The sequence below is a fragment of the Vombatus ursinus genome, unplaced genomic scaffold, assembly GCF_900497805.2.
Source record: "Vombatus ursinus unplaced genomic scaffold, bare-nosed wombat genome assembly UNPS02014973.1, whole genome shotgun sequence".
Classification (NCBI taxonomy): domain Eukaryota; kingdom Metazoa; phylum Chordata; class Mammalia; order Diprotodontia; family Vombatidae; genus Vombatus; species Vombatus ursinus.
The window spans coordinates 14066954-14133332 of record NW_020954751.1 but is presented as its reverse complement, the minus strand read 5'-3'; the positions used below and the strand labels follow the sequence as shown (position 1 = coordinate 14133332).

Below are 66379 nucleotides of genomic sequence, written 5' to 3'. Positions count from 1 at the left end.
GTGTGTGTGTGTGTGTGTGTGTGTGTGTGTGTGTGTGTGTGTGTGTGTGTATCCTGAGAAAACCACTCTTCTGAATGTTAGTTTCCTTAGAATAGAAGACTTCTTTTTTCTTTTTCTTTTCTTTTCTTTTCTTTTTTTTTTTTTTTTGAGGCAATCCAGGTTAAGTGACTTGCCCAGGGTCACACAGCTAGTAAGTGTCTGAGGCCACATTTGAACTCAGGTCCTCCTGACAGCAGAGCCAGTGCTCAAATAGATGACTTCTAAGGTCCTGTATAGTTCTGACGGAATATGTTGTAAAAATTTCTTTGACCTCTGACATTCTGGCTTCTAAGGTCCCTTCTAACTTTTAACATTCTATGTACCCATGATCCCACTCCTGCCTCTCTTCTTTGACAGTTTGCTTATGAAGTCTTCTAATCACTCTCTCTCTAATCTTCAACCACTCCCTATGGACTTCCTTGTCACCTACAGACAAGCCCAATTCTCCCTCATTTTTAAAAAATAAAAACCCTAACTTAACCATACCAACCCTTCAAATTGTTGTCCTATATCATTCCGCCCTTTCATAACAAAACTTCTAAAAATAACTATCTGTGGTCCTATCTACCTCCTTTTCCAGCACTTATTAACTCCCTGTAATTTGTCTTTCAATTTTATCAAATAAAATTGTTCTTTCCAAAGTTGCCTATGATCTCTTTCCTGGTTCAGGTCCTCATTGACTATCACTGTGATGATTGTAGCAGCCTCCTAGCCCGGATCCCTCTGTCAAACTCCAATCACTCCCATGCCATCCCCACAGCTGCTGAACTGTTTTTCCCAAAGTCTAGGCCTTACCATGCTGCCTCCCTACTCTAAATTCCAGTGATTTCCTATTACCCCCAGGATCAAATTAAACTCCTCTGCCTGCCAGTGGGAGTTAAAGGGCATTGATCAATTGTATCCTCTAACACGCTACAAATTCCGGTCTTTAGGGGGTATGAAACTTTGAGTATCTCACACCCTTAGTGGCCTATTTGAACTTTGTTAAAGGAAGTATTAAAAAAAAAAGTCATTTCATTACTATTTTATAAGGAAATTCTTTAATCAACTTGATGAAGTTATAGGGCTCCTAAGCTAATGGCTGACTAAAGAATCAGTTATTCTTAAAAAGCAAGACAACTCTTAGGAGAGGAGGTCAAAAGTATTATTTATAGAAGTAGAGGAGAGAGCTAGACTTGAAGGAAGGACTTAGCTCTTTAGAGGGAATCTTTCACTTTTCCTTCTTCCTTCTATGCTTCTCCCAAACCCAAAGTCTTACAAGTGTGTGTGGAGACACTGTATCTTATCAGAGAACAGACATAGAGATTCCAACTGCAGATTGCCTTGGTCAATATGTTCCTCTCTAGTTATGAACTACACGTGCCAGTTCTTCTCACCAATGAGTGTATTTGTAGTAGAAATACATCCCAGGTTTATGGAGTGGTAAGGAATGTGTTGTCACTATTGTTCTTACTCTACCGTTTCAGTAAATGCCTTTGATCTGAGCTGATAGCGTCAACTGGCTGACTATTCAAGATAATGGCATCAATTGGGGCTCGTGAGCCATAGTTCTAGCTATAATATTAGTTCTAGCAGAGACTCACAAAGTATCTTGAACCTGGGATAGTCATCATCCAACCAGAATCCAACATGCTAATAAAAGTTGATGGAGCATTCCAGAAGGGATACTATACTTTGTGTTTATTTTTCTATTTACTCATATAAGTCCATGTTGCTTCCCTCAAGAAAAATGTAAGCTCCTTGAAGGAAGGAATTATTTCTTTTTTTCTTTATTTCCCCAGTACCTAGTACAGTTTCTGGCACATGAGAGAAGTTTAATAAAAGCTTACTAATCAATTAATTGCTTGGCAGAGTTCTGACCCTGGAGTTAGGAAGACCTGAGTTCAAATACAGCCTCAGATATTTACTAGCTATGAGCAAGTCACTTAACCCTATTTGCCTCAATTTCCCCATCTATAAAATGAGCTGGAGAAGGAAATAGCAAACCACTTTCAGCATCTTTGCCAAGAAAACCCCAAATGGGGTCACAGAGAGTCAGACATGATGGAATAACAACAACAACAACAAATCCCTATTTTATGGATAAGGAAACTGAGACTGAAATTTGGCCATAGTTACCCAACCAAATTCCAGAGGCAGAAGCCAAAGCCAGGTCTTCCTAACACAAAATTTAGCACTTTATCCACTATGTGGGAAGACCCATCTCCAACAGGGGCCAACTCTCCTTTGGCCTTCCCTTTGCCTCCTTCTCAAACCCCCACCACCCAGAACCCATCCTGAATTCCAAGGATGGGTTCCAAGGATGCTTGTTTGTTCATACCATTTGGATTCCATTGCAATCACTAACTCTCTTTCTTCTAGTAAGATAAAGCCTTAGTAAGGTGAAAAACTGAGCTGCCTCTACACCTTCCAGACCCAAAGGCACTGTCATCGACCTACTGATGAAATCTAAGGATCCCAAAGCCTTTTTGTTTACCCAGCATCTGAACTTCCTTTAATTTGTTATCCCCCACCTAACTGTAACCCTAACATTTTTTTAGTAACAGTGAATGCTTTACACCAAGCATCCACAATCTCTTTCCTGCCCCTGTTCTTGAACCTAAGATACAGTGGGCAGAGTTCGGGTTGTAGTCTCTGGGTATCAGGGCAAAGTTTTACTCTCTGACAAGTTAACAGAAATGATGGATTTGGATGGAGGCAAAGGACCTGAGTTCAAATCCTGGTACTGGACCACCCAAGGGCTTTTCTTGTTTCCAATGAGCATCTGCATTGCCAATTAACCCCATTTCCCCAAGTAGCAGAGAGAAATAAGGATTGTCTTAAACGTTCATGCCTTCTCCCTGCCTTAGGATGGGAAGGAACTATCAAATAAAGTTTAAATAAGGGAGGGGGAAAACCCAGACTCAAGGATCAGAGGAGCCCTGGGTCTATGACCAAGCCCAGAAATGAAATACACCCTGGATGAGTGAGAGAACCAATACCGGTGTACCAGAGGCATTTCTGGAGCTCTAGAAGCAACTGTGTATAACTCCAGGCTAAGGCTCCCTCACCATCACCATCAGCCCGATTGACTTCAAGTGCCTAGAGGCAGCTATCATTGAGTAGGAAGAGTGCTAGATTTAGGATTTGGAAATCTGAGTTCAAATCCCAGTTCTAATACCTTTCACACGCGTAGACAAGATCAATTCCCTTAACCTCTCTCTGAGTCTGTTTCCTCATTTAGAAAATAGGGATAGTCATATCTGAACTTGAAGTCATAAGATATGAGGTGGAATTCTGGCTCTGCCACTTGAGTGAATGAATATATACATAAATTAATAAATATGTAAATAAATAAGCATCTAAGTGCTTACAAGGTGCCAGGCACTAGGACAGGAAAGAAAAGGAAAGTAGAGGATGGGAGGGGAGGGGAAAAGAAGGGAGGAAGGGAAAGGGGAGGAGGAGAGGGAAGAAGAAAAAAGGAGAGAAAAGACTAAACCATTTCTTCCCTCAAGAAGCTTGTGTTCTAATATGGACAACAAATAGGAAGGAGTGGAGGCCAGGGAGAAATGATGTAAAAGGATGGTAAACGGAAGCACTGCACAACTTTTCGAGAAATGGTAGAGTTGATTTGGTTACTGTTAGTTACTGATCACTTACTAGCTGTATGACCTTGGGCAAGTAACTTCGCCCTCCAGGGCCTGAAATGCCTCATCTGTAAAATAAGGAAGTTAGACCTGATTGGACTAGAAGAGCTCTGAGGTCCCTTCCACATCTTGATCTACCATCCCAAGATCTTATCAGAGCTCTGCATCAGAGTTAAATCCAATAAAATCCGATGAGATCTCATAGAGCGGATGCTTATCTGAGTATGGGTTAGACAAAGTGGCCTCAGATGTTTCTTTGGATTCCACAATTTATTGCGATAATCACAATAACGTAGGATAAGGAGTGAGAGGACCTGAGTTCAAATCCTGATTCTGCTACTTGTGACTTTTGTGACCTCAGGCAAGTCCGTTAGCCCCTCTGAACCTCAGTGAGACTGAATCTTGGGTTCTTAACCCCTCGGTGTGTCCTGGACCCCTGTGATAGTCCAGAGAAGCCCATGGACTCCTCCTCAGAATAATGTTTTTAAATGCAGAAAATAAAATACCTGGGATTACCAAAGAAACAAATTATATGTAGATACAGTCATCAAGTTAAACACAGGCCAAGTTCCTGGCTCTGGAATAAAAACTCCTTCAATTGATGATTTTTAAGATCATTCTCAGCTTTAAATCTCACGATCCAAAAAAACAATAGTTCGATTCTCAAGTAAAATACACGGCCCTTTTGCAAATGAGGAAATGAATCAAGCATCTTTCCTTCTCTGGGAAAAGATCACAAGATTCAGGATTTGAATAGACCTTAGAGCCAGGTATTCAACAGGCTGGAGAGCCGATGATTAAATGTTCAGGGCAAGTATTCACAACCCAGAAATCCCCAGTCGCAGCAAATCAGGGTTTAGTTTATTGTTTTATTGATAGTCTAGACCTATGAAAGTGATGGAGAAAATGTTAAAAATGACAATTAATCTTTAAAGTATATCACAGTACATTTGTATCAGAGAGTCTATTGTTAAACATTTACCAGCATATCTCTGCCTTAGAGGCCATCTAGTCTAAGACTGTATTTTTATAGATAAGGAAACTGAGGCCCAGGATGATAAAGTGACTTGCCCAGCAAGCAGCAAAGCTGAAATTTGAATCCAAATCTCTAAACTCTAAATCAAGTGTTCTCTCTACTGCATCATCTCTGGTCAGACTCAAGACACAACCCCACCCTTTCAGAGCTTCTGTTCCAAGGATAAGGAACTTCCCCTAAGGCGGGTGGCTGGGAAAAGGCCAGGAATAATAGCTCCTACTTATATAATGCTTTAAAGTTTACTGCACCCTTTCCTCTGTGAGGTAAGTTACGCAAGTCTTATTATCCTTCTTTTACGGTTGAGAAAGCTGAATCCCCCAGAAGTCAAGTGACTTCCCCACAGTCAGCCTCACAGCTAACACAGGGTCAGAGTGCCAGCCTTGGAATCAGAGGAATTGGGTTGGAATCTCAGTTCTGCCTTTTACCAGCTGTGCAGGCGTAGACATCATTTGGGCAAATCACTTGTACCTTCTCTGAGCTTTCTATCCCTCTGCTGTAAAATAAAGGCCAGCAAGGATGACCCGTAAGGTCCCTTCCCGCTCTGGCGTAGTATGGCATAATGTCTGTTCCAAACTTAATTTTCTGTGTTCTGAGGTCCCTTGTGCATCTTGTACTCTGTGATTAGGTAGCTGCTTCTTGAGTGTTCCTGAGCACTCGAGAGATTCCCAGGGTTGGTTTGGGGTTGCTCTGATTTTTTGGCTTGTTGGGTTGTGGTTTTCCTTCAGGTGGGGCCTATGGCAAAATCAGCTGGGCCTGGAGCACTGACCGTTTGAACAGCAAGGGCCCACTGGGGACTTCATGAAACCATTATTGCAGGCTCCAAGCTCAGTTTTCCACCTCATTACACCCAAGTTTCTGCAGCCCCTGAAAACCGCTTAGGTAATTGTCACACCTTTAAAGTAACAAAAGAATGTCAAATGATTCTTTTTTCCTAGAACAAGCTGCGAGGACAGCAGAAACCCAATTCCTACCCCTCCCCTGGAGAACCAGTCTGCATCCAGAGCTATATTTGACTCGTTAAGCAATGGCAGGTTTTGCACGCTGCATTCCTTGGCTAATGGCCAACCTCGTGTGTAATATACTTCAGCCACCCTGTTGTTACCTAATCCTTTCCTGATCTGCAGTTTGCGCAAGAAGGGTAAAAAATCTGTGTAAAGCCACTGAGAAATTCTCCACCAATCACTCACTGAGCTCCACCCCCCCTTTTTCTTTTTCCTTTTTTTTTTCCCCTCAGGTCGATGATCTAATCACTGAAGTACAAACTTTCATTCCAAACCGAAGAAGCTGTGTGGGCACCTTCCACCAGATATTTGTCTTCCCTTTTCCCAGAAAAAAAAAAAAAATCCCCCAAGCCCAGGCCCCTTTCTGCCTCGTGGCTAAGGTGCAGTGGAAGGGGCACTGGGGGAAATACAGATTCTAGTCCCAGCTTCAGAACCTTCTCCAAGTTGATTCTTCCCCTAGGGCCTCAGTTTCCTCGTCTTTTCAAGAGAGGGAGGAGAGAATGGGATGGTCTCCGAGGTCCTTTCCAGCCTCAGCATTCTTTGATTCATTAGATCCTGTGATTCAATCTCTGGGCCCTACCTATCTGGGCATGAGGACAGAACGAAATAATGGATGTGAAAGGGCTCTCAAAGCAGAATGAGTACTTTATAACAGAAGTGGAAGGGACCTCAGAGGTCTGAGCTTCCAATACCCCTCCTCCCATTTTGTAGATGAAGACACTGAGGCCCAGAGCAGTAAATGAGTTGCCCAAGGTCAAACAGCCCGCAGAGCCAAGGTTGGAGCCTGGGTCCTTTTTCCACTGCAGCTATTTCCACGGCACCATATTATCTCTCTTGTCTCCCACACACATGCTCACAAAAGCAATCTAGCCCAGTGTAAGGGGATCTCCCACCAGCAAGCGTGGGAACGGTGCCCTATTATAGCCTCAGAGTTACTCTAGGTGTGTGAACTCAAATCAATCTTTTAACTTTCAGTGCTAAGGCTGTGGAGTGTCTGGGGGTGGGGGTGTAGTGGAGAGGTGCAGAAGGGGGAATCCAGATTTGGATCCTGATGAAACTGGATCTTGCATGACTTTGAAGTGACTTGGGTGTCATAGATTACCTGTTTAGACACTGAAATGCTGATCTCTGGGGTGAGGGAGAATGTTACCTCCAGGGCCCCATCGTGTCGATTACTTATTTTGGGCACCAGCTTGCTGCCTTCTGTTGTTGGGAAGATGATTGCTTCCAACAGTTATGCTGATGTTTCTACTTGTGGGGATGAAATGGATACTTCTGCTCCCGGAGCTTCAAAGCCAAATTAGGAAGTGAAGACAGTGGGTACGCGTCCCTGCGTCCATCAGGTTCGATGGCATAAACACAGACCTGCCAAGGAGAGAGGACACTGCTAGAGCTGAAAGGGGCCCTGAGAGATCATCACATCCAACCTCCTTCTTTAACAACAGAGGAAACTAAAGCCTAGAGGAGAAAGGGAATTGTGCATGATTAATTGTCTTGTCTCAAAGAAGCAAAGCAATGTAGTGGGAAGAGAGGGCTAAACTTGTCATCCAAAGACCTGGGTTCAAATCCTAACTCCACTATTTACTCATTTTACGATCTTGCCAAGGTCACTTAAACTTGACTCTCAGTTTCTTAAAGTATAAAACAGGGATGCTGGTGTACCACAGAGTTGTGAAAACCAAATGGGGCAATCTACCTGGAAGTAATGTGTAAACCATAAAAGATTATGGAAGCTGAATGTTACTATAAATTAGTTTACATAATATAAATATGTCATCTTTATCTGTCATATCTTTGTATTTGGACTAATTCTGTTCTCCATTTTATTGTTATTACTGGGTCACTTTTCAGTTGTATACAGCTCTTCGTGACCCCATTTGGGGTTTTCTTGGCAAAGATACCAAAGTAGTTTGCCATTTCCTTTTCTAGTTCATTTGACAGATGAGGAAACTGAGGCAGAGTGAAGTGACTTGCCTAGGGTCACAGAGCTAGTAAGTGTCTGAGGCTGGATTTGGACTCAGAAAGATGAGTCTTCCTCACTTCAGACCTGTCACTCTATCCACAGCTGTGCCACCTAGCTGACCTAGGAGTTCTGTTCTATATGGCCAATAAGAAAGCTAATCCTTCTTACACATAACAAGTCTGCAAGTAACTGAAGACACCTATCATGTCTGCCTCTCCCTTCTTTCTATTCTTTTTGTTAAACATCCCTAATTCCTTCAGTCAAACCTTTTATTTTGAATCTTTATGCCATCCTGATCACTTTACTCTAGACTCACTCCAGTTTGTCTATATCCTTTCTAAAATATGGTGGCTGTATCTGGACATAATATTCTAGACGTAATCCAACCAGGGGAAAAAAGTACTTAACCAGGGCTGGAATGGAGCATTCAGTCAGAAGTAAGAAGGGCAACTCTAGACAGGCCCTAATCAACCCCCAGTCAGAAGTGTAATGACACTGTCACCTCCCTCATTATAGGCATGAAACTTCTGTTAATGCAGTAGAAGATTCCATGAGCCACAAGATTCCTGAGCCCATCTCACTGCTCATTCATTCATCACAAATGCTACCTAGTGCCAAGAACCTCGCGATCTCTTTCTCACATGAACTTTCTTTCTCTCCATTTTCTCACCTCCATTCTACACTTGTGAAATTGGTTTTTGTTTTTTGGGTTTGGGTTCTTTTTTGTTGTTGTTGTTTTTTGTTTATTTATTTTAGTACCAGTGGAGGATTATGGTGCTGCTATTTACTATCTGTGTGACCTTGGGCAGATCACACTCAGTTGTCTCAACTGTAAAATGAGGAAAGATTAGATAATCTCCAAGATTACTTCTAGCTTTCAATCTATAATACTATAATTCTACATTTCCCCTTATAAATTTCATCTTGCTACCTTTAGCCCACTGTTTCAGACTTTCAAGTTCTTTGGGGATTCCCATTCCATCACCAGGTTGGTGTCACCTGTAAATCTGATGAGTTTGTCATCTGTTTCCACCCAAGTCAATGATAAAAATATTTAGCAGAAGCAGCCCAATGACCAAATTGTATGGCACTCCAGCATAGACTTCACCAATATTAATCCATGCCTTCATGGAGGCCTGATCATTCAACCACTTCTGAACTCATCCAACCACACATTCAGTCTATATATCTCCATCACTTCCACAAGGATATAATGAAAGTTGATGTCCGATGCCTTCCCAAAGTGCAAATATGCCATGTCTATGACATTCCTCTAATCTAGTAGGAAATGAGCTTAGTTTGGCATGATCTATTTCGTTTTTAATTCTAAACTTAACAAATAAAATTAATATCTCCATATGCATTGTGGAACAGAAAGGCATTTGTTGCACATAAAACTATGAATCTCTTTTAGGTAGAATTTACTTTTCTTTTTCAGGGTATGATAAATTTATCATGCAACTTTCAAAGTTGTCCTGCTTGTTTATGATTTCTTAAGGTCTTCCTTCTAGTTTCTTCTTATGGGGGCAGGGAGGGTTGGTGCAGAGAGTAAGGGGAAACTCTATCCCTAACTCTGCTTTTTCTTTCCCTCTTCCATCTGTTCCAGTTGAAAAGAAAAACCCTTGGTGGCATAACCTATTCTTAATGAACCAATGGGGCTCTTAATGATCACATCTTCATTTCTTCAAACTATAGCTTTAAGAATCCATTGTATGTTATATACATAAATGTATGCATATATATATATATATATATATATATATATATACCTAGATATAGTTCAGAGATGGGGAACTTGCAGCCTCAAGGCCACATGTCCACCCTTTGACTGTCAAAGGGACTTTGAGGACCTAGAGGGCCACATGTGGTCTCAAGGCCCACAGGTTCCCCACCCTTGATATAGATATATCAAATTCACTGTTGAAGATGTTTTTTGCTTCATTGTTTTTCTCTATCACAAGGGAGGAATCACTAGGGAGAAGGGTAAAGTTATTTATGATAAATAAAACATATGAAAATAATTATAATCAAAGGAAAATTAAATTTAAATATATTGTAGAGTTTAAAAATTAGAAAAATAAAATAAAATACAATACATTGTACAATTTTACCAGAGAAGGAGTCACAACCATGACCAGGTCGCTAACCCCTGGGTCAATGAAGTTGTTCATTGAGACAAATCCCACCCAGGCTCCTCTTTGTAAAGGAAAGCGATTACAGTGTGAACCCAGCACTTCTACTAAGCTTTAAGTATTAAATTCTTGGGCCTAAGCATTAAATACTTAAGCTTACTCACCTCAAGACTGCTCACTCAGGTTCCACAATTTACTCAGAGCTCAGGGAGGTGGGACCACTGAATTTGAAAATTTCCTAATCCAACCCATCCTCTTCTACCCAGCTCAAGCCTCAAGTCTTTCGAGCTAAGCCTCCCCCAGTGGCTGCAGCCCCCATTGTTTTCTCCCTTTGCTTAACTCATATTCACCAATAATACCATTTAGCAGTTAGTTTGTTCTCTGTGCCAGGCATATAGAAGTCTTGTCTCCCCAGCAAGATCAGTACAGGGATGATATCTAATATTTCTTCTTTTTCTCCTAAAGAGTCGAGTCAAGTGCAAGGCCTATTGTTGTTAATAAGTATTTGCTAGTTAATAGACGAGAATAATCAATTAATCATCCAAACCACAGAGTCATTTCTTTGCCCCTGAAAATGTCTTTGTTGCTACCCGGTACATAGGTGAATGGCATGAATACTCCCATCCTACAATGGTATTCTGCCCAGCAGCTCAGTTCACAACCCAATCATACTTTGTTCTCCTATGCTATTCTTCTCCATGTCTTTCTGTAAATTCTCTATGTGGGTTCTACCCAACATTCTGGAGGCCTTCCTCTAGTGCTTTTACTAATGCCTGGATACCAACAAACCACTTCTGACGTCCATTTATTATTCTTCATGTTTACTATGTGATCAGCCCACTTCTCTTTCTGATCATATATGTCCTTGATGATGTCATTTTTCACATGCAAGTCATCATTGGTAATATCATGCAGCTTGCTTATATATGATATGTGTCTTTCCTTTGTCCTTTGGGTCACTTGCAATTTTTAGTCTTCTGAGATCATTGTGTTCCATGATTCATAGCCCATACCATCAGTGGGGGTGGTGTTTAAATGGTGGACTTTTATGACTGCAAGTCTTTGGGAACCACTGAAAGCATTATACAATTTCCCCAATGTGATCCAGTCTGGCTCATTGTCTAGCTGCAGGACTTATCTAAGAAATTGGACTTATTTATATTGATGGACTTTGTAGCCTGCATGTTGAAATCTGACCAAAATGTATGTTTCATCTACTTGTTTTTTCCAGTGTGGATGACTAGCCTGGTTTCATTTGAGTGACCTTGGAGCTCATGTAGGAAATCCTAGAGTGTTCCAGGATATGATGAAATCAGCACAAAGTCATAAGTGAATAGGACTAATGCCTGGAGGAACTTAACCAGAAATAAATAAAGCTTTTGACCAAAGGAGGGTCAGTTTCTCTTACCAGATTATAAGATCTTTGAGGGTAGACAAGACTATGCCTTACTTTTCTTTAGCTCTCCTACCCCTAGCACCCAAGGCCAGGTCTTGTCTATAGAAAACCCCATAGATATTTGTTGAATGAATGAATGAGCCATCATATCACCAAGATGATTTGGTTTCAAGAGCTTAAAATCAACCAGCCAAAGAGTTGTGTGCTACCAGCATCCCTGGTTTTCATAGCAATGTTACTAAGATTAACTGAATGCTCAAAGATTCCCTATGAAATGCTGTCCAAAAAAAAAAAAAATTCCTCCTGTGTGGGAGTGGAAGAGAAATAGATTTGCAAGAACTAAGTAACCAATTCAAGTAAAAGCTATTTAGAAAGAAAATTCTGATCATGGCATTGGGTAATGAGCTACAGCTGCTATAGTATTACAAGGGTCTCTGGCTTCCCAACCATTAACACTAAACCATGCCACCACAAAGGAAAACTGAACCCCTTGGGTGAAAAGAGGAACCAGGGCCTGACTCGGTTTTCCTGGATCTGCACTGCCCACTCTTTAAAAAGAAAAAAGATCAGAGACAAAGCAGCTCCTGAGTGCTGATGCTAATAACCAGGCCTCTCCAATTGTAGCTAGGCCCTTCAGATCCCTTGAACTGACTTTTTTTTTTAATCACTTGCTCAAACCACATTCTCTCTAATGAGGCACAGAATTAAAATTCATGACTGAAATAGAATTACAGCCATCTCACTGGGAGCCTGGGATCTTTGCTTCTAAACATTAGGTCAGCCCTAAGTAAGTCAGCTAGATAAGGAATGAGCAAAATAATTGAAACACTCATCTAGGCATTGCTCAAAAGGTCAAAACCATGAGTTGATTTTTTTTTAAATGTCAGGGCTTGTGTAAATAAAAGTTTCTCACACATTCCAAGAGAGCTACACTCTTACCCAGTTTGTCTATTGACAGCCTCCAAAATTGTTCATTTCGTATAACAAGATAATTGCACCTCAAAGAAAACCACGTAAGTGAAAGCTCTTTGTAATGGCAAAACCTATATAAATGTATATTATTATTATAATTAGCTAAACCCCAGAAATCTTTTGTGGTTGATGGGCAGCAAACCATGAAAACACCTTCAGCAGCACCAGGCATAGGCAAAGCATTGCCAACATTCACTGACTCCAGTTAAAGTCGAGAATCCTGGGTCTGAATATCCACCCAGCAACTTACTAGCTCAATGTGACTTTCTGCAAGTCATTTCACCAGTGGGGCTCAGCTGTAAAACAAGAAAGTTGGACTAGCTCACCTCTTCGGTCCCTTTCAGTCCCAATATCTTGTTCTGACATACTGTGCTCTGCTGTGTTCTTTCTGCTTTAGCATTCCATGTTTTAAAGTTCTTTCTTCCTGCTCTAACATTCTGTATTCTAAGGTTCCTTTCAGCTTATTTTATGTTTTAGTGTCCCTTCTTCCACTTCTAACATTTTATGTTCCATCATTCTATGTTTTAAAGTCTCTGCTAGCTCAAACATGCTATGTTTCAAGATCCCTTGAAGCCCTAGCATTCTATAATTAAAGGTCCTTTCCATGCCTAACATTCTGTGTTCTAAGATCCCTTCCATCTCCAATTCAACAAATAACCTCAAGTAATAATCTCACATTTCTATAATGCCTTAAGTTTTGCAAAGGATTTTCATCATTTTACAAATGAAGAAATCAGTGCTCAGCAGCTAAAAACCTGTTCTGGGTCACACAACTAGAAAGTATCACAGGTGAAGGTCTAACTCAGACCAGAGCTCTTTTTACTTTCTACTCTGCTCCCAACACTGCTACATCACCAAATAAAAGAATTGGCAAATGGGTGAGAACCAGCCTATTTCCAAGATTCCATTAAAACCTAATGTTTTTAAGTTTTTCTTTGGTTTATCAAACTATCTCAAGCTATTGTGTTCATTTGTAAGCAACACCAAGGCTTCTTACCAAAAAAAATGTGTTTGGGTTCTGGATGATTTAACTAGCTAACTTAGCCCATCGGTATGTTTAGGTAACCACTATTAAAAAAAAAAAACCAAAACCTGAAAAAACAAAAAACTGCAACCAGAGTTATCTTGGAAACTAACATGCATCCTTCCTTAGTTAGAATTAGGCACTAAAGGGGCAGCTAGGAGGCTCAGTCGATAGAGTACTGGCCCTGGATTCAAATCTGGCCCTGAGTTCAAATCCAGCCTCAGACACATAACACATACTAGCTGTGTGACCCTGGACAAGTCACTTAACTCTCTTTACCCAGCCAAAAAAAAATTTTTTTTAAAAAGAATTAGGAACTAAATAAAGGATCAGGACTTCAGTCTTAGGACAGTAAAGGCTGGACTGAAAGCATGGATGTCTGAAGCTAGAATGCATCCACAAATGGCCAATGTAGTTAAAAAAAAAAGAGCAGTGGGGCTTGAAAGATCATAGAGTGAGATTTGGGAGGGGAATTGAGGATCATCTAATCTAACCACCTCAATTTACTGATGAAAATACTGAGGCACAGAGAAATTCAGAGATCTGCCCAAGGTCACATAGGTAGCAAATAACAGTGCTTTGCAAACTCTAAAGTGCATGCGCACATACACACACAGACACACACACACACACAATCACACGAAGTTCTTATTTCAATGATTCTTACATAGATCCTAGACCCAGAAAGGGGTTCAGAGGTCATCTAATCCAGCTCTTTCATTTTATAGATTGGGGGACTGAGTCCCAAGAAGACCAAGTTACTTGCTCAAGGTCCTAGAGCTTGTAAACATCTGAGGTAGAATTAGAACCAAGGGTCTTATCTGGGGTTATTCCATTGACAACACTAGGGCAAATTCCTTGTTGCTGGTAATGTCAGTTTTTCAGTTTTATTATTGAAATGCATATTTCTCCTGAAAACCATGCTTGGCAAACTTTAAACATCTCACGTGTCATTAAAAAAAAAAAACCCACTCATTACCTCCACTGATATAATTGGTTTTTTTTTAAATCAAGTATCAAGTTATGCCAGATCTCCCATTAATTGCCAATGATTCAGTGTGTTTTAAGTCTCTTAATCCCTCTGAATCTCTTACATCTTCTAGTCTTCAATACTTCAAGGATCTATAATTTCATCAGTGTAGATGCCGCCCCCCCCACAAATGCAGATCACGACCCTTTCACATCTTAGTACAACACATTCATGAGTTGTAGCCAATCTTTAACCTATTAACCAGTCTTTTGGTAAGAAGATTCTCCATACCTGAGTAGTCTGGTCCCTAGCAACAATTTATCCCTGGGTTTGTATGGCCAGAACTAGGGCAAAGAAACCAGAACTCTGCCTAGAGGTACCAATATTTAAAAGGTAATAACCAGAAGTGAGCTGGTAAATGTTTAACAACCAGATGGGGAAGGGATCAATGTCCCCTCTACACACTTTTAAATTTAATCTGCATTATTAACATTTTCCCCATCACTTTCTTAAACCTAGACAACCAACAAAACAATAAATCAAGCCTTGGTTTATAGTGTTTGCTAATTTCCTGAGGTGTAAGTGTTCATGTTGAAAATTTAACAATAGACTCTCAGAACCAATACAAGCAACTTCTGTCACATGCCTGTAACTAATAACAGTGCATATATCCTTTAGAAACATGGAGACAACAGAGCTCAGCACCTAGCTAACAAGGATAATTAATTAACATGGGAAGCTGCCCCATGACCCAACAGCAGCGACATCCTAAGTGAACTCTTCTACAGACAGCCCCACAGCACATCTTCAGAGCACTTTAGGGTACATTTTGTGATGGTTGCTTTGAACACAAGCACTCACCAAAGCCCTTCCAGCTAGGTAGGACCTGAAAGAATTTATATTCTGCTGGCATAGCCTTCAAGGACCCAGGGTCGCTTTCATATTATAGTGAGACATCAACATGACACTTCAGTGGAGAGACTGCCTGGATAAAATGAGGATAACACTTGAACTACCTACTTCTCAGAGAGTTGAAGTATCTTTCTCAGAGACACATGAGTCAGCAGCAGAGCCCGAACAAGAATTTGGGTCTCCGGATTATCACCAACGCAGGGAACTTTCAACTCATTTTCAGTCATTTTCCCAGCTCCGTGATTGATGTGGTGGGTGGTCTTGGCCAATACTGATGCCAGTTTTAATAGAGGATCCAGTACAATAAACATTCAAATGCCTGCTTTGTGCCAGGCACTGGGGATAGAAAGGCAAAAAAAAGGACACAGTCTCTACCCTCAAAGTTTTATTAGGGGGATATAATATACACCCAAATAAGTGAACACAGGGTAATTTGAGAAGAGGGGGGGAGGGAGAGAGAGAGAGAGAAAAATGGAAGAAGGCAGAAGGAAGGAGAGAAAGAAAGACAGAAGGAAACAGAGAGAAAAGAGAAAGAAGAGACACAAAGACACAGAGAAAGAGACAGACTCAGAGACAGAGAGATGAGTCTTGAAGGAAGATAAGAATTTCGAAGTAATGATAACTAGCACACTCTAGACATAGGGGGAAGTCTATGTACATGCAAGGACAGTAATGTGAAATAATGCTGAAAAAGTTGTTTATCCTTCATTTTAGAAGATCTATGACATGACTTGGTGATGTCTTGACTTTGGAGTAAATTGGATTTAAGTGAGGCAGAGTTGCACATAGTAGTCAGCCTCACTCTCTCTTCCAGAGTCATTGACATCCAGCGGTAAGGAGAAGTCAGGAACGCCAGTGATGGCCTGGAATGGAATGGATGACCTTAGCATCTTTGATAACAGACCGAGCTCTAAACACTCCACTGTGCCTGTTTCAGCTGCTTTCATAGCCATTGGAACAAACTGGTCTCATCCATCCGTTTCACCGGGGGAAGTCTTCACACGCTTGGAGTAGACACCCCTTTAACTCACTGACAGGGGTTTGTGGACCATCAATTCTCCCTAGCCTGGTTTAGCCCATCTGCCTAGATGGTTTAACAAGGTATGGCCCACTGCGCATGCTATAGCTTCTTGGAGCCCCAGGTGAGAGTGAAGTGCCAGGTGGTTATCAAAGGTGGAAAAGCAACCCTGAAAAGGGCTCAGTAAGCCTTTGCACCAGAGGTGCTAGCTCTTCTTGAACACTCATACATTCCAATGGCAGAAAAGTAAGGTAGAGCTAGATTCTAGCCTGTATTTTACCCTAACAGCAATTGGGAGTCACCAAAGGGTTTTTTTGTTTGTTTGTTTTGAGCAAGAGAATGGCTCGGTAAGACCTTAAAGGACTTACTTAGCATCATAAATCGAGAGCTAGACGGGACCTCAAAGGCCATCTAGACCAACCCCTTCAGATGAGGAAACTGAGACCCAGGAATGCTAAATGATTCTCCCTAGATCACACAGGTAGTGAGCACCAGAGGCAGAATTTGAACCCAGACCCTCTGACTCTACAGCCAGGGTTCTTTCCACCGTACCACCATGATTTCTATTTCCTTCTGGTCATTCCTAAACCATAATATCCAGAATAACAGACCCTCATCCTCAACAGAATGAGCACCCCAAGTTGGACTCACAGGCCCTGGGTTTTAATTTGGGCTCCACTACTCACTCCTTCTGCGACTCTCCTCAGTTCAAAGCCCAAGCATCCTGCAAATGGGGAAGATGTTCTTCAACGACTTCAGAAATGACATCGTCTTAATGATGGACCTTCAAAGGTTCTACTCGCCCTCTGAAAGGTATATGCTCATTTTTCTTTCCTAGCTGTCCTTGATCTGCAGCCTCTCCTTAGACTCATCTAATCTGATTGGCAGCTGCTGGCCCAGAATTGTTCCAATCGTGGAACTGATTAATTTTATTGACTTGTGTCACATTCCAGTCAATCTCGTCCCACATCTTCCTACCTGGTGCACTTAACAACAGTACACAGAAGTGGTGTAACCTCCATTGCTTCAAAGTGTTTTGAAATCTTTAGATTAAAAGAGACTCAGGAGTCCAAAGTATTAACACTCTGCATAGCCAAACAACCAGCCGGCATTTCATTTAAGGACTGATCATTGCAGAATGAATGGCCCCACCCATTCCTGTTTTTGAGACCATGTTCATCTATCTTTTTTCCCTGGGATATTCTCCATTCCTTCTTCCAGTGAGTTTTCTGATTTATGAGCTCATTTAAGTTTTCTGTCATTATTTGCTCTTTCCATGGTTTTTCCATTTCTTTTTGTAATTTCCTGCTTTATGTAGCATATTCTCTTCTTTTAATTTATCTCGGATGTCTATTTCTTAGAATTCTCTGAGCATGAGTCCTAAAAGAGGCAATTTGTACCATCTTCAACTTTTGCATGCTATTAACAAACTCCAAAGCTGAGAGCTATTAAGACAACTATATTCCTTCTCCTCCTGACATATGTACTTGTTTATAGTCAAAAGGCTATTCACTATGCCTGTTTATTCAAATTAGCATATGATTAAAAGCAATTGACTAGAGGCCTTCTTGTTCTATTATTTTTCTCAGATTAGATAGTTCAAAACTGTTTCTTTTTTTGGGGGGAAAGGGGTCCCACTGATCCAAATTAATATGGTTTCATTATGTATCTTCTGCAATTCTCACTTACCATAAAACAGAAAGAAAAAAAAAAGTCTTAAAACTAAGCAGAAAACTAGTTTTATCTGAATGGAACAATCTAGAAGACTCAGGAGATGTGGAACATGAGATTTGGGTTTGAGTTCAGGGTCTGCCCTTGTCAAATTGCTTCGTGGTTCTAGGTCTTAATTTCCTCGTCTGCTGAATGAGGGTCCTGGACTAGACACAGAGGTTCTTAACCTGGGGCCCATTACCTTGGATTTTTAAAATTTATTTTGATGACTATTTCAACATAGTTGGTTCCCTTTATAATCCTATTTAAAAAATATATATTCCAAGAGTTCAAAGGCTTCACCAGACTATCAAAGGGGTCCACAACACATATAAAAAGGTTATGACCCCCTCCAGAGGACCTCCAAGGTCTCTTGTGCTCTAACAAGATGAGCTATTTCTACTCCTGGACAAATCACTTCAACTGCTCAAGTTCATCTCCTCATTTATAAAAGAAGAAAAACACATGTACTCCTCTCTTCAATTGTCCTAGGGAAAACAATGTGAAAACTTTAAGACACTGCAGAAATGTGAACTGTTATGAGAAATCTTCTCCAACTATTTGACACCTCCAAAAGTGCTGTCATCTGCTTCATCATAGTACATGAAAATATCTGTGACTGGAATGGGCTGCTTGGCCCCAGAGGGCAGAATGGGGAATAACTACTGGTAGAATTTGCAGAGACATAAATATAAGCTTGAAGTAAGGGAAAACTGCCTAACAGCTGGAGCAGCTAGGACTACTTTGGGAAGGAGGTAGTTCCCCACTCACTGGAGGTTTGCAAGGAAAGGCTGGAACACTTGGTCAGAGAACTGGTTAGGAGGCTTCTTATTCAAGAAAAGGTTAGACTAGGTGTCTTGTGAAGTCCCTTTGAAAGCTAAGATCCCATGACCTCCTTAAATAAATGTGTTCTTATTCAGGGGAAAGGGAAAGTCTTTTGGGGTTTTTTTCCATCTTTGCATTATTCCTCAGTCCCTAACTCAGTGCTTGGCATATAGTAAGTGCTTAATAAATGTTTGCTGACTTGACTGAAAATGCAAAATGGAGAAAGTGAATTTGGGTTTTATAAAAATATTAACAAGACATCTTTATGAAACCAGGTTTATTAAAACTTCTCTACAAGTCAGACGTTCATGTCCATTTTCACATATATACATATTTACAGGATCAACATAGTGTTATTAGCTTCCCTGGCAGATTGTTCTGCCAGCACACACAGACTCTTTACACATAGGCTGTATCACAGATACAAATGTCACACAAATGTCGCATAACCACGAGAGTGTTGGTGCATCAGAGGCTCTGGCCGCTCCATTCCTCCCCTGCATTCCTCCCTAATTCCCATGATTCTGTCAAGTTAGTATTGCCAAAATATTCACATTTACCTTTGTTTTGACACCTTGGTTATTCAGACACAGACGAAAAACAGGACGACAAAGCCTCAGGATCAGACAACAACAAAACACATAGAACACATAGAAAAGGTCGAACTTATGTACAAAGTCCACAGTACATGAGGTATCCACGGCACCCTTACACGGCATTGGACAGCTTGCCAAGGCTAAGCCCTGTTGTAAAATGACCATGCCGTTACTGCGCCATGTGTATACATACATATAGATGCATACATATCTGTATGTATGTATATATATACACATATGTATGTGTGTACACACACACAGACATATATAAATGTTCCATTTACCCGTGTAACCAACTCATCTTTGGGATTGTCCCAGGAGTTTACTGAAAATTTTTAGTTTTTGATTTCATTCAGATTTATGTTAACACAAGTTGCCATTTCGCCACAGAGCAACAGAGGACCACACTGGAAAGATAAAGCAGGAATCTTAAGCAGGATTAGGCCTACTTATTCTACCCTGGCAGTCAATGACACAGATACATTGATTTATTAACCACATAAAGTCTGAAATATTAACAACCATCACGCAAACATACACACACACTCACACACACACTCACTCACACACACACACACACACACACACACACACACACACACACACACACCCCCTCAGGCAGATATACTTAAATAGGGAAGGGACATTCCTAGAAACCAGTCTGAGGCTCTCCTAAGACTACCCAAGGCTCACTTTCTAAACATTTCCATGTTTCCTGCTAAAGAAAGGACACATTTGACATTTGCTGCACAGGGGACTCCTGATCCTTCTTCAGGACAAGATGGCCAGCCCTGAAATGGCCTCAGAAAGAGATGAGTGCTAGCACACTTGGGAGGAACCAAAAAACCTAACTGCTTCCAAGTACTCAAATTATTCACAAAACTGCAGTCTCTCTGTCTGAGATCAGAGTTCTGAAATAGTCAGGAGTTCAGAAGCTTTTTATGGTTTTTTTCCATGGTTAACTGGTTAAGTACTTTTATAGCTGGGGCTAGGGATGGGGAGAGATGGGGGAGTCAGGAAGGAAAGGAGGGTAAGTTTCAAGTTCAGGGAGAAGGCATTAGTGTATATGAGGTCTTAACAGGAAATTGAGGAACGAGTCTGGATTTGTGCAGCAAGGCAGGCTCTTGTATTCCTGAAACAGTCTGATCAAGGAATGGGGCAAAGCAGTTGGTATATGAGTCTAAGGAGAAGATGCAGGTTTAGCAAACTTCCAACTGGATAGCACAGACCCTTGCAAATGCAAAAGGGTACCTATCCAAAGAGCAGCAAGATGGCGGGTTCATTGGACCATCAGTTTATCTCATTGGTAAAATATGGCTACTACCAGGTAAGTGACCACACATACACCAAAAACCACTGTAAGGATTCACTCATTCTCCCTCTAAATTTTTCAAGTTTGCTTCATGGTAAAAGTGTGATTCTATCCCAATGCCATAACTTTTGCCAGGAGTAAAAGGTACAGGTCTCAGCACCTAACCAATCAGACACGAGGACTCCCTGAGAACCATAAAGGCTCTGTACGGCGGCCAATCAGAGTGCTCGTTTCAGCAATGTCACCCAGCACAAAAACATAAGGAACACAAATTCTGAGTAAAGCAGCTGTGCTTATTTACATTGTCACTTATCTGGTTGTCACCACATTTAAAGCTCTACCCGTCTATAAAAATGGAAAGACGAAACCCTTGAAAGAAAAAAAAATGCCATGTGTAAGAATTATGAGGTTTTTGAGGTTTTAGGATTAGCAGAAGAAGGAACTAATGTCACTGTCTTCCTGGTGTTCTGGAACGATCTGGTCTGACGTTCCTGTTTCATGGTCTACGTATCCAGGTTCCAAAACCGACTCAAACCAGGGATGAAGTAAGACCTCTGGAGCTGTGAGTCTCTCGGAGGGCTCCCGTCTCAGAAGACTACGAATGAGGCATCTGGCTTTGGGTGATATGTGGTCAGGGATGCAGAACTGTCCACGGCGGATTTTGGAGAAGAGAGCACTGGGGTCTGAGTCATGGAAGGGGTATCGCCCAACTAAAAGGGTATACAGCATCACCCCTAAACTCCAAACGTCCGCTGACTTGCCAGAGTAGGTCCCTGTTGTGTTTAAAATCTCAGGGCTCACATAAGCTGGACAGCCATGCTTGTCCGACAGGGCATCATCTTCTCCCTTGATGATGTGAGTGTCTTCGAGACTTTCTAGTCTGAGCTGTGTCCTGCATGACAGAAGAAATAAATATGAGCTGTTGGGAAGAATGAGGAGCAGCCAAAAATGGAAACCGCAAATGTTAACAGCTCAAGTCCATAACCAGTGTTTGGAAGAGACCAAGCCTGCTAGGCCCTACATGAAGCATGACTGAGGAGTGGGGGTAGGGGTGGGGGTGGTGTAAAGACAAATCGACCACTACTGTACTAGTGTCAAATGCACTCACAAGTCACACCAACAACGTAGGAGGCCTCAATGTTTATCAAACAATTCCAATTACAGCAAATGTTTGCAAACTTAAAAGGGCAGGATGCACACTCCCTAATGTCATCACTGTTCAGAATGTTGAAGTACTGATACTTAATGTTAAAAGAGCGTGAACTGAGAGGAAGCAGGTATGCTGGCTCTGCTACTTAGTAGCAAGTCACTTACACTCATTTGTGAGGATCAAATGATATAATCTACACATAGGGCTTTGCAAACCTTACAACGCTATTTAAATGTGAGCTGTGATTATTATACTCAATTAGGTACTATTACTAACCTGCCAGGCTCCTTAACCTCCCTAGGCCTGAGTTTCCTCATTTGTTATAGGGAATCACACGACTGAGGGCTAGAACTCACCTAGTCCAAACCCATCATTGTTTTACCAGAAGAGGAAACCAGATTGTCCTTACCTATCTCAGACAGTTACCAGGATCAACAGAATGATGGTCGTGGAGGTCAGGGGACTATCTTACCTTTTTAATTGCACCCACAGTGCCTGGCACACAGTGGGCACTTAATAAAATGTTTCAGAACACTGACTGAAGAATCAAATGAGATGTTGGGAGGTGCCTTACAAACTACAGTGCTTAATGCACATGTAAGATAGCTGTTGGAGAGTTTACAAAAACTTAGCAAAATGCCTTTCAGGGCAAGAGGAGGGCGTCTGACCTTTGAGGTAAAGAATATCTGGGAAGAATACTAAGTTCTCTTTCAGGGAGCCCGTCACTTGTCCTTTTGATTCACTGATTTAATCTGGTATCCAGTCACTAACTGCCTGTGTTGCTCTGAGGCATGTAAATACCATGAATTAAGAGAGAACACTATGCCCAAAGTAATTTTTGTTGTGCACTGTTGGACAGCCTTGCCTCTGGTGACCTGTATACACACACACACACACACACACACACACACACACACACACACACACACTCGTCCACCTGGGCAGTGACAGTAATAATAATGATGGGAAAGTGGTAAGGAATGTTAATTACATTTATTTGGGCATTTAGAGTACAGCAGGCATAGCCTGAAGGGAGACATAATACAGGCAAGATGGTGAATTTGGGGTCTTTGTCATCACTCCCCAAAGTGTCACACAATGTCTGTCACTATAGGCATTAATGCACATGTATCAACATATAGGTACTGAGAAACCCTGTTACTGGAAAACTTTTGGTCAAAAGGAACTAAGCAAGTCACAGAATATCAGAGTTGAAATGAACTTTACAGGTCATAGAATCTAACCCTCTCATTTTACACATGAGAAAACTGAGGTCACAAAGGCAGTTAGTGGCAGAGCCATGCTTTGAACCTTGGTCCCCTGACTCCCCATTTAACATTCTTTCCCCAATCCTACTGGCTCCTAGCAGGAGCCTCCTCAGTTGTCAGACCGGACTGTCCAGGTTCTCCCCAACTCCCAGGGCTCTAGGAGCCAGCTCTGTTTCCTGTACCAGTCTCTCTCCCACAGCCCCTCGAAATGGCCCTGTTTCAGTTAAGTCACTTCTGAGGTTCAACACAAACAGTTAGGACCAGCTGATGGATCAATTCCTTTTCCTCTAAGAGGCCCTGGTTTTCTGTGTTTCCCCCCCTCCCTTCCTGCTCAGTAGAGTGTACTGTACATGCGTTAACTTCAGTCTGTCCTTAGGGTGACCTCCTGTAGTTATGTAAAATACCCACTGGTTCTGTAAACGGAAAATATGACTCAACCCACACTGTCCACCCCGATTGGCTGCCGTAGGACTAAAACCCTGCACCTGTGCTTGTTAGACTAAGAGTGTCAGCCTTAAATTGCTTAACTCTCTGCTAGCCAAAGTCGATGTGCATGACATTAGCCTGTGCAAAGCATATTTCAGATTAGCAAGACTGCAATGGATGTTCCAAAAAAGGAAAACCTCTTTAGAGGTGACTATACCCAGCATCAATCATCTCTTTTAAGCAAGTAGGTCACCAGTCTTTACTAATCTGTCCATTATCCTCACATTGAAATAGAATCCCAAGCCCACAATGGGATTCTCTTCCTCTGAACCTCACCCCTGTAAGACTCAAAAAGCACATCACCAGTCACAAGCTTAAAACTGTTTTATGTTAAAAAGTTAAACCAATTAATATTTCAAAGTAAGACCTAAAGTTCCCCTGACCTACATCATCCCCTCACTACTTATCTGCTTTATTGTCTCATCAAAGCATCCTTAGGCTAGAGGAATTAAAAGGAAGATACCTACAGGACAGGGAAAAGTTGAGACACTTAACGGCAACGCCCAAAATGTCATTCAATGCTCTTAATATGATTATTATCTCATTTGATCCTCATAATGACCCTGGGAGGTAGGTGCTGTTATGATCTCCATTTTACAGATGAGGAAACTGAGGCAAACAAAGGATAAGTGATCTGCCCAGGGTCATACAGCTATTAAGTGTCTGAGGCTGGGACCTGAACCCAGGTTATCCTAACTCCAAACCCAGTGCTCTATCCAGCAGGCTACCACATGGTGGAAAAAAAAAAGAGGAAGTCCATTCCAAAATGCAGGTAGGAACTCGCTATCCTGTAAAGTTTCCTTCTATACAGGAAGCCTTTCCTGATTCTCCCCCTGCCAATGGTGAGCGTTCTCTCGTATAAATGTACCTTGTGTTTATTTTTATATACATATGCGTATATATAATATATACATGTATATATATGTATGTGCATGTATATATATATATACATAAAAAACTGAATGTAACCTCCTTGAGGCTAGAGGTTGTTCTGCTTTTTGTATCCCTAGCACAGTGCCTAGCATATAGTAGTGCTTAATAAATGCTTGTTGATAGATTGATTTCTAAGTTATCTCAAATGCAAACCCAATACCTGAATTTTCATGCATTTTTATTCCCTCTTCTTCTAATCTAGTCTTTTATTACCTGAGTATGACCCATATTTAACAATGAATTCATGCCAAATCTGCATTTATTATTCATATGGGCTATTTTCTGAAGATTCATGCAAACAAATCAAAAAAGGTGGTTATCCCACTTGATGCCAGTGCATGACAAAGCATTTGGGCTAGGACAGAAAGCATGCATCCCTTTCACAATACCTAAGCTTAATGTAGTTGATTATGCCTGCCACACATTAACGACCCACATATCCTTTCAAAAAAGCCTGCAGCTCTTTGAAAAATTCCCCCATGAGACAGGATGCTATAAAAGGGTAGTAAATAGCTATATCATGAAGACTTACTTTTTACGCTACATACTTGTGGCCTAACATCATATATAATTTTGAAAGGGAGAGGTTCTATAATCACATTTTATCCATCAAAACTATTTTCTTTTCTAGACCTTCTTAGAGAGTTTAAAGTAAGTAAAATAGCTGCATTTTTGTGGGCAAAATAGTGTGTTGGATTTCTTAAATAATAAATCTGGCATAACATGTTTTTTAACTGGGAATTTGTACAAACTGGATCAACACGAAATTCACTGAAAATACAAAAAAGTCACAGCATTAGCTGTCACTAACACTCACCTCTCCTCTGTGGAAAAGACAAATTTCCTAAGCTTCAAGTCACCCAACACAATGGCAGATTGGTGGCAGTGGGCAACTGCAGAGACGATCTGCTTGAAGAGTCGGGCAGCCTCCTCTTCCCGAAGCCTTTTGCGATTTCTCACATAGGAGTGCATGTCCCCAAAGTCCTTTTCAAAAAAGACATATGCCTTGGTGTCCCCAAGGATCACTTCAACAATCCCTGTGATATTTCTGTGAGATGGTAGCTGGATATAAGGCCGGATTTTGTCTTGGTAGTGTTTAATAGGGAACACCTGCAGAAAGAAAATAAGAAATGAGCTTCCTGTAGTGGAAATAAGGGCTGAAACTGGAATCAAAGGACCTGGGTTCAAATCCCAGGTCTGTTAGAATAATTAACTTCACCTCTCTGGCCCTCAGTTACGGATTAAAAAAATGAGGGGGGTTGAACTAGGTGATTATATATACACACATACACACCAAGAGGCAAATGGTACAGTGGGAAACATCCCTGGATCTGGAATTGAATGATTTGAATGACCTAGGTTAGATTTCTAGCTCTGCAGATTATGTGACCTTTAGGCAAATCACCTAACTTCTCTCAATTTCAATGACCTCACCTGTAAAATGAGGAGGTTAACCCAGATGACCTCTAAGGTCCTATCTTTAAATCCTATGATAGGATACTAAAAAATAGAGAGGTTGCTTCTCAGCACCCATGCTGAACTTAGATGTTTAATTTCCACATGAATGATATCCAGAGTTGTGCCTACATATTTCTGAGGCTGTGTTGTGTTGTATTCTATTCCTTAGGTCATATCCTTCCTCCAACTTTCATACTGCTTCTGCCAATACTTAAACCAGTAACATCTACTAAGTCTCCAGAGATCTGGTTAAGCTCTAAGTGCAGCCATTCACCAGTCCTATCTACTTGAGAGGACTCATTTTCCTACATCCCATCTCCCTAGACAATCAGATCCAGCCAGGCAAGGATATCCAGTCTTCAATCCCTCTCTATCTCCCCATAGTGTTCTGAACACAGAGGATGCTTTCAATCAGTGCTCACTGATGACTGATTAGAGAGACTGGGTCCATTCCTTGTCTCCTATGCCCATCTCGGCATCAGGAAACCCTGGCTTTATTTCATAACAGCTTCAAAACTGTTGTCAATTACTTTACAATCTAGAGATGAAGGGTGTTCATCCAAAATGCTAAGAATATGGTGACTCTAGGCAGATCTAGGCAGCCAGGAAAGGTAAGGGAGAAAAACAGCAGAATGTAATTTGGAGGGAAGGAGAAAGATGATTGGAGAGAGACAGAGGCAGAAACAAAGACAAAGTGATGCAAAGAGAGACAGAGACAAAGGAAGAGAGACAAAGACAGATGGAGAAAAAAATATAAATCAGTCTATGACATAGCAAGTAACCTGAAGTGTGACTCAGGTATAACCATCATTCATCTGTTTCTCAAATGCTCAGAGTAAGTGCTTTCAAAGGAGGAGTTTTAGATCTACTGATTTTTTTTTCCCTTCCCAGGGAATGGGTAACTTCTCTAAGAAACCAATTGTGCTCTTTTAAAGGCCTTTTGTTTTTGCCAGGGTTACTCATATCCTAGACTCAACTGGAAATGGTGACACATGGACCGTCACCATCTGGATCCAGCTATTATCTGCTGGGAGGAACTGGATAGGATTACACAATCCTCAGGACCCACCCCATCTCTTGTGCCATTCTGATAGATGGCTAGCAAGGAAAATCCCTCTGCTGCTCCCCAACTTCATTCTCCCCACCCCAGCCCCCATTACCACCATCCACAGACGCTTCTGCCAAAGTGGCCTTTTGGACTGGTTACTTAGAATTTTTTTTTTCCTTTTTCATTCCCTAAATGCAGAGTTTTTGCAAGCATTTAAAAATCTCCCTGAAGTCAGACAGCAGGTGGCAGTAGCCAAACTCAACGACAAAAACTTCATTCAGACGGAGTCAGGTGAGCAGCAGAAAAATCAAGCTGACCCAACTGCTGACCCCTCAGTTCAGGTGAAAAGTGTAAGCCAGAGGGAACAAGCAATGGTTTTTTGAAGCAGCTGTGTTTTGTTTTGTTTTGTTTTTTGGGGGGGGGGTGTGCATTTGTGGGATTCTCTGGGTGGCTTTGGATGTGTTGAAAATGTCAAGAGGATGAAGGAAACTGCAAATCCTGTTTCTGGGAATTTATCTTCTCGATGTTAAAAAGAAAATCCATGTCACGAATTAAAAGGAAATGAGTAAGTGTTCCAGCCGGGGCTGGGCTCCCCATTTTTCTATCAAAGGGTGTCAATTCTAAAGGTGAGACCCTGTGTCTCAGGCCTTTGAAGGGGAAGGGGGAGTCATGGAATCCCAGAATCAGGATCTTTAGAGGTCATAGAATCCACCCTCTTTCCCACGGAGGCTTATTACTGGGTGCCCATTGAAAAGTCCTAGCACTTCTGAAACGCCAGCAGGCTCAGGGCTGGCAGCCGTGCCAGCCTCCAAGAAGGAGGTACCTCCACCCAATAGGGCTGATAGTGAGGGGTGAGGGGCTGGATGATTTACTTTCCGAAGAAGAGGGTAAAGACTGCTCAAAGAGGGGAGCGGTTAAATGAAAGAAATGTGGCTGAAAAATTATGCCTCCCCCATCTCATCTAGTCCGCTCGTCACTAGGAAAAAAGCCCCTTGAGATCCCAACAGAAAGCTTTCCCACCCCCCCGTGGAAGACTCCTGCCTCCTCTCCCCAGTTCGTTCCCCTCTCCTTAAATCTTTACTATGACTGCGCCCTCCAAGAGCCTGCGATTAGGAATGAAGGTTGAATGAATCAATTCCTAAAGTCTCTTCGGATCGATGATCCTGCCAGACCTTTGTCCAACCTCCCCTCTCCCACGCGGTATCCCCTGGGCTCTGGCGTGAGGGTGGGCGCCAGGGAGGGGGCAGCCGTACCTTGCAGCGCAACTCCTGCCCGGTGTGGATGCTCAGTGCCCGGGACACATGCTCCCGCTCCGCCATGGGCAGTAGAAGGTAGCCAGCGATCCGGCTGGGCCCCGGGGCGCTACCGCCGGGCGCCGAGGGCGAGGGCGCGGGCGGGGGAGTGCAGGGGGAGCTGGGGGGGCTGAGGTAGTCTGGAGGGTTCGGGCACTCGGACAGTCGCAAGCATTTGGCTGCCACCGCGGCTGCCTCGTCGCCGTCCAGGAGGCGCTTGGAAGGGGAGCCCCGGGCAGCAGGGAGCAGCAGGCCCGGGCTGCGGGGCTGGACGTTGCGGCTCATGGCAGGGCGCAGGGAACACATCCAGGTCCCAGAGCCTGTGGAGCAGGGCTTTTAAACCCCGGAATCCGGGAAGGGTTTGGGAGCGGGGCCCCGAGGTCCGGAGATCCGACGGCTGCAGCCGAGCCCGGGGCGTCTCTCGAGGTCTTCTGGCTTTCACCCCCCACGGGGGGCAAAGCTAGCCAGAACCGCTCTAGGGCGCCCACGTTGCAGCCGGGGCCGGGGCTGGCTGGGGAGCCACCGGGCGGCCCGGGGGCCAGCTCCGCCTTCTCCCGCACCCCGAGGGGGCGGCTCAGGACTGGGGTCCCCCGAGAGTCCCGGCTTGCGTTGGCCGCTGCTGGCTGGCTGGGATGGCTTCCTGAGGCCGCCGCTGCAGAGACAATCCAGGCGGAGGAAGGTCTTCGCAGAGCGCGCCCTGCGCTCGGGGTCCGGGGAGTCGCCGGCCTGGGACTCGGAGCAAAGCTTCCGAAGCGGCAGTGGATGCCAATCGAGTAACCCAGAACCGCGAAGCCCAAGTCTCCGGGCAAAGGCACCTTGGCAACTTTTGGTGGCGCTTCTCCCCTACGCGCCCTTCAGCCTCCGTGCTGGGTGAGGGAGAGTGACTGAGTGTGAGCGAGTGTGTGTGCGGTGCGCCGATCCCAGGCTGTGCCCTCCTTCTTCTCTTCCTCCACCTCCTCCTCCTCCTCCTCCTCCTCCAGCGGGTGACTCACGCTGTATACACACAGTCCGATTATATGTAAACAGTTGGGAAGCCGGGTTGTGCAATGAGGTGCTACGATTCCAGCTCCTCGGCCCACCACCCGGCTCGCTGGCGAGCTGAGCGGGGAGGGGAGGTGCAAGCAGCAGCAGCAGCAGCAAGACGGAGCGGGGGGAGGAGGAGGGGTCTGGAAGGGAAGGGGCAGCTTCAAGGCACCCAGGCGACGCGCGCACGGACGCAGGTGACGAGTCCGGGGCAAGAGAGCTCGCGCTCCCCGCACACACTCCTCCAACACACCGAGAGAGGGAAGGAGGGAGTGAGTGCGCGCTGGGAAAGAAAGAAAGTGGAAAAGAGAGAAGGAAGGAGGAGAGGGAGCTCCCTCTGTCGCGCGCGCTCTCTCTGTGTCTCTCCCTCTCTCTGTCTCTTTGAGCCAAACCCGCGGGCCGGGAAAGAGGAGGATTAAAAGTTGCCGTGACGTTAGAGGCCAGGAGAACCGGAGTTGGGCTGGGGTTGGGCTGGAGTTGGGGGGGAGGGGGACCGAAGGGGAAGGGGCGGGACTTGCGGGGCGGAGCTTAGACGAGGCCAGCGCTCATTGGTTCGCGTTTCTCCCATTCACTCCACGGCGATTCACAGTCTCAGCTCGAGGAGTACAATGGGCTGCGGAGGAGGAGAAAGGTGGGGGCAGGAAAGCGCGTGAGCTGCGTTCTCGGGGTCCTGGGGGAGAGGAAAGAAAGGGAGCGCGTGCCAGGGAGCGCGCGCGGCCTCTGCGGGCCTCGGCTTGATGACTGCGGCGTGGGGGGGAGCCTAGCCCTTGCCCTTGACGATGCTGCGCCACGCAGCAGCCCAGGAGTGGGCCCGGCGGAGCCCCGCGCGCGCTGCGGGTGCCGTGCCCGCGGTGAGCTGGAGGGAAGGGGAGGATGCAATGGAGAGATACCCGCTGCGCTTCGAGCGCCCAAACCGGCCTGGCTGCAGCTAGAGCAGCTGTGGGGAGGGAGAGAGAGAGAACGCGATGAATGATTGAATTAATACAGCCACCCCCACGCTGCAGTTCCGGGGAAGTCCTGTGCAGATGAGAGTGGATGTGGATGTGATTCCCCCCCCCTTTTCCTCCTCCCCTTCCAGGCTGGCTCCCTCCGGGGTGTGCTCGGCTCCACAAATAGCACCTTCCGTTGGGGGACGTGGAAACAGACCGAGCTCCTCTGCAATCCTCCCCGCCTCCTCCTCCGGGCTCCCCCACGCCCCGCAGCCGGGATGGCACGGAAATAGCTCCACGGAGCTCCTGGAGTGCCTTCTTCACGGCGACTCTGGGAGCTTCCTGGAGGAGGGCGGCTTGGAAACAAAAGAAGCCCGAGCCCCAGCGAGCGGAAGAGCCCCACGTGGCTGCCACTTGGCTCATGTCTCTCCCCCCCCCCAGTCTTGCTCCCACACCCCTTCGCCCCAGGGTCCGCGGGCACCGGGCCAGTGAGTCTTTCCCTCCACCCATCTCCTTGCACAGTGACCAGAAGTGCGCCCACAGCGCTCTTTTCATGTTCTGCCTCTAGCCACCACGAGTGGGATCATAAGATTTTGAACTGTAAACCTTTGAGATGATCTGGTCCAGCCCGCCTTATTTTACAAATGAGGAAACAGCCCAGGAAAATGAACAGCTTGCACAAGCTAGTTGAACCTGGATTCCAAACCCAGGGCATGATAACAAATTACCTAACATTTTCCTTTTCCTTCTGTCCCTTCCGTACGAAACTGCCTTTAAACATACCCAGCAAAACTGCAATTTCCCTTTAGAAAACAGTCTTAGAGCATTATTGAGTCAGTTACCTTAGTTAAGTATAATAGTCATATTTTTCTTGCACTTGTCCCACCAAACCACCACCCCAACGACAAGGATAAAACAACTGTAGCATTAACATTCCTTCCCTGCCTTCAGATCTTGTTATCAAGGTCACCTTAGGTGACAAAGGACTAGCATGAGCTGTCAGTGAAGAGCAGGGGGACTTTCCACTTAAGGTATTACTCACCTTATATCACCCACCCTGCCCAAAGATAAGAGAGAGAAATCAATCGACAAGCATTTACTTATCGCCAACTGTGTACTAACCACTGGGCTAAATTTTAGGGATTCAAAGATAAAAGAAAAGATTCTGCCCCTCCACCAGCTTAAAATCTACTAAGGGAAGATAACAAGCTCACAAGAAAACATACTATTGGGGATGGGGTGAGTACTGATAAATAACCTGACGAGCCTCTAGAAGGCCTTTGAGCTGGGCTTTCCAAGAAGCTAGTGGTGAGGAGAGAAGGCATTCCAACTTGGGGGAGAGCCTGCTTAAAAGCAGTGAAGCAAGAGGTGGAATGTTGGCTTAAGAGAACAACAGGCAAGCCAGTGAAAGCCGAGATGCTGAAAAATGTCATTTGATTGCAGATTTTTTAAAAATTTCTGGCAAAGTCATGGTAAGCCTTCCTTGGTCAAATGAGCTATGGACTCAGCATTTTTAAACCATTTGGGAACAGAAGGTGAAGTCTAACCCTCCTCAAGTCACAGATTAGGTAACTGAGGACTAGAACACTGACTGAAGTGACTGCCTAAGGTAATTTGTTAGTGGACCTGGGACTAGAAACTAGATAGTACACGCAAGGACTTTGTAAAGTGTGAGGCAATATAGACATGCAAAGTATTATTATTACTATTTTAGCTATTAATTTAACTTCATTGAAATTAGTAGCAAAAGAAGGGTATGGACCTTGGACACATTACTTAGCCTCTCTAGGCCTCAGTTTCCTTATTTAGTCCTTATAGTCAATAAACATTAAGCACCTACTATGTGCCAGCCTCTGCTGAGTGCTGGGGATACAAAAGGAGACAAAAGACAGTCTCTACCCTTACAATTTAATGGAGAAGACTATACATATATACATATTCACATATATGCATGTATGTATACATATATACACATATATATGTGATATAAAGAAGTAAGAGATGGAAGGCATTAGAGTTTAGAAGGGTTGGGGAAGTTTTCCCATAGAAGGTGAGATTTTAGTTGGGACTTATTAGAAGCCAAGTTGGTCAGCAGTCAGAATGGTGGAAGGAGAATGTTCCAGGCATGGGGATAGCCAGAGAAAATACCCAAAGTTAAGAGATGGACTGTCTTGTCCATGGAATAGCCCGGAGGCCAGTGTCACTGGATCTAAGAGCATGTATTGAGGAGTAAGTTGTAAGAAGACTGGAAAGGTAGGAGGGGGCTAGGTTATGAAGGGCTTTGAATGCCAAACAGAGCATTTTGTATTTGCTCCTGGAGGAAATAGGAAGCCAATGGAGTTTACTGAGAAAGGGGGTGACATGGTTGAACCTGTGTTTTAGGAAAATCACTTCAGTGGCTGAATAGAGGTGTGAGACTCTCTTGGGTCAGACTCACCGAAAGGCTATTCCAGGAATTGAGGCATGAGGTAATAAGGGTCTGTACTAGAGTGGGGCATGTTGGAGGGATGTTGTAAAGGTCTTGGCAATTGCTTGGATATAGGGGGGAGGAAGGAGGAGAGAGAGATAATAAGAAGTCTAGGATGACTCCCCGGTGAGCCTGAGAAACTGGAAGGATGTTGTTACCCTCTACAGTAATTGGGAAAGTAGGAAGTTGAGGGAGAATTTAAAGGGAAAGATAATGAGATCAGTTTTAGACATGTTGAATTTAAGATGTCTACTGGATATGCAATTCAGGATTCTAAAGGGCGGTTAGGAATGCCAGCCTGGAGGTCTGCAAAGGTTGGGGGCTGGAAAGGTGAATTTGAGAGTCATCAGCATTGGGATGATTATTAAATCCATGGGAGCTAATGAGATAACCAAGGGAAGTAGCATAGACAGAGAAGAAAAAGAAAAGGGTTCAGGAGTGCTGTAGTCAGAGAGCATGATCTGGCTGGGGATCCAGAAATCAGGTAGGAGGAGAACCAGAAGAGAGTGGTACCCCAAAAAACCTAGAGACAAGTATCAAGGAAGAGATGGTGATCAACAATGTCAGAGGCTACCAAAAGGGCAAGGAGTATGAGGCTGGAGAAAAGGCCTTAATTGTATTTTACAACTAAGAGATCATTGATAACTTTGGAGAGAGCAGTTTCTATGGAATGATGAGGTCAGAAGCCAGATCATAAGGGGTTAAGAAGAGAGTGAGAGGAAAGAAAGTGGAGGCACCTATTGTAGATGGCCTTTTCTTGGAATTTAGCTACAAAGGGCAGCAGAGATAAAGGATGATATCTGAGATGGAAGGATTGAGTGAGGGTTTTTTAAAGATGGAAAGACATGGGCATGTATGTAGTCAGTAGAGAAGGAGCTGCTAGACTGAAAAAGTTGAAGAAAAAGGATAGAGTGGGAATGAGAGAGGGCAAACTTGGAGGAAATTTTGGATGGAATGGGATCATTTGAGTGGGGAGAAGGTATTCGTGAAGCACCCTGGCTGTTCACTTGCTATTTCTCAATCTTGCCACACGACATCTTTTCTCTTGGTTATACAATTCTTTCATGACCTCTTTGACTCCCACTCCTCTTGAGAGGATGCAGAATATTTTAAGGATGACGCAGCTAGGTCCTGCAGTGGCTGGAATTTGGGGGCTTAGAGCCAGAAAGGTGTGAGACGCTTACAAGCTGTGTGGCCCTGGGCAAGTCAGTTTTCTTATCTGTAAAATGGGGATAACAGTGCCTATTTCCAGGGTTATTGTCAGGATAAACTGAGATGTTTTGTAAAGTGTTTTGCAAACCTTAAAATACTATATAAATGTCATTATTACCGATTCTTTTATGCTGATGGATAATACACAAATTCCTATTCACTGAAATATTAGGACAGCAAGTCCTTCTTGTTCAGTATTCATTGCTCATCTTTTCTGTGGTTCATTCATTCAATAAGTATTTATTCTATAAATCTATTCTGTGAATTCTTCTGTAGTGAGGGAATTTGTGGTAGATCAGTTCTAATAGATCAGTTTACCCTCCCCAATCCCTTACCACTAAGCACCTGGACTTGAGACAAGAAGGAATGGAAGAAAGAAGACCAGGGCTGTCACTCTCACGGCCCAAGGATGGGGGATGGGGGATGGGAGGGTAGCGTAAAAGCTTGTAGCCAGAACCAGATTAAAATGTAACTGGGAAATGTTTAACTAAATAAATAAGAATTCAATACAACAAAGATAGTGTTAATTTGTGGTTTTCTAAGCCAATTTGCAGCCCAAAGACATCCGTTTCTAATTGAGTTTGATACCGCTGGAGAATACCAAGCCCTAGGGTTGGGAAGCACTCTGGACCAGAAGGTTGCATAAGAATCCCATTACCTCATTCAACAAGTCTTTGTAGAATGTTCAGTGTCCAGGAAAGTCTTGATTCCCCTGCCTTTACAACATCCCTAGCATGCATTCCCTTCTCTTCTCCACAGGGTCACTGGAGTAGTTCTGGTCTGGGGCCCTCATCACCTCATCTTCAAACAACTGTAACGGGCTCCAGTTTGGACTTCCAGCTCCTAGTCTTCCCCTCTTCAATCTCTCCTCCACACTGCTGCCAAAATAACCTTCCTAAGGAACATCTAACTTCTTGCCCTGCTATGAAAACCTCAACAGCTTCCAATTGCCACTAGGCTCAAATAGAAACTCCTGGCTTGGCATTTAAAGTCCTCCACCTCTGTAGGCTTATTTCACTTTCCTCACCTTCACATATTCTACCTTCTGGCCAAAACTGGCCTACTTGGTAATCTCTGGTCATGCCATTTCTTTTTCCTGTCACCTTGACTTGGCAATGGCTGTCTGCCATGCCTGGAATGCCTGCCCGTCTCACCTCAGCTCTTAGAACCTCGGGCTTCTTTCAAGACTCAGCTTGTGAATCATCTCGTACCCCAAGCCTTTGCTGATCCCCTTAATGCTCCTTTCCTCCTCAAATTATCTTCTATATACATATCTATTTGCATCTTGTTTCCCTCCCCCACAAAAGAAAAAACTCCTAGAAGGCAAGGACTGCAGGTCCAAGGACTGCAGGTCCAAGGTGAGTACCCTTCCCGAGATCTATGTAAGCCAACCACAGCCCCAGAGAACAGTAATAGTTCATCATATTCTATGAATACGAACCTTTCTAATTTTAACATTTATGAGAACCTCATAAGTTTAAATCTTATAGAATCTCAAAGTTTAGAAAGTGTTTTCTCCATTCCCAACCCCCAAGGTAAGTAGTGCTGATGATAACGTTGCCATTTTACAGATATGGAACTAGCTTCGGGAAGTAAAGTGAGTGACTTGTTCAGGGTTTCACACAGCTAGTAAGTGGACTGCTTTGCAGGAATTAGCTAAAGATTTGCCAAATGATTGTATTTTCTCCTCTCTCCCTTACTCCTTTCAATGTATTTTAAGAAGCTCATGAAATTCCTGTACTTGATGCTTTAATGGATCTGCTATGCCATGAGTCATCTGAACATATAAAGATTTTTTCTTTAAAAAAAAAGGATTTATCCTGGGGGCTGCATTTTCTCTTTTCATAAAACACACACACACACACACACACACACACACACACACACACACCCCAAGATTTATCCTGGGGGTTGCATTTTCTCTTTTCATAAAACACACACACACACAGACACACACCCATGATTTGATCAGAGGTCTGCAGACTCTTTTTAAGTAATTCATCTTGCCTCTCCAAACATACCATTTTCTCTCTCTCAGGTTGAAATATGCCTTGGTGGCAGCCAGCCAACCCCATCTTCCTTCATTTTCTAATCCAGGCCCCATGCACTAGACTGTTTGGTTGGAAGGGTTCTCATTAAATAAACTTGACTCCATCACTTTGCTGGCCTAAAGTATTTATGACTTTAGATGGTTGGGGAGCTTACACAAAAGGCCCCAAGGAGTCCTGGAGGACTGCTATTAATTTGGGGGCAGCTGCTGCCTTGGTTCAGGGTTGCAATGCTGTCACTTAAACTCTTCAGTAAAAAAACAGTAAGTTTTTCTGAAACCTCCAAGTAAGATCTCCATGTTCTTTCATCAAGCAACTCCCAAAAGCCACCCTAGCCTTAACAGTCCTTAGTGTAAATATAAAAGAGTTGGAGATCTTGTCCTACAAGAGTCAATTGAAGGACCTGGGGATGTTTAGCCTGGAAAATTAAATCCATTTCAACATACATTAAATTCTTCCTATGTTCCATGCATCATGCTAGGCCCTGGGGATAAAAAAGACAAAAATTAAACAGTCCCTGTCCTCAAGAAGCTTACATTCTATTGGGACAAACAATGTGTACAAAAATAGACTTTTCTATGCAAAATAAATACAAGTTAATTTTGGGAGGATGAAAGGAGGATGTAAGAAAAATCTTTCGGGCAGAATAATCTACACCTGAAATAGACTGCCTTGGGAAATGGTAATTGTAAGTTCCTCCTCACAGGAGGTCATCAAGCGAAATCTAAATAACAATTTGTCCAGAAAATGGGATTCTGTAGAGCAAAGTTCTAGCTGGCTTGCTGACCTTGAGGCAGAAGACAGGAATTTAAACCCAGCCTCAGACACTTACTAGCTATATGACCCTGGAAAAGTCACTTAGCCTTAATCTGCCTCAATTTTCTCATCTGTAAAATTTGGGTAATACGACACCTACCTCTCAGAGTTTTTGTGAGGATAAAATGAAATAATATTTGTCAAGTGTTCTGCGTACCTTAAAGCACTATATAAATGCCAGCTATTATTTTTAATTATTTATTTAGGATGTTATTTTTCCCCAATTATGTGTAAAAACAATCATTGTACATGGAAAAACATTCATTTTTAAAATTTTGAGTTCCAAATTCTCTCCCTTCTTGCCCCCCTCATTGATAAGGCAAGCAATTTGATATAGGTTATACTATTATTGTTGTTATTATTATTTCTATATTACAGAGGTCATGTGTCTTGTCCAAGATGCCATAGGTCACAAGAAGCAGTGAAGACTCTCTTGTTGCATAGCCTCAGGAGTCTAAGTAGAGTACATGTCAAGGTCAATACAATGACTAGTTGTTCCTGGAAACAGCTAGGCATCCTGGGAATTTTCCGTTTGTTCTACAGCTCTCCCCACACCCCAATGTTTGCTTGTAGTCCTAGAATGCTGAACATAGAATGTCTAGGAGTGGGCTTCATAGCCAAAGAAGTTCAGGTTAGGCATTGGAGGATTTCCAAGGGCAGGGAGCATTTGGACACCTTTAATGTGCCAGTGTGAGTGCACCAGACCTTAAAGGCGCTCTCTCTCTCTCTCTCTCTCTCTCTCTCTCTCTCTCTCTCACACACACACACACACACACACACACACACAACACACACACACACACACACACTCTTCCCAGAGCTTGAGGGGAGGAGAGAAAAGAGCTGGTTCCCCTTCACTGACCTCAACTGGTCCTGCTGTTCAGGTGAGGGGAGGAGGACAGAAATGGGAGAAGGGGTGGGGATGTCGGGGGAGAGTAGAGCTGAAGTTGAAGGAGAGGAAAGAGCAGAGAAAAAAATAAAAGAGGGAACAGGGAGAGTGTAGGACAGGAGGAATGAACCAGAAGTTTTCATCTACTGAAAAGGGTAGGAGCCAAAGAAAAAGAGTGTCCTAACCTTCTTGGATCCCAGAAAAAAGTTGCACAGATCCAGAACAGAGAAGGCCATTTTTCCTATGAAAATGGCCAGAAGATTTTAGGGGACTGCATGATCAATATGAGGCAACAAAAGCTAATGCAATTTAATGGAAATCTTCTATCTAAAGTGAAGGAGAATTCTGCTTTGCTCTGCTCAGAACCCATGCGGAGCACCACCTTCAGCATGCTGTACCACATTTTACAAAAGGCGCTGGGAAAGTGAAGCCGTAACAGAAGAGAATGGTCAGGATAGTGAGGGGACTGGAAAAGACAACATAGTGGGCTAGATTGGGGTAACCAGGACTGCTTAACCTGGAGAAGAGGCAATTTAGGGAAGGGTGGCTAAGGCAAGAAAGCTGGCTTTAATTATTTGAAGGACTGTCATATGAAAGAGGGATTAGATTTGTTTTTCTTGGCCCCAGAATATGGAAGTTGTACAGATTTCATCTTCATAAAAGGAAACAATTACTAATCATTAGAGCTGTCCAAAATAATGGCCTTGTAAGTGAGTGGGTGCCCCATCTCTGGAGGTGTTCAAGCAAAGCTGAATTGGGGAACGTTCTGAAGGCAGCAGAGGTCCTCTGAAGTCCCTTTTACCTCTGAGTCTAAGATTCTTCTTCCCAACCCCATGCATTGTCTAGGGCCCATGTTGTCAAATTAGGGTAGAGTGCTGAGCCTGGAGTCAGTAAGATGTGAATTCAAATCTAGCCTCAGATACTTCCTAGCTGTGTGACCCTGGACAAGTCACTTAACCACCATTTACCTCAGTTTCCTCATCTGTAAAATGAGAAGCCCAACTTTTACATTTTATGATACTAAGATAAGGTTAGAGAGTAGAACTTTGGTTTTACTAGAGAAACACTCTCTACCAATGCAGGTAAACTCTCTTAGCTTCTTAGAGTATTGCTTAAAACAGGGTAAGTGAGAAGGTGTGTGACTTGATCTCTAAGGTCATATAGCCAATCTGTGTCAGAGAGAGGATTTGAACTCAGGTCTTTATGACTGAACAGATTCTTTCTATTCCAGCTGTCTCTCTATGACATTAAATACTATAATACAAATGAGAATGCAATTGAGGAAATAAGAGTCAGTTATATCAAGAATCATGTAAGATTCTGGGATAAAAGAATCACTTTTGGTTTGGGGTGAATGGCGGGTTAATGGGGAAATGTATAATGGGGAATTAGGAAAGTATCATGGTGGCCTCTGATCTGAACATTAAAGGAAGAGAAACATGAATGTCAACAGGAGAAGATGTGGCACCTCTTTCAAATGCATGGAGGCTGGTTAGGGCTTAATGAGAGGGGAATATCAAACAATAACTAGGAATACTTTCATTTGGAACAAAAACAGTTGGGGAATGGGAAAAGAGAGTAGTGACATCGAGGCAGCCTCAGGGGAAAGAGTTATGTCAGTAAAGGAGCAGTTCCAACCCTCAACCCTGGAGAGGAAAGTCTACTACATGAGAGGATCACCATAGCAATAGTCCTGTGTAGACAACCAACAGGCTCTGGGGAAGGGAGGAAGCATGTCCCACATTGTCCCCCCACCCCCTTCCTTTACCCCACCAATGTTAGCACCCTGGGGCAAAGTCCCATTCTCCCCACACTAATTACAGCTGGGAGGGGGCCAGTGGGATTCTAGAGGTGATTATTGTTAGTGAATCTATATAAAGTGAATATAAAGAGTACACAAAAAGTGTATATTAAGGGAGGGAGAGTGTAAAATATGCCTGGAAAGAAGAGATCCCTGCTTGTGGGGAGCCTGCAATACCTGATGTAATCAAATACCTTCGGAGACAAAAGAAAAAATTGAGCGGTAATAGCTACCTAGCATATTTAGTGGAATTCCATTGCTGGTGCACCTCACTTCTTACCACTTAAGTGGCAGCTCTTACCCTGGAGGAGTTTATATTTTATTATCTAATCACTAGTAAGCTACCAAAATTTTTTGAGCAGAGCAGGAGCGTGGTCAGACTTGGGCTGCAAGGATATCAGTTTGGATAAATAGTAGCCATCTTGGAGGGAGGAAGAAAAAAAAAGAAATTTACATGATAACTTTAGTATATATTTAAAAGGAATAGCAAGTTGCATATAATAGATTTACAGTTTCATGTGCGATCATCTTTATTATACTGTGTTATGGAAATGCTTATTTTATTTCATAAATTAAAAATTAAATAATTAAAAAAAGAATAACAATTTGCCAGTTGTGTGAAAGATGGCTAAATGGTACAGTGGATAGAGCAATGGGCTTGGAATCTGGACAGACCCAAGTTCAAATCTGACCTCAGACACCTGTTAACCAGCATGACCCTTGACAAGTAATTTAACCTGCCTCAGTTTTCTCAGTTGTAAAATGGGGATAATAATAGTACCTACCTTCCAAGAAATGAGATAATAGTGCTTGGCAGAAGGACAAGGAAATTTCCTTCTTATATTTTTTTTAATATTTTTATTTAAAGTTTAGAGTTCCAAATTCTATCCCTCTCTCCATTTCTTCCACCAATCCTACCTCCCCAAGAGAGTAAACAATCAGATATAGGTTATACATGTGCAATTATGTAAAACCTTTCCATATTAGTCATATTGTACAAGAAAACTAGAATAAAAGGGAAAAAAAGAAAGAAAGTGAAAAATAGCATGCTTCAGTCTGTATTCAATCAATATCAATTCTTTCTTTGGAGGCAGATAGTATGCTTCATCACTAGTCCTATGGGATTGTCTTGGATCATTCTATTGCTGAGAATAGCTAAGTCATTCACGGTTCTTCATTGAACAATATTGCTATAACTGTGTACAGTGTTCTCCTGTTCTGTTCACTTCACTGTGCATCAGTTCATGTAAATCTTTCCAGGTTTTTCTGAAATCATCCTGCTTGTCATTTCTTGTAGCACAATAATATTCCATTATGATCCTATACCACAGCTTGTTTAGCCATTCCCCAATTGATGAGCATCCCTTTGCTTTCCAATTCTTAGAGACCACAAGAAAAAACTGCTATAAATATTTTTGTACAAATAGGTCCTTTTCTCTTTTTTTGGATGTCTTTGGGAAATAGTACTAGCAGGATATTGCTAGATCAAAGGGTATGCACAGTTATATAACCCTTTGGACAGAGTTCCAAATTGCTCTCCAAAATGGATCAATTCACAATGCCACCAACAGTGCATTAGTGTCCCATTTTTCCCATATCCCTTTCAATGCACAACATTTTTCTTTTTTATCATATTAGCCACTCTGACAGCTGTGAGGTGGTACCTTAGAGTTGTTTTAATTTGCCTTTGTCTGATCAATAGTGCTTAAGAGCATTTTTTTAACATGACTATAGATAGCTTTGATTTCTTTGTCTGAAAACTGCCTATTCATAGCTTTTGACCATTTATCAATTAGGGAATGACTTGATTTTTATAAATTTGACTCAGTTCTCTATATAGCTGAGAAATGAGGCCTTTATCAGAGGTACTTGTGGCAAAAAATTTTCCCAGTTTTGTTTTCCTTATAATTTTGGATGCATTGGATTTGTTTGTGCAAAAATTTTTTAATTTTATGTAATCAAAATCATCTATTTTACATTTTGTAATGTTCTCTATATTTTCTTTGGTCCTAAATTCCTCCCTTATCCATAAATTTGACAAATAAATTATTCCATGCTCTCTTTAATTTGCTTATGGTATCACCCTTTATATTTAAATCATGTACCCATTTTGACCTTATCTTGGTATATGATGTGAGATGTTGGTCTTTACCTAGTTTCTGCCATACTGTTTTCCAGGTTTCCCAGCAGTTCTTGTCAAATACTGAGTTTTTGTTCCAAAAGCTTGGATCTTTGGGTTTATCATATACTAGATTACTATGATCACTTATTGTAATGTAATTTGTACCTAATCTATTCCACTGATCCATCACTCTGTTTCTTAGCCAGTACCAGATTGTTTTGATGATTACCATGTTATAACATAGTTTGAGATCTGGTATGGCTAAACCACCATCTTTCCCATTTTTTTTCCTTTGATTCCCTTGATATTATTGAGCTTTTGTTCTTCCAAATGAATTTTGTTATTATTTTTCTAGCTCTAGAAAATAATTTTTTGATAGTTTGATTGGTATGGCACTGAATAAATAGATTAATTTAGGTAGAATTGTCATTTGTATTATATTGGCTCGGCCTACCCATGAGCAACGAATATTTTTCCAATTGTTTAGGTCTGACTTTATTTGTGTGAAAAGTGTTTCATAGTTATGTTCATATAGTTCCTAGGTTTGACTTGGCAGGTAGGCTCCTAAGTATTTTACATTGTCTACAATTATTTTTAAATGAAATTTCTCCTTCTATCTTTTGCTGTTGTCCTTTGTTGGTAATATGTAGAAATGCTGATGATTTATGTAGGTTTATTTTATATTCTGCAACTTTGCTAAAGTTGTGAATAATTTAAAAAGTTTTTTAGTTGATTCTCTAAGATTTTCTAAGTATAACATCATATCATCTGCAAAGAGAGATAGTTGTTTCCTCATTGCCTATTCTAATTTCTTTAATTTCTTCTTCTTCTTTTATTGCTATAGCTAATATTTTTAGTACAATATTTTTGCATCAGTATTCATTAGGGAAATTGGTTTTTAATTTTCTTTCTCTGTTTTGGCTCTTCCTGGTTTGGATGTCATCACCATATTTGTGTCAGAAAAGCAATTTGGTAGGACTCCTCCTTGGCCTATTTTTCCAAAAAGTTTATATAGTATTGGGATTAATCTTTAAATGTTTGGTAGAATTGGTTTGTGAATCCATCTGGTCCAGGGGATTTTTTCTTAGGCAGTTCATTGATGGCTTGTTCAATTTATTTTTCTTTTTTTGGGGGGGGCCCTAGGCAATGGGGTCAAGTGACTTGCCCAGGGTCACACAGCTAGTAAGTGTTATGGGTCTGAGGACAGATTTGAACTCAGGTCCTCCTGAATCCAGGGCTGGTGCTTTATCCACTGCGCCACCTAGCTGCCCCTCAATTTATTTTTCTAAGATTGGGTTATTTAAGTATTTTATTTCTTCTGTTGATCTAGGTAATTAATATTTTTGCAGATATTCATTGATTTTTGGTCAAATTTATTGGCATATAATTGGGCAAAATAGCTCCTTACAATTGTTTTAATTTCCTCTTCATTGGTGGTGAATTCACCCCTTTCATTTTTTATAATAGTGATTTGGTTTTCTTCTTTCCTTTTTTAAATCAAATTAACCAATGGTTATTTTATTGGGCTTTTTTGTCTATTTTGTTGGGGTTTTTTTGTCTATTTTATTGGGTTTTTTTCATAAAGCCAGCTTCTAGTTTTAATTATTAGTTCAATGGTTTTCTTACTTTCAATTTTATTAATCTCTCCTTTGATTTTCAGGATTTCCAATTTGGTGTTTAATTGTGGATTTTAATTTGTTCTTTTTCTAGTGTTTTTTTAGTTGTATGTTCAATTCATTGATCTGCTTTTTCTTCATTTTATTGACATAAGCAATTAGAGATATAAATTTTCCCCTAAGAACAGCTTTGGCTGCATCCCATGAATTTTGGTATGTTGTCATTCTCTTTAATGAAATTATCAATTGTTTCTATGATTTGATCTTTGACCCTCTTGTTTTAGGATTAAATTATTTAATTTCCAATTAAATTTTAATCTTTTAATTAATTTAATTAAATAATTTATATATTTATAATAAATAATTTTATATAATTTAATTTTTAATCTTTTAATTAATTTAATTTACTCTTTTAATTTAATCAATCCATTACTGAATGTAATTTTTATTGCATTATGAGCTGAAAAGGATGCATTTACTATTTCTGCTTTTCTGCATTTGTTTGTAAGGGTTTTATGTTCTTATACATGGTCAATTTTTGTGTAGGTGCCATGTACTGCTGAGAAAAAGGTATATTCTTTTATATTCCCATTCAATTTTCTCCAGAGAGCTATCATAACTAACTTTTCCAGAATTTTATTCACCTCCTTAATTTCTTTCTTATTTATTTTTTGGTTAGATTTATCTAGTTCTGAGAGGGGAAAGCTGAGGTCCCCCACTAGCATAGTTTTATTATCTATTTCCTCCTGTAACTCATTCAACTGCTTCTTCAAAACTTTAGATGCTCTGCCATTTGGTGCATATATGTTCAGCATTGATATGACTTCATTGTCTATGGTACCTTTCAGCAAGATATAGTTTCCTTCTTTATCTCTTTTAATTAGATTATTTTTCCTTTAGCTGTGTCTGAGATAATGATTGCTACCCCTGCTTTCTTTGCTTCAGCTGAAGCGTAATAGATTCTGCTCCAGCCCCTTACCTTTACCCTGTGTGTCTCTCTGCTTCAAATGTGTTTGTTGTAAACAACATAATGTAGGATTCTGGTTTTTAATCCATTCTGCCATCTGCTTCCATTTTATGGGTGAGTTCATCCCATTCACATTTATAGTTATGATTACTAACCGTGTATTTTCCTCCATGCTATTTTTCCCTTTTTTAACCCCTTCTCTCATTTACCCCCCACCCTTTTGCTCCTCATAAGTGTTTTACTTCTGATCACTGCCTTTCTCAATATACCCTCCCTTTTATCAGTCCCGCCTCTCCCTTCTATTATCCCCATCCCATTTTATTTACTTATGGGGTAAGATGGTTTTCTATATTGAACAGTATGTATGTTATTCCCTCTTTGAGACAATTTTGATGAGAGTGAGGTTTGAGCTTTGCTCACCACTCCCTCTACCCATCTTCACCTCCATTAGAATAGCTCTTTCATGCCTCTTTTGTGTAGGATAATTTCCCCCTCCCCTTCTTCTTCCAGTGCATTTTCTTTCTCATCCTTTTATTTTGTTTGTTGGAGCATCATCCCATCAAAGTCACCATATATCCACACCCTCTGTCTACATATACTCCTTCTAATTGCTCTTCTAGTAATAAAGTTCTTAAGAGTTACAAATATTATCTTGCCATATAGAAATAGAAACAATTTAACCTTACTGGATTTATGTTTTCTCTTTCTTGTTTCTTTTTTACCCTTTTATGTAAAAAAAAAAGTCTTGTACTATATTTGTCTTTGTATTTGAGTTTTGTTTTTGGAGGTCAATTTCTTTATTCAGCTCTGGTCTTTTAATTAGAAATGCTTGAAAGAACTTTGAGGTACCACATCACACCTATCAGGCTGGTTAACATGACAAAACAGGAAAATGATAAATGTTGGAGAAGATGTGGGAAAACTGGAACGTTAATACATTGTTGGTGGAGTTGTGAACTGATCCAACCATTTTGGAGAGCAATTTGGAACTATGCCCAAAGGGCTATAAAAATGTGCATACCCTTTGATCCAGCAATACCACTTCTAGGGCTATATCCCAAAGACATCATAAAAATGGGAAAAGGATCCACATGTACAAAAATATTTATAGTAGCTCTTTTTGTGGTGGCAAAGAATTGGAAATTGAGGGGATGCCCATCAATTGGGAAATGGCTGAACAAGTTGTGAATGTAATGTAATGAATGTAATAGAACACTATTGTGCTATAAGAAATGATTAGCAGGCAGACTTCAGAAAAACCTGGAATTACTTGTATGGACTGATGCTGAGTGAAATGAGCAGAACCGAGAGAACATTGTACACAGTAACAGCTACCTTGTGCAATGACTAACTTTTATAGACTTAGCTCTTCTCAACAATGCAAGGATCTAAGACATCTCCAAAAGTCTCATGATGCTATTCACATCCAGAGAAAGAACTATAGAGTTTAAATGCAGATCAAAGCATACTTTTTGACCTTTTTTTTTTCTTCTGTTTTGTTTTGTTTCTTCTTGCTTGTGGTTCCTCCTGTTGGTTCTAGTTTTTCTTTACAACATGACTAATGTGAAAATATGTTTAATAGGAATGTATATGTAGAGCCTATATCAGATTGCACCCTATCTTGGGGAGGGATGGGTATGGAGGAGAAGAAAATTTAAAACTAAAAAGCTTATGGAAGTGAACGTTAAAAACTAAAAATAAATTTATATAAAAAAAGAGAAATGCTTGAAAGTCCTCTATTTAATTAAATGTCTATTTTTTCCCCTAAATGATTATATTCAATTTTGCTAGGTAGGTGATTCTTGGTTATAATGCTAACTCCTTTGCCTTCCAATATATCATATTCCAAGCCTGCCAGTTCTTTACTGTGGAAGCTGCCAAATCCTGTGTAATCCTGACTGTAACTCCACAATATTTGAATTGTTTCTTTTTGGCTGCTTGCAATACTTTCTCCTTGATCTGTGAGCTCTGAAATTTGGCTATATGATATTCCTAGGAGTTTTCATTTTGGGATCTCTTTCAGACGGTGATTGGTGGAGTCTTTCAATTTCTATTTTGGCCTCTAGTTCTAATATATCAGAGCAGTTTTCTTTGATAATTTCTTGAAAGATGTTGTCTAGGCTTTTTTTTTTTTAAATCATGGTTTTCAGGTAGTCCAATAATTCTTGTATTATCTCTCCTAGATCTATTTTCTAGGTCAGTTGTTTTTCCAATGAGAAATTTCACATTTTCTTTTTTTTTTTTAACTTTTTTTTGTATCTTGATGTCTCATAGAGTCATTAGTTTCCACTTGTTCAATTCTAATTTCTAAGCTAGGTTTGCAGGAGGGTGGGGCCTGTTTGTGTATTGCCCCAGGCTTGGCTCCTTGCTGCAGGCCCCCTGCTGTGAGGCTGGCTGCTGCTCTTGGACCTTGCTCTCCTCCCACCTCAGTGAGACAGACCTTTCCTGCCGGGCTAGTAACCTGCTTCCCTGCTCCTAGATCAATTCTGGGAGGTTTTCTAGTTGTTTGGAGGGAAATTTAGGAGGGCTTCAGAGGGTTCCTTCCTCACTCTGCTATCTTGACCCTTATCATATTTTCTAGGCACTGTCTTTCCATGTTTTTAATAATCTATCTGTGAAATAGTGGGAGAGGATGTTTTATGGACCTTTGGAAGGAACTTGTAAAAAAAAAAACTGTCACTGAGTATGGGAGAGTCATGTTCTAGGAAAGTTCCATGGTAATCCTCCAGTTCCTCACATCATGGATAATAAAAGGGAAGTAACACAGATAATAAAATCCTTTATCTAATTTAGGCCAAAATCATGTTCTCTTTACTCTGGCTTCAGTAAGGTCATTCCTCACTTCAGTCCCTTAGGTAGAGCAACTTCTCCTGTACCCCAAATCCTAGCCTGGAGATTTTGACTCAAAGCATCTGGGCCAGATTGGTCCTCAAAGAGAGGGTCTCTCCAAGTCTCTCAAAGTGATCCCTCCCCTCTCCACTTCCATATTCCACCCCTGACCAGAATGAGCCAGTCATAGAATTACAAAATGTCCTAGTTATAAGGCACCTTCAAAAATAGTCTTAGAATATAAAGACTTATATTCTAGAATATAAGCCAGTTAAGGCTAGAAGGGAACTTAGAATATAAAGTGTTTGAACATAGACACAAAATGTCAGAGCTAGAAGAAACTTTTAGAGATCATGTAGCCCAGGGGTTCTTAATCTTTTTCTGTATCATTGACCCCCTTGGGGAGTCTGATGAAGCCTGTGGACCCCTTCTCAGAATGTTTTTAAATGAATGAAGTAAAAATACATAGGACTAAAAAGGAACCAATTATGTGGAAATAGTAATACATATATACATATATGTATATGTGTATGTGTGTGTGTGTGTTTTTAAATTTATTGATCCTAAGTTAAAAACCCCTGATCTTGGGGCAGTTAGATGGCGCAGTGGATAGAACACTAGCCCTAAAGTCAGGAGGACCTGAGTTCAAATCCGACCTCAGACACATAATACTTCCTAGCTGTGTGACCCAGGGCAAGTCACTTAACCCCATTGCCTAGACCAAAAAAAAAAAAACAAAAAAAAAGCAACCCTTATCTAGTCAAACTCCTTGACTTTATAAATGGTAGAACTGAGGGCATTGGCAATTAAATGACTTGCCCAAGGTCACACAGTCAGATAAGACTAGAGTACAAGTTTTCTGAGTCTTGGATCAGTGCCCTTTCTGCTATGTTGCCCCGATTATCTTCACAGTCACTTTTTCTGAAGGCCCCAGTATGTTTGGCAACAAGGCTCGAGCTGCTGTCTGTGTCACCGAGACCAAGGCTCCTGGCCAACTCCTAGAAAGTAACAGCAACAAAGTGGAGCAGGAGAAGGTCTCAGCTTCCTATAGCCTACACTGCCACCTTCATCCATGGCCTAAAATGTCCTCCCTCCTATGGCCTCCCCTTGGAATCTCAGCCATCCTGCAAGGCCCAGCTCAGACACCACTTACTATCTGCTTCCCAAAGCTTGCTAAGGGCTAGGACTATGTCTTAGTTACCTTTGCCAGTAGTAGTGTTTGGTGAACAGTTGAATGCATTTGCTCGTGCTGAAATAAACAAAGCATCGCATCCTCAATTCAACCTAAATAGCATTTAGCAAAATCATTCCACACAGAGGGAAGGTGGCCCCCAAAAGAGCTGTCAGGCCCATGAGCCACCAGAGCTTGAATGAAGGCCTTTACAAAAATCATGAGATCATAGCTTCTGAATTGCAAGAGACCTTAGGAACCACTGAGCCCAAACCCTTAACTTTACTGGGACCCTGAGGAACTGGTACCTGGAGTTGGAAAGACCTGAATTCAAATCCAGCCTCAGACACAAGTTATGTGACTATGTACAAGTGACTTAACCTCTGTTTGCCTCAGTTTCCTCAACTGTAAAATTGGGTAAATAATAATAAAGGGCTTTGTAAGGATCAAATGAGATAATTTTTGTAAAAAGTGCTATATAAATGCATTATTCCCTTCCCCTTCCCTTCCTTTCTCCAAGATTACATAATCAGTAAGTAATAGAGCCCAAATTCTAACTCATGGTCATTGATTCCAAATCCAGAGCTCTTTCCACATTGCCTATTCCAATGCCTCACCATGGCATGAAAGCAATCCGGGGTTGTTGAATGCCATTGTAAGTTCTAGAGACCTTGAAAGTCTTTCAGTATGGGCCCTATACCAGATTATAGGTGGATCTTTGGAGGACCAGCCTATGGAAATTCAGAAAGAGTCACTCCTGAAAGGTTATACAAGTGATACACTTATTTATTTTCTTTATCCATTGCAACTCAGAAAGTCATTATGTCAAGGCATGGAGGAGATGTGACCTGACCTGGTAGAGGAAGTTCCCACATCAAGGAAATCCCAGGTTGTTGAACTCTGAAAGAATAAATTAATAAATATTAATTAAATTAATTTCCTCCATGAAAATTAATCTCTCCTGCCTCTGAACTTCAAGTGCAATGTACTTTCTGTGTCATTTAAATTCTAATGGCACATTACACCTTATGTTTAACCCTATCCTAGTTATCTGGGTATGTTTGGTATTAGTGGAAAAAGTGTGGGATTTAGAATTGGGACACTTAACTTTGCGACTGTAAGCTAACTTAACCTCAGTTTCTTAACTTGTAAAATGGGGACAACAGTACATGTACTTCCTACCTCATAAAGTTTTTGGGTGGAAAGCACTTTGCAAGGTGTTATTTAAATGAGTTATTATTAAATGTCTTTTCTCTCTGTAATTCTTTGAAGGCAGGGACTGTGTCTTGGTACACGGACCAGATATCTTTACAGAGAAAGATAATAAATGTTCATATCAAATGAGTAGACAGTGTGGTACAGCAGAAGGGATATTGGGCTTTGGGGTCAGAAGACCTAGGTTGAAATTCTAGCTCTGATGCTTACTACTTGTGTGACTTTGGGCAAACTATGTCATCTCCCTTGGCCTACAGTTTCCTCAGCTCTGAAATAAGGGGGTTGGATTAGATGACTTCTAAAATTCCTTCTAGGTCTAGCTGGGTACCACTATAAATGCCAGTTCCTGTCTAAGCAGTTGTCTCCTTGGTATCCTTCAGATTGAATAGTCTGAGTCTCAAGGGAGATAGTCAATCTGTCTCTGCCTCTGCTTTCTTCACCAAGTTAGGATGAAACTATTCACTTTCCCTCTCCCTTTGTAGTCCTTCTTCCCTGTAGACTGATGATGACTCCTAACTTAATCAGAATCAGAAAATCTCCTTGAAAGGAAATTAGGAAAGAGTCTGATTCAAAGAACTGTAAACAGGGAGTTGAGAGTTTTTCAAGGCAGCAAAGACCTGCTTGCTCAGGGTCCATTCTTGAGAGGTATGAACCCACCTGGCCTTTCAGCAGTCCACCAAACTTTGATGAAGGTCTAGGGTCTTAAAGGCATCATGCTAGCTGCTATGGGGAATACAGAGACATAGAGCACATGGTCCATGGTGCTTTTTTTCAGTTGACAATCTAGCCATGGAAACAAGATATACCTGCAAAGAATCATAATATTATTTTGAGCTAACAGAGATCTTAGAGGTCATCTAGTTCAGCCCCCTCAGGTTACAAATGGGGATACTGAGACCGAGAGCAGAGAAGAGATTTTTCCAGGGTTCCACATGAAATATTAACTAACTATATAAAAGATGTAAGTGGTAATATAACTTAATAATACAAGAACAATTAGAAGTCAAATCACAAGCTCATTGAGAGAGCAGCATTATTTAGCTTTTGAAAGTTTGCATACATTATCTCATTTTAACCTCATAACAGCGCTGGGATATAGAAACTGCAGATATTACATTTTATAGGTGAGGAAATTGAGGCTCAAAGATATTAAGTGACTTTTCTAGCTAGTAATTGTCAGAGACAGGAGTTGAACCCAAGTTTTCCTGCCTATGAGTCCAATACTCTACTCATAACTCCCTGATATATCTCTGTAATCAAGGAAGGCTTCATGGAAGAGGTAGGACTCAAAGTGTGTGCTGAAAGAAGAACAACATTTGGTCAGGCCAAGAAGAAGGGGCAGAGAAGGAGTTCATTTAAGAGTACTACCCAAAACTCTTTCCTAGGTCTCAATCCTACCTCTTCCTTACTCCAAGAAGCACTTGGAATATGCCAGGGCATAAATAAACTTAAAGAAACACAAATGAGTTTGGATCTCCCTTTCATGCTGAGGATTCCACAAATCCAACTCCACTCTATGGGCAATCAGCTCTACCTCATGGGACCTCAGATTCTGAGCCTGGACAAGGGTCAGTGGAGGTAGTAACAGGCTTATACCCAGAGCAGGCTGAATATCTGTAAAATCTGTAAAAAAATTTATCTATAAAATGGGGATAATAATAGCACCTTTTCAGCTATGTTTTTATGTAGAAGGACGAGATTTTGGTGCCTTCCCATCTCTTCTTTCACCATCTCCCATTCATCCCTCTCACCCCTCCCTCACAAAATCACAGAATCTCAGAGGTTTAAGGGACTTCAGAAGTCATCCTCCCCTGGCAACCTCTAGAACTCCCTACCCCCACCAATCTAGCTTGCTCTGAGCAGAGTTATCAGTGAATCCCCCTTAAGGTGCTGCCTGATAAAGGCTTAATGGTTGTATCTTCCAGGAGTATTTTCATTTCTTATAGGACTCAGGAAAACTATAAGACCCAAAGGAATGATTCTCTCATAGTGGAATCTGAGGCACCGAGGATAGACCAATGGGGGAGACATTTTATGTTGTGTTTCATAGGGAAAGGGATGATCTGGGAGCCCTTGGATAACACTAGAAGGCAGGTGGCAGCTCCTGCTTACTCATAAAGCTCAGCCCTGCCCCCAGGTGTACACATGGGCCAGGACAGACTGGAGGAAAACCTGCCCCAAAGAATCTTGGATTGACATGGCCTCAGGTTCCACCCAGGCCCACGCCCTGTCCTTCGCTGTGTGCAGTTGAGAGGGGAGAGGGCAAAGATGCAAGAGAAGAAAGTTATCATCAAAAAAATGTCCCTCTTGCCATGCCTTAGAAGGCAACTCCTTTTTCCTCCTTCCCCCTCTCCTTGAAAAAACTTATCCAAGCCTTGCCATTTCACTCTACTACTAGCCCAGAAAAGGGAGGGAAGGTTGGGAGACAGAGGGCAGAGGGCGGCTATATAACAATATTTAACTGATGCAATCCCCTATTGCAAAACTCACAGGCATCATCGAGTGTCCTGTAGAGTAGTCATCTAAGGGTGGCAGCATCAGGAAACCCTGAGATAGAAAACAGACAACACAAAGAAAACCAATGGTTCTGGGGTGAGGGAAGATGAGGAGTCACCCCAGGGGTGTGCTTCTTAAGAACAGGAGACGCAATTACAAGCCCTTACATGGGTAGAAGATTTTATACTTTTCAAATTGCTGCTACAAACTGCATCTCTCTGAGGTTCAGGTTCCTCATTCGTAAAATGAGGATGATGATAAGACCTGCATGTTCAGAGGGTGGTTATCAGATTCAAATGAGGTCAAATATGTGTAACCCAGGACTTCTCTGGGGATGCCCTGTCTGACGTGGAGATCCTCAAGAGCAGCTCCATATTCGAACTGGGCATGCTCACAGAAGCCCAGGTTCTGTATGGAAAACCCCTTGAAAAACTTTAAGAAGCTTTTTGTTAGCTGTCCTTTTTAATCTCACTCTATGTTCATAACAAGGGCAGCTAGGAGGCACAGTCAGGAAGTAGTCTGGGCCTGGAGTTAGGAAGACTCATCTTTCTGAGTTCAAATCTGGTCTTAGATATTTAACTAGCTATGTGACCCTGAGCATGTCACTTAACTCTGTTTGCCTCATTTTCCTCATCTGTAAAATGAGCTGGAGAAGGAAATGGCAAACTACTCCAGTATCTTTGCCGAGAAAACCCTACAATGGGTCATGAAGAGTCATACACAACTGAACAACAACATGCTTGTAACAATCCTGTGAGATGAGCAGATGGCTAGGTGGCACAGTGGCTAGAGCACTGGACTTGGAGTCAAGAAGACATGAGTTCAAATCCTGCCTCAGACACTCACTAGCTGCTTGATGGCCTTAGGCAAGTCACCTAACCTCTCTTAGCCTCAGTTTCCTCATCTGTCAAATACAGATAATAATAGCACCTATTTCCCAGGGTTGCTGTGAGGATCAAATGAGATAATATTTGCAAAATATTTGCAAACCTTGAAGTGCTATATAAACGTTAGCCATTATTATGGGACATTATCTTCCCTGTTTTACAGCATGAGGAAACTGAATCTCAGAGAGGGAAATTGATGGAACTGAGGTCATACAAAGGCAAAGCTATTGTGAAACCTGAGTTTTCTAGTTCTCTTTCCTACTACACCTTGCCACCTCTCAGGGGTGAAAATTGCCATGATCTCGGGGATTTAGAATTGGAGAGATCTCAGAATCCATCAGGCTCACCCTCCTCCTTTTTACAGATGAGAAGACTAATGCCCAGAGAGTGGCGGGCCAGGATTCAAACTCATGTCTTCTGATCCCTGCACTCCACTGCCTTCCCTTTGAGGTGGAAGCAAAGGCAGAGGTGCTTGTAGCAGAGGAGGAAATAAGAAGGGGAGCCTTGGCAGAGGAGGAAATAAGAAGGGGAGCCTTCCCTGGCCCTGGGGTCACACCACACAAGGCCTTCTTTTGACTGACTGGGGATGTTTCATGATGAGACAGACACCCAGTCTTTTACCTGTGTGGTTTGTTAACCATTCTTTCTGACTCAAGTATCACCTCATATCAGCCACTCCTCATCCACGTCAGGGGTTGTTGGTGTTTCTCTTAAAAGATTACCTGGAATTGGAAACCTTCCTGGCAATGGGTCATGATACAGGACAAAAATGTAAAAACTTGCTGCCCTCCAGATTTCATAACCTGATAAAGTGAGTAATTTCCATAAAAGAATTCTCTAAAGGGGCAGTTGAGTCTCTGCCAGAAAAGTTGGGGAAAGGGGAAGGGAGAACACAGAACTTACTATTAAACCTGAATATATTTTTTTTCTGGCTTTGTTCCTTAAAAGCTGGGTGACCTTGAACAAATCACTTTACCTATCTGAGACTCAGTTTCCACACCTGCAAAGATAATGAAAGGGTTGAGCTGGAGTAATCAATTAATAAACATTTATTAAGTGCCTACTATAGGCACTGGGCAGCTAGGTGGCCCAGTGGATAGAATGCCAGACCTGAAGCCAGGAAAACTCATCTTCCTGAGTTCAAATCCAGCCTCAGACACTTACTAGATGTGTGACACTGAGCAAGTCATTTAACCCTCTCTACCTCAGTCTCCTTATCTGTAAAATGAACTGGAGAAGGAAATGGCAAACTGCTTCAGTATCTTTGCCAAGAGAAACCCAAATGGGGTCATGGAGAGTTGGACACAACTGAAAAGAGTCAACAAAAACAATATGCCAGCACTGTGCTAAGCACCAGAGTTACAAAAAAAAGGCAAAAAACAGTCCCTGCTCACAAGGGGCCTCAGGCTAATAAAGAAAATAACATGTAAACAACTATGTGCAAACAAGCTATATACAAGATCCATCAGAAATAGCCAACAGAGGGAAGGCACTGACATTAAGGGGGATCAGCAAATGTTTCCTGCAGAAGGTAGAATTTTATCTGGGACTTGAAGGAAGTCAGGAAAGACAGGAGGCAGAAATAAAGAGAGAGAGCATTCTAGGCTTGGGGACAGCTGCCTGGAGTTGGGAAATGGAAGGAACATCTTGTTTGAGGAACAGCAAGGAGATCGGTGTCACTAGATCAAAGAGTCCTGGGGAGTGTAAGATGGAGAAAGACGGAAGAGGTGGGGTTCAGGGCAGGGAACCAGTCATAAAGGGCTCTGAGCTGCCAAACAGAGGATTTTGTGTTTGATCTTGGAGCTGATAAAGAGCCCCTGCAGTTTTGTTTAGAGGGGGAGGGGGAAAGTCACACCTGAGCTTTAGGAAATCACTTTGATGGCTGAGTGGGGGATGACTGGGGATGGGGAGAGACTTGTGGCAGGCGGACTCACCAGCAGGTTCTCCCATTAGCCCACGTGCCAGGTGTGGAGGGCATGCACCAGGGTGGTGACAAGGTGAGAAGGGGGCACAGTCAAGAGATTTATGAAGGTAAAATTAACAGGATGATTTCTTTGGGTTTAAGCCAAGTTATTTTAGGGAATTCACCTAACGTTGTTGGGCCTCACTTTCCTCATTTGTAAAATGAGAAAGTTGAACTGAATAATCTCAGGTTCCTCTCAGCACTGTATTATCTTGTGATGTCTATAAAACATTGGTTCCTACAAAGGGGGACCCTGCACAGGAGGGGGACAACAGTGTTCCTTAATGTTACAAATGGAGGTCCCTTCCAAAGCTGCTCTTCTTTTTCTTTGTATAAAGTTTGGCCCCAGGTCAGGGCTGGCATGGCCAGGCTGCTGCCTCTGAAGGGGCAGAACCCAGCTGCCTTTCTATCCATCCAGGTATTTATTAAGGATTCATTCTGTGCAACAAACTGTGTACCGAGACCAGAAGGAAAAACAAGGCTCTTGTCAAGCCCTGGCAATGCTCTCCCACCAAGGGTGCACTCAGATCTCCTCCCTAATCCTCTGTAACCCGGATGTTCTCCCAGTCACTTAAGGACAAAGGTCAGACTACAGCATGATGTAATCCATTAGTCAACAAAGCATTTATTAAATGCTTACTATGTACCAGGCACTATATAGTGGAACGAACATTTGATTTGGATTTAGAGGATCAGAGATCCAGAGCTGGAAGGGACATCAAACATCACATAGTAAAGTTTAGTCAAGCCAATAAGCACCTACTATGTGCCAGACACTCTACTAAGCACTGAAATTACAAAAAATTACCAAAAAAAAAAAGACAAAAATAGTCCTTGTCCTCATGGAGCTCAAAATCTAATGGGGGACGACAGCATGCAGACATTTACATACAAACGAGATATAGAGAGGAAAGGCACTAACATTAAGGAGGACAAGGAAAAAGGATCCTTAGAAAAAGTGACAAGCCAGCTGAGATCTGAAGGAAGCCAGAGAAGTCGGGAGTTGAGATGGAGATGAGAAGGGAGAGAATTCCAGGCATGAGAGATAAGCAGTGAAAATTCATGGCGGTGGGAGGATTGCAATATTTCTGTTGTTTGTCCATCACAGGTGATGTCCTGATTTGTGTGGGAATTGGGTTTAAGTGAGGCAGAGTTGTAAAGGACATGGAGGGGAAGGGAATAAGGTATAAGAACACTCGGAAGGGTAGAAAGGGGCCAGCTTTTGAAGTTCTTTAAAAGATAAATAGAAGACTTTCTATTTGATCCTGGAAGTGACAGGATTCTAAAAACTGGAATTTGTTGAACTGAGAAGCGACATCGTCAGACCCATGCTTTAAGAAAATCACTTTAGCGGCTGATCGGAGTGGGAAGAGATTTGAGGGAGCCGGACGCACCAGAAAGCTATTGTAACAGCCTAGACGTGAGGGTCTACACTAGACCGGGGAGTATTCGAAGTGTAGCAATGGTGAAATCGATGGGCCTTGGCAGCAGATTGAATATGGAAGGTGAGAGAGAGGGAGGGATCAGGATGACTCCTAGGTTGTAAGCCCAGATGACTGGAAGGATGGTGGTGTTCTCTACGATAACAGGAGCGTTAGGAAGAGGACAGGTGCTGTCCATTCAGTCACAAGATCATAAATCGAGAGCCAACAGGGACGTTAGAAGCCGCCTAGCCCAATTCTTTCATTTTACAGATGAGGAACCTGAACCTCTGGGAAGTTAAATCACCTGCCCACAAGGTATTACAGGATTTGAGAATTGAAAGGGAGCCTGCCATCTCTTCATTTCCCATATGGCTGCGCGCCTCTGGACTTTGCCATCAGGCCCCACCCCTTTTGTGTGTTGACTTCCTCCCTTTAGATTATAGGCTCCTTGTCTTTCTTTTTCATTTAAAAAAATTCCCAATGCTTAACACAGTGCATTTAAAAAAAAGAAAATTCCCAATGCTTAGCACAGTGCATGGTTCATGCTATGTTAATAAATATAAATTAATAACTATTTATCGATCAGGTGCCCCACCTGCGTTGATACAGGGAGTGAAAGAAATTCCCACTGTGACAAATCCAGCAAACGTATCAGAAGCAAGACTGGAACCCAGGTCCTTTGAATCTAGAACCAATGTCCTTACCACTATACCCCACCAACCTCCTAGTGAAAAGGGATAGGGATCAAGACTGAAACTGTGGTTACTTTGGTATGAGGAACTCTCCATTAAGGGAACTCCCTTTACCAGGGCAGGTTGGTATCATCTCTGCAACTTAAAGTCTTAAGTTACATAGTTACTTAGATCAGTGACAGGCTAGGTGACTTGCCCAGGGTGGTACAGCTGGTATGTATCAGAGGCAAGATTTGAGCCCAGGTCTTCTTGTCTTAAGGGTGAAAGGAAGGAAACAAGCATTTATTAAGCATCTACTTTATGCCAGGTATTATCTCATTTAATGCTCACATCAAAGCTACTGTTGCCCTCATTTTACAGTTAAGGAAACTAAGGCAGGCAGCGATTAAGTGACTTGTCCAAGGTCATACAACTAGTAAGTAGTTTCTAAGGCTGCATTTGAATTCAAGTCTTCCAGATTCCAGTCCCAACACTCTACTTACTCACTGGGCCTTCTAGCTGTCTAGTGAGAAGGTCTGCTGGATTCAATTTTAATTAGATTCAACATATTTATGAATTGCCTGTTATATACACAGCCATTAAACTCATTAAACTAAACATTAAACAAAATGTTTAGATAGGACATGGTCTTATTTACCTATGCTGGAACAGTAATAGAAAGAGAGCTGGGTTCAAGTTCTGATGCATTCTAGCTGTGTGACCCCCGGGTAAGACGCAACCCCTCGGGTCCTCAGACAATGAACTTGAAGATCAGGTGCCCCACCTGCGTTGATACAGGGAGTTTCTTCACTTGGAGGTTCCAAAGTCTAAGTTGAGAATTTACAATCTCATTCCAGTTCTGGTTATAAGAACTAGGGGGAAATAACTTCTCTGAGCCTCAGTTTCCTCCTTTATAAAAGGGGAGAAAGGTTAGTAATAAATCAGAATTTGAGAGCTGTGGGAGGCAACTGAGTCAAGCCATTTCATCCACCTCACACTGGAAATTAACCCCCTTCTAAAGCATAGTTAACAGGTCATCATGTAGCCTCTGACTGAAGGCTAATGTTTGTAGTGTTTACCTTATAATGAGTGACTAATGTTTGCACTAGTTCCTTTACAGGGCTTTTGTGAAGGTCAAATGAATTAATGTGTGTGTAGACAGAGCTATAGAAATGTGAGCTGTTGTTATCTCAGTGCAATGTTTTGTCTCTGACACAGGCACTGTTGGGGGAAATTGTGGTAGGTGCTTTCCTTGTCAACCTCATAAGGATTGTACCCAGTACATCCCCAACTTCCCCTTAAACTGTTACAGATTTTATCACCCATGAATTTATCAAAATCCGTCAGCCAACCAAACCCAATAATCAATAAATAACCATTTAGTGGCAGCTAGGTGGTGCAGTGCATAGAGCCCTGGGCCTGGGGTCAGGAAGATCTGAGTTCAAATAAACCCTCAGATACTTATTAGTTACTTACCCTCTGTTTGCCTCAGTTTTTTCAACTGGAAAATGGGGGTAATAATAGTACCTACCTCCCAAGGCTGTTGTGAGAATGGAATGAGATAATATTTGTAAAATGCTTAGCACATGGCCTAGCACATAGTGCAGGTTTAATAGTACTTGATTCCTTCCCCTTTAGTAGGCAGTTATGTGGTTGTAGAGGTGTGAAGTGAGTTTCGAAGACACAGTCTCTAACCATCATGGATCTTACAAGGCAGTCAAGACTCTATCTATCTATCTATCTAGTCTTGTGCATATATAGTACGGACTATATATGTATGCATATATACACACATATATGTATATACATACATACATAATATAAAGCATATAGAAACTAATGCAAGAATATATAATAATAATAAATATAATAAAGCCCTCATACCCTGGCACTCACAGGTTCGTGTTGCTGTCCCCTCAGACATCCTGACCGTCTAGCTCATCAGACTCTTCAAACGTCATGACCTGTACCTTCACTCCCCCACATCCCCACACAGAAATGGCCATTCGGCCTCGATCTCCTCAGCGCTTACCTCCAGGACTGGAAGATTCCCCTGTGTGAATTTAACCTCTTCTCCTTCCATATCTCTTCCTGCCCCTTTTCCTACACCATTTATTCCTCCCCAAGGTAACCTCCAGGCACTCCACCCCTCACACCCTGTCACACCCTGGCTGTCTTCCCAGTTCAGGCCTCACATTTCTCCCTTCCCATCTTGAGGCTATAATTAACCAGTTCAACCATCTTCATACACAAACTTCAACTTTGGAAACCCTTGTATTGTCACTCATCCCTTTCTGAACCCCCCTCCTGGATTAACCCCACCTTCTGTCTTCCCTGCTCCGACTCTGTGCTGTCAGATTCTCTGTTTTCTGACTCTACCTCCTGCCAATTTGTGTTATCCATGTCTCAAGAAGACCCTCAATGCCAGAAGGGAATTCTTTTCTTCCATCTTGAGAGGCTTTCTATCACACTCCCACCAGCAGCTACTCAGTACCTTCTTTTCTATCCTCATCATGCCTTCCACCACACTCTTTCTTCTTCCACTTCAACAACAGACCTTGTTTTATATTTTATTAAGGAACTATAGGTCATTCAACACAAGGTTCCTCTGTTCTCCTTTTATACACCTCAAAAACCCTTGACATTATCCCAATTCTCTTTTTGACTCCAGTCTCTGACCAGGAGGTGGCCCTTCTCATCAAGACTAACACTTTTCCTCCCCTATTTCTCTCAGTTACCCTATTTCTCTCCTTAATGTTTGATATTCCATATTTTGGCTCCTTCCCTGCTGCCTACAAACATGTGTCCTTCATCCTTAAATCATCCTCTACTTGACCTTATCATCCTATCAAGCTATTGTCCTGTATCTCCCCTTCCCTTGCAAACTCTTAAAAAAAAGAAAAAGCTGTCTAAAATCATTACCCCCACTTTTCCACTCATTCTCTTCCTTATCATTCAAATGAAACCATTCTCTCCTAGGTGAGGAGTGATCTACTAATCGCCAAAGCCAATGGCTTTTTTTCACTTCTAACCCTTCTTGACTTCCTTTTTGCATTTGACACTCTTGGCCAGCCCATCCCCCTCGATACTCTCTCTCTGGGTTTTCATGACTCTGCTATCTCCTCTCCCTCACAAGAGGTATTATAACGTAATGGACCCTGTGCAAGTTCCCTAATCTCTCTGTGCCTCAATTTCTTCATCTGTAAAATAAGGGAATTGGACTTGATGGCGTCAAAGGTCCTTCCGAGCTGCAAATACAGGATCCTGGCTCTCCTACCTATCTTTGCTCACTTTAAGTCCCCTTTATTGTATCATCTTCCATGCCCTATTCCATAATTGTATCTCTGATCAGCTTGTCCTGTCCCCTCCTTTTTTTTTCTTTTTACACACTTTCTTTAGGTAATCTCAATAACTCCCATGGGTGCAATTATCTTCACCGTGCAGATCTCTTAGATTATAGATCCAGAACTATTCTATCTTCTGAGCACCAGTCCCATATCACCAAGTACCTACTGGTCATCTCCAAATGGATATTCCATTGACATCTCACACTCATCATGACCAAAACAGATCTCAATATCTTCCCTCCCTTCTTATCTCCATCCACTCCCCACCCCCAAACAGTCCCTTTTCCTTTCTTTTTTCTGTGAAGGGCACCACCATTTTTCCTATTGAAGAGGAGGGAGGTTCTGGGGTGCTCCTAGATGCACAGAAGCACCCCAAGATAGCGGGAGGTTTTGGGGTGCTAAACCCCAAATCGTGGCACAGATCTGCCTGAATGAATTCAACCCAGATCTTCTTCCAGCCAGACAAAAAGTTTATTAAAGATAAAGCACATAGGCCAGACTCCCAAGGAACCCAAACGTCAGTGATCTAAATGGGGGCTAAGGTGGTCAGGTGAGGCTCATAAGCAGGTGGCAGTCTCAGCCTCTTGGGCATGAAGAAAGCTCAGCATCTGAGTGGGGGCTGGGGTGGATAGGCCACGGGGACCCTCATGAGGAGGAGCAGGCAAGAGCCTCAGCCTCTAGGCTTGAGAACAGCTCAGCGTCAGAATGGAGCAAAGATGAGTCTTAAGCACAGAAAGACTGGGGGAGGAGTCTAGGATTGGCCAAGCAGTTTGGAGTGCCGGGAGGAGGGGTCTAAGGAGATCTGGATGGCAGTGGCCAGCAAGCTGGGGTGAACAGAACTCCTGGGTCCTGGACCTCGTGGCACCTCGCTAGGATTAAGGGTGGGAAATGGCCAGGAAGGCAAAACAATGGAAGGGAGATTGGGTATAGCCACAGAAAGGGGGAGGTGATAAAGAAAAGGGTCCAGGTGAGAATTTCCATTTGGAATGTCTGAGAGATTTGAACAGACAATGAGAATAGATAATGAAGGGAACTGGAAGGGGGGAAGTCTGCTTTTCAAAGGGAAATAAGGCAGCTTCCAAAACTTTAAGGTTTTCCTGGGACCAGTAAACAAAACTGAAGCCAGGCTCTTTTTTTGGAGCCAGGAAGGAAAATGCATTTGAATAAGATTAAAAGGTGAGGGGGAGGCTTTGGAAAAGGACTTAAGGATAAAACTATTAGTGGCAAAGTCTCAACTTCTGAAACTGAATGAAACCCTCTTCACTGTCACTAAGTTTGCACCTAGGACTCATTCTCAACACTTCATTCTCCCTCACCATCCATATCTGCTACATTTGGATTAGAACAGCCTATCTCTGATGTGCTTCATAAGGAGTAAAAATGATACTAAAGAAAGCAGAATAGAGAAAACGGATAGACCAGATTAAGCACAAACAAAAGAGGTCTGGGCTAAAAATGACACAATTTGAAGGATGCAAAAGGTTCAATTCCAGGGATGTGCTGGAGCCAGTTCAAAGTGGGGTGGGGGAGGGAAGTGTGGGAGAGGGCCTTCAAGAGGTGGTTGTTAAAATTTCAGTGTGAGCATTCACATCTCAGAATATTAACCATACACTCCTGCATTTTCAAGATACCTGAAAGAAATTAGGGTACCAAGTGCTTGTATGGAAATCATTGTTTTAGCATTACTAAAAACAAAAACCAAAACCAAAACCAAAATTCAAAAAAATACCACTAGCATCCAATTCATGTGGTTATTTTCCCATGTCTACAAATCTTTATGAAAATAAGATCTAAGTATGCATTTCGTGTTTGCTAAAGGAATGAGAACCAACAGTCAAGTTTTTGCAAATAATATTCCATAACAGACTACATCTTTATAGTCATAATTGACTGAGAGAGAAAAAAACACTGTCCTTGTTTTATTTGCTAGGTCGTAACACTCTATTGAAAGCTCTCTTCCACCAATGTATCTCATTCATATGCTAAAATTATATAAGATTCCTTGAAAAATGGGACAACAGAGATAACATTGATGATGCTCTGATGAATATTAAGCAGAAAGTGAAGGTGGTTGCCAATGTCATTTAGGCTGTTCAGCAAAGAAGCTAAATCAAAAAGAGATTCCCTATAAATGATGAGATCTATTGTGCTCATAGTATAAAGCCCCAAAACATTGCAGAGACTCTTAAATGAGATCCATAATCATTTAAAAGAGTTTGGCCTAACTATCCAAACAAGAAAAATCAAGTGGATGAAAAATGCCTTTATGCAGTTAGCTGAACAATATGCAGAGTTGTAAAGCTGGTTGATGAGTGTGTGTATATATTTATGTATGTGTTTACATATTTGTATATGTAGAGATATACACACATGTGTGTGCACACATGTATATGTGTCACAGAAACTTATGTATCTGTTCAGATGTGTGCATGTATATAAGTATGTATGTGTGGGGGTATATATGCATATATGTATATCTGTGTATGTCTATATATAGTATATATGTGTAGACACAGGCATGTATGTACACAATGCAATGTGTGTGCATAAACACACACATATGCATACTTACCAGTATATACATGTACATGTGTGCATATGTAGAATATATAGAATGCACATGCACATTGCATATGGGTATATACATGTGTGTGTGTGTGTGTGTGTGTATCTACATATACACACATATATGTGCATGGACGCTTCAGATAAACATTGAACTAGGCCCAAACTTGTAGAGGAAGAGAACAGGCTGAATTTTGGGGGAAAAATTTCCTGGTGCTTTTAGTGTCTCCAAACTTCTTTCTGAAACAAAGGGCCACCTTTTAATGCAATATTCTTCCTGTGATGTTGGATAGAATACGACAGCCTCTGAAGAATTAAAATTGGGTTACCCAAAGTGCAACAGAGAAGTACATGGTTAGTTTGAGTAGTCTACAATATAGTACTAGTGAAGAATTATTCAGGAGATGTGACATAAAGGATAGGATCAGAGATACACATGACCAGAAAAGAAGGAAGTTACTCAGTTATGTAGAGAAAGCAAGAGGATAACTGATAAACAGCCTTTGTGGTCCATTGGTATTAATGTATGTCATAGATGTGGAGAGAACCCCGGAGGACAGTAGGTAGAATTCTTGTGGAGGACAGGCAGAAAGATATGGACAAGAGTTACTTAGGATGAATGGATGTAGTTGGGACTCGATGTGCAAAGTTGGCAGGAGTGAAATAAAAAATTCTTTGGCCTGAAATTTAAGACCTTCCACAATTTCTCATCTAATTATTCGGTCTCATTTCATACCACCCCTCTTTATGTACTTTACATTCTAGCCCAAGGGACTGACAAACTTTAGCCTGAGGGCCAAATGGATCCCCAAGAGCTCATGGGCTGTACCAAAAACAGTTGGCAGGCTAGACTTGACCCTCAGGCCATAGTCTGCTGACTCCATTGGTTCTGAAATTGTGGTCCAGTAACCCTTGGGATTCCCCAAGATCTTTTCAGGGAGTATAGGAGGTCAAAACTAGTTTCATAATAATAGTGACAGTTTCTGGGGCAGCTAGGTGGGGCAGTGGATAGAGCACCAGCCCTGAAGTAAGGAGGACCTGAGTTCAAATCCAGCCTCAGACACATAATACTTGCTAGCTGTGTGACTCTGGGCAAGTCACTTAACCCCAATTGCCTCACTTAAAAAAAATAATAGTGACAATTTTTCATGTGATAAGTATCAATATATATAACCCACATAAACAAAAGCTCTTTGGTGGTCCTTAAGAATTTTAAATATGAATATAGTATTAATTATTTTTAAGAATATAAAGGGATCCTAAAACCAAAAAAAGTTTAAGAACCACTGTTCTAACCAAACCTAAACTAATCAATCAATAAACATTTATTAAGTGTCTACTATATGCCAGGCACTGGGGATACAAAAAGAAGAAAAAGACAGTCCCTGCCCTCAAAGAGTTTACAATCTAATGGGGGAGACAACATGCAAACAAATATATACAAAGAAAGCTATAATATAGAATAAACAGGAAATAATTAACAGAGGAAAGGCACTTAGTAGCTATTTTTTTTAACTCAACTATTCATCTCCCTCTTCTGTTTCTTTTTACAGGCTACCCACAGATGTCTGTAATGCACTTCCTCCTTATCTTTGCCTCTCCAAATCCTTATCTTCAATCAAGACTCAGTTCAGGTATCACTTCATCCATGAAGTTTTCTCTGATTTCCTTCCAGTTTTCAGTCCTTTCTCCCCTCAATGTTCCTTGCGTTGTACTTACCCAGGCATCTTTTGCTCTCCCTAGAATGGGGGGTTGAGAACAGATTGTTCCAATGGCCATAAAGATGGCTGAAGCAGGCACCATGGAGTGCTTAAAACTTGGTCTGACATCAAAGATGCTGAGGTCATCTACTGCAACCTGGGTCATTACCAATCATCTTGACTTTTGTCTTGTCATTGGACTTCGATGATTGAAAGAAAAAGTGAGGCTGACAACTTTGTGGAACTCTGCCTCACTTAAATCCAATTCATGAACCAGTCAAGCCATCACCGGTGGATGTCACTGGTCCACTTTGAAAATGAAGGACAAACAACATTCTCCCTGGTACAATGCCAGTTCTTTGAAAGCAGGCTCTGTAGTATGTGTCTTTGTATTCCTAGCTCTTAGCACAATGTCTTACATGTAGTAGATGCTTAATACAAGTTTGTTAAACTGAATTGAATTAATGAGAGTATAGATTTATCAAAGCACCAAAGAAAATAAAGCTTGTTTTATATTCATATCTTGCTAGCCTGAAGGCTTGCATGGGAATTAACGGTCCTTTCTTTTTTTTGTGACCATCTAGACATATGTCAAATTTTGATAAATCCACCTTAGTAGGATAGGGAGCAAAATGAGCCAAATTCTGATTTTTTAAGGGAACCTCTGGGTAGGAGCATTAGCCATCAAGTTATTATTGAGAAGCCTTCAAGATGTAACAGGGAATCACGTGAACTTAGAATTCCAGGTCTGACAAGTTATATTTGTAATGCCATAACTCAGCACAGCACCTTGTAACATAATAAATATGACAATTGAATTGAATGTAGTTCATTTGTGTATGAAGAGTATCTTCAATAATCAGCATGCCTTCTACTGAGCCACACCTCTCCTCTGAAAAGTTGAAGGACTTGGGCTTCCTGGTTATCATCTTAGGAGGCAGCTGGATGGACCAGTGGCTAGAGTTCTTCGCCTGGAGTCAGGAAGACCTGAGTTCAAATCCAGCCTCAAACAATTACTAGCTGTGTGACCTTGGACAAGTCACTTAACTTCTGTTTGCCTCAGTTTCCTTAATTGTAAAATGGGTTAATAATAGCGCCTGCCTCCCAGGGTTGTTGTGAGGATTTGAGATACTATTTGTAAATGTCTTATCACAATGCCTAGCACACAATAGATGCTAGATAAATGTTTATTCCTGTTCCCTTCCCTTATGTAACCTCACCAATATCCCCCATAAAGTACAGCAGATAGTGCTAAGACTCTTTTGGTGAATGTAAGAAGTGAGACTAAATTAAATGTTTTATCCAAAAACACACAGAGTAGAGCCAGGATCTAAAGTTCCTTTGACTATGTCCCTTTCTCATATGCTCATGTGAAGGGAGATCCTTCCATCCTGGACACTCAGGGTTAGGGTGCAACTAGAGGCAGAAGGAAGGAAGGGAAAGAGGGAAGGACACTGAAAAGGAAAAAGAGGAGAAACCATTGGATTGGGGATGGGGGACTGAGGCTGAGTAGTTAAGTGTCTTGCTCAAGATCATAAAGCCAACTGAGACTATGATCTAGGTCTTCCTCAATAGCCCCTCATTTCAACCAGAAACTTCCAAAGTCCTCTGCTGGCTTCTTTCTTGCTTTCTTGCTTTCTTTCTCTCTTTCTTTCTTTCTTTCTTTCTGTCTCTTCCTTCCTTCCTTCCTTTTCTTTCCTTTCTTCTTTCCTTCTTTTTCCTTTCTTTCGTTCCTCTCCCTCCCTTTCTTTTTTCTTGCTTTCCTCTCCCTCTTTCTGTTTTTCTTTCTCTTCCTTTCTTCCTTCCTTTTCTTTCCTTTCTTTCTTCCTTCCTTCCTTTTTTCTTTCTTTCATTCCTCTCCCTCCCTTTCTTTTTTCTTCCTTTCCTCTCCCTCTTTCTTTCTTTCCTCTCTATCCCTCCCTCTTTCTTTCTTCCTTTCTTCCTTTTTTTTTTTTTTGGAAACCACACCTATCACAGCTGTCAAAAAGCAGCAAACCCAAAAGATGTATTTCTTTTTCCTACCACTCACAGTGGGGGCTGCTCTGTTCCTACCC

General features: G+C 41.9%; 1 protein-coding gene across 1 annotated transcript; it reads right to left on the bottom strand.

Moving 5' to 3' along the window:
- Nucleotides 1-18884: 18884 nt before the first annotated feature.
- Nucleotides 18885-28691, bottom strand: LOC114030653 (tribbles homolog 1). The gene is made up of 3 exons (XM_027845504.1): nucleotides 28129-28691; nucleotides 25187-25479; nucleotides 18885-21424 (listed from the first exon to the last, which is right to left on the bottom strand). The coding sequence occupies exons 1-3, from the start codon at nucleotides 28471-28473 to the stop codon at nucleotides 20959-20961; spliced, it is 1104 nt and encodes a 367-aa protein (XP_027701305.1). The 5' UTR covers nucleotides 28474-28691; the 3' UTR covers nucleotides 18885-20958.
- Nucleotides 28692-66379: the final 37688 nt, after the last annotated feature.

What these genes read in the sequence shown, in the direction of transcription:
- LOC114030653 (XM_027845504.1), bottom strand. Translation starts at nt 28,473, where the DNA reads ATGTGTTCCCTGCGCCCTGCCATGAGCCGCAACGTCCAGCCCCGCAGC. An exon ending in GGCAGGAGTTGCGCTGCAAG is followed by an intron (nt 25,480 to 28,128) that starts GTACGGCTGCCC and finishes TTCTTTCTGCAG; the next exon opens with GTGTTCCCTATTAAACACTA. An exon ending in GTCTTTTCCACAGAGGAGAG is followed by an intron (nt 21,425 to 25,186) that starts GTGAGTGTTAGT and finishes TCTGTCATGCAG; the next exon opens with GACACAGCTCAGACTAGAAA.